A 72089-nucleotide genomic window follows, 5' to 3' on the forward strand; every position below is an offset into this window, starting at 1 on the left:
AAAAAAGGAGTTTTAGCTCTATTATAATTGTTCTGTTCTTCGATTTAACTTCTTCCAGAAATGCACTTTTAATTGTCTAAACCAGGAATGAGAAACTCGCGGTCCTCGAGACATGTCTGTGCGGCCCGCGAAGCTAAACTCAAATTAAATTAATTGCACGTTTTTTTTTCTAGATTGTTAATTATTATAAAAAAGCAGTCCTTACTAAACAAAAATAAAGATTTATCAATAACTTGACATGAACGTCACTTGTTTGCCGTTGCATTTGTCCCATAATCATCCAGATTGTTGACATTTTTGTCGGATTTAAGTTTTTGATTGAGTTCTTTTAGAGGAATAGATGGAATAAAAAAAAATTAAATGAAAAAATTAATGACGGAGATAACGATAATAAAGACTGGGTAAACGATTATAGATTTCTTGTCGACATAACTCAGCGAAAAATTTTTATTTCTCGACAAAAACAATATCTGTAATCCTGTGATTCAAACCAGAAGGTTTGTATTGAATACGGTAACAGCATTTTTAGTGCTTATGTTTCAATAACTGTAATTTCAATTTTGTAAGATTTTGGCGTCCTGAATTCAAAACATTTCACAGATTTCGTCTATCACTTCTAGTTTCTTCGATATGGCATGTGGAAATTTACAAATTGATCAGTTTTGGGTGAAATCGATCTTTCATAACTGATAAACCAATAAACCTACATAAAAACCAAGAGCTGATTTTCAATCAATTGTCAAGATATTCTCGTATCAAAGTTACAACGCTTCCAAAATATTGAATTCTACAATTTATAAAAATTCAAAAAAAAAATAAGATTACAACTTCATTTATGAAAATTATTGAAAATTGGATATTCAATATTTTTATTTATTCAAAAACTTTCATGAAGGCTGCAAAATGATGCAACTCACGATTTAGTTGAATCAAAGATGATTCAACTATGTTTAACTTTTCTATAAAATTTTGCCAAAATTTCCGTTTTTTCTGGTTTGCAAAAAAACAGAAAGAAAACTTCCATAATTTTTTTCTAAGAATTCAAAATTACTCGTAGTCTTAGAGAAAGTTGATCATCGAATCAATGAATATTTGTATGTTACAGTTTTGCCAAAAATGTAACCAAATTGAGTAGTTAATTTTTTACCTATTGTAGTATCCTTTCAGATAAGCTTGCAAAACCGTTTTTTTTTACTTTGAAATTTCACGCGTCCGTCATCTCCAAATTTACTTAACTGAATGGGGATGCTTGTCATTCAAATCGGCTTTCAGAGAATTCTTTCTCTCTCATTTTCTTAAGTTCTCTTTTTTTTTATATCCGTACGCCCACTTCAATGATGAAGTGATGCCATTATTTTTGTCAAATTCAATACTAATCCTTTATTTCCTGCACCTATTTTTAAAGGTTATCTCAAAAACTAGAACGAAAAAAATAAAAATAACTGAATATTTATATTCAGCGCCCCTGAATAAGTCAAAATAAGTTCTGAGATTCTTTGCACTTCGGAAAAATGTGAATTGTTTTGTCTTGGGTTTTGTATGATGCTATTAGTACAAATTTCGTAAGCAAATCATGCCAAACATTGATTAAATTGAGTGATTTTACTTTAAAATTCGTAATCTACATTACACAAATTAAAAGACTGTCATGATTCAGACTAATGATGCGTATCCCAGAGGTATTAAATTTAATTAAATTAAATTTATGAAATCTGAAAAAATTCTAGAATCAGAAATGTGAGCTGTAACATTGAAAAATCGTGTTAAAAATCTGTCAAATTATGAAATTTTCATGATTTTGAAACCTTGCTCAACAACTCAAAGAAAAAATTTCATACGGAACTATGAAAAAAAAAATTCTCTGAACATTTCAAATCAATTAATCCATTTAATTTATTTAAAAATGAACAAGATTGAGTGATAAACCCATTCAATTTTTGCTGGTTTAATAACCTTAATTTTAATTACCTTTAAAAATGAATGCAAGTTGGTACATGATTTCGTTGTCATAAATTTGTAGTTAATATAAATAACGGAAAGCTCTGCATACAATAATTTTTACCAAAATTTTATTTGATTGCGGCCTGCCGAAAGAAATTCAAATTCAAAGTGGCCCGTTGCTTCAAAAGGTTGTTCACTCCTATTCAAATTTCTATTAGTCTATCAAAGCGTTGAAATTGCAGCCTTCAACTTTTAACTCTGAATTTGAAAAAAGTTGGTTTCTTGAAGCTGGTGCATAAGTTTTCAGCACTCAATATAAAATTATTGTTTATTGTTTATTGTTTATTGTTTATTGTTTATTGTTTATTGTTTATTGTTTATTGTTTATTGTTTATTGTTTATTGTTTATTGTTTATTGTTTATTGTTTATTGTTTATTGTTTATTGTTTATTGTTTATTGTTTATTGTTTATTGTTTATTGTTTATTGTTTATTGTTTATTGTTTATTGTTTATTGTTTATTGTTTATTGTTTATTGTTTATTGTTTATTGTTTATTGTTTATTGTTTATTGTTTATTGTTTATTGTTTATTGTTTATTGTTTATTGTTTATTGTTTATTGTTTATTGTTTATTGTTTATTGTTTATTGTTTATTGTTTATTGTTTATTGTTTATTGTTTATTGTTTATTGTTTATTGTTTATTGTTTATTGTTTATTGTTTATTGTTTATTGTTTATTGTTTATTGTTTATTGTTTATTGTTTATTGTTTATTGTTTATTGTTTATTGTTTATTGTTTATTGTTTATTGTTTATTGTTTATTGTTTATTGTTTATTGTTTATTGTTTATTGTTTATTGTTTATTGTTTATTGTTTATTGTTTATTGTTTATTGTTTATTGTTTATTGTTTATTGTTTATTGTTTATTGTTTATTGTTTATTGTTTATTGTTTATTGTTTATTGTTTATTGTTTATTGTTTATTGTTTATTGTTTATTGTTTATTGTTTATTGTTTATTGTTTATTGTTTATTGTTTATTGTTTATTGTTTATTGTTTATTGTTTATTGTTTATTGTTTATTGTTTATTGTTTATTGTTTATTGTTTATTGTTTATTGTTTATTGTTTATTGTTTATTGTTTATTGTTTATTGTTTATTGTTTATTGTTTATTGTTTATTGTTTATTGTTTATTGTTTATTGTTTATTGTTTATTGTTTATTGTTTATTGTTTATTGTTTATTGTTTATTGTTTATTGTTTATTGTTTATTGTTTATTGTTTATTGTTTATTGTTTATTGTTTATTGTTTATTGTTTATTGTTTATTGTTTATTGTTTATTGTTTATTGTTTATTGTTTATTGTTTATTGTTTATTGTTTATTGTTTATTGTTTATTGTTTATTGTTTATTGTTTATTGTTTATTGTTTATTGTTTATTGTTTATTGTTTATTGTTTATTGTTTATTGTTTATTGTTTATTGTTTATTGTTTATTGTTTATTGTTTATTGTTTATTGTTTATTGTTTATTGTTTATTGTTTATTGTTTATTGTTTATTGTTTATTGTTTATTGTTTATTGTTTATTGTTTATTGTTTATTGTTTATTGTTTATTGTTTATTGTTTATTGTTTATTGTTTATTGTTTATTGTTTATTGTTTATTGTTTATTGTTTATTGTTTATTGTTTATTGTTTATTGTTTATTGTTTATTGTTTATTGTTTATTGTTTATTGTTTGAGATCTGTGTAAATGGCGTCAGTTTGTGTTTTCTTGGCAAAGCTGTCCTTCTCGAACGATGTAAAACTCAGAAGGTAGCTTACAAAATGAGAAAAATGAATCCAAAACAAGCAGTTCAAAAAGTTTGGCGATCGCGCATTGAGCGGAGATTTCGCGGTAGTTGCTCACATCTCTCGTTTTTGTGGACAGGAAACATGTGAGCTTCTTCTTCTACTCGTTTAGCCCTTTCAGTCAATACCAATATTGTTGCGGTTTCCTGCGACTTTAAGTCATTTACAACATTTTAAAGCTTAGCGAAAGCCGCCATCTTGGATTTTAAGATGGCGTCAGACAACGCAATTCGCTTTCAATTCATTCCACGGGTCATTCACAACCAATCCATTTTCATTCAAAAGTCTGTCCACATTTACTGTACTAACGATTAACAACTCAGAAATTAGGAACTCATCCTTTGCGTGTAATTGGTTGGCTTGCGAGAGAAACGTCCAATTTTAGCTTTTTATATGGCTCTCATTAAACCATTATAAAACTAATAAGCAAATTATCTGACCATGAACATTTTTTTTAACATTGAATTGACTAACGCCATGTTAGTTTTCAAAATCGAAGGGTTTAGCTTTATTAGAGTTCTGGTAATGTTATCGAATGAGCTTTAGCATTTTATGACGATTAATGCTTAAGGTTGCCAGATGTTTTTCAGCACGTATCCGGGCTGGACAAACCAGGCAATTTCATATAAAAACCTGTAAAATCCGGGTGTTTGATTTTAAAACTGGCTACCATAAATCCGGGAAATATCTGGGCAAATTTTCCAAAAACCCAGAAATTACTTAACAAAAATCAAGAAAAAAAAATTGAAAAATCGTATTTTTGGCTTCCAACAAATTTTCATGGTTATTCTTATAAAACTTGCTCAAAAAATTTCGTTTTGGAGGCGTTTGTTGTTGTTTTGTTTGATTTGCCAAATAAAGTTAATAATTCCCGGCAAAATCCGGGCAGTTTTCAATGAAATCCGGGCAACCGGGCCGGGCCGGACTGTTCCAAATTTTGTATTAAATATCCGGTAGAACCCGGATAAACCGGGAAATCTGGCAATCTTATTAATGCTATAGTCCTAATAAAGCCAAAATTGCTACTTGGGTATCCATTCCCTGGTACCTTTTCTATAATCTCACTTTAGTTAACCAATGTAAAGTTTCTTCGGATTCGACTATTTGTGGGGGATTTAAGCCCTCTGCGAATAAACGGACAGCACCTCAACTGACCCCCAGATCTTAACCTAATTCTGTTTTTTTTTTCACTAGATTGGACACGCTCTAGTGTACTGTATCCAAGTAAACTCCGAAGTGATGCTCCGACATTGTTCAGCGCATAAAAGTGACCAAAGAGGAACTGGAAAAAATAGCACATATTACGCTCCAGCCGGGCCTCTTGAGGTCTCTGCATCGATCTACGAGTAGAACGGCGGGCAAACACGACTTGAATTGGACCCTAGCCTAGCGCATCGTCTCAGCCGGCTTCTATCTACTTATGCAAGGTACTTATTGGATGTGGAAGCATGTTATTCGATTCCGACGACCTTGGCAACATTGGCGCCGTATATCATTTCGATTTGACGGAAGGTTTTCTGCTGTTGCCGTTCGATGATGTTGTTTTTCCTCTCGTAGTAATTCGATATGTAAGGCGCTAGAAGTTGCGAAATCGATGTAATAATGACCGGGTGATGGATGAGCTGAGACTTCCCATTCATCGAAGTTCAAGAGGACGCGCACATCTGTTTGGAAGCTGTAGCCTAGCAGCAGCATTTGCATCCGCGAGGGGAGTTTGATTGGCTTGATCGATCTCGATCGTGTTTGTGCTAGATCATTTTATTTAAATAGCAAACCGAAGAAGGATGGACAGCATTCAAATTTTGTTCTTCTTTGAAGATCAGCTGTTTCACAATGTGTAAGAAGTAATCGGGATACCTTGATCAATTTATTAACGAATTCAGAGACGTTCGCAAACGAAACTAAACATAATGGTAGATTTAGAATAGGAAAATTATGATGAAGAACCTATGTTTGAATTTAATCCGAGACTCAAAATAGTTATGTACGAAACTAGTTGCAAAAAGTGGGTATTTTCAGCATGAGCCGTAAATAAATATCGTCGACTGTTGAAAAAAATCTAGTTTTTCAACGAACTCCATACACAATTTTATGCAAATCCAAAAAACTCCCTTGAACATTCTTTGATTAACCAGCAAGAAGTGCGTCCCAACATGCTGGCGACCATGACAACGCCTGAAAATTTATGATCAAGTAGGTCGGGGAATTTACTTTTGGCCACTGAATTCTGTGCTGAATATTAGCACTTTTCAATAGTGTTTTCAGTGTCACAATGTTCATTTTGCAACACAAATCTGTTTTACTTTCAGGGTCTTAATTTTTTTTAAAGTTAAACATATAACGACATTGATCTTAGAGCTGTAACGCAAATTTTGGCTGGCCAAATTGGTTAATAACTTGTTAATTTTGTAAATGTTTGATAAAACTTTTAAATTTTTATTAGATTACTCAAAGAAAAATCAGCAATAATTTTGCAATTCTCATATAATAAAAACTGCAAATAATGCACACGATCAGTTTAACCAAAATGAAAAAAAAAATCAGACTACAAGCGTTTCGAAATTTGAAACAAGTAACAATTTGACACATACCTTTTTAGTTATTTGTGACTCCTCGGATCAGTGAGTGCCTTTAGGACGAAAAGAAGGAAGGTGAGTAAGGAAGAGAGGAATTTGGAAAAATATTTAAAGAATGTGCGAAAGATTCAAATAGAGATAAAGAAATCTAAGAAGCTTTTTTTAAGAAGCAGGACTTCGAGACGGCGAAGATCCTGGATGATTTGTTGGAAAGAAAATAATTAATATTTAACTAAGAATGAGGCTTCGATGGGAAGGCGAAGTTCTCAAAAGTTGTTTTGGTTGCAATTGAAAGCAAATAAAAAAAAGAAGAAAATTAATTAATTGAAATTAAATGGACTTCGATGGAAAGATGAAGTTCTTAAAGGGTGTCCACGATGAAATTACCACACTATGAAATTGCTCTAACTTTTTAATCGTTGGGTAGAATTTAATGAAAATTTGGGTGGATTTAGTTCATAGTGCATTGTTTATATTCTGCAAGTTAAAAAGTCCTGTGATCGAAACTCGCGGAAATGGAGTCGTAAGAACAGCTCGTGCGTGATAAAATCATGCGCATTCATCATGAGAACATTCCATCGCTAAAAAGTTGGGAAACGCGAATTCCACGGTGTCGCGACGTATTGCGATTTAGACGTATTGCTTCCTTTTGGCTAGATAACTAGCCAAGAGGGATTCCCCATTTTCCCTGATTCCAAGTGCATTTAATTTCCGGAGTGAAATAGCGTGATCGTTTGTGTCAAACTCTAAAAATAACACTACCATGAATTTACGATTATCCTGAGCACTATGAATGGTATCTACTAGCTCAGTTGCTCATGTTAGAGTGTTTGACCCTTCGCGAAATCCGTACTAGTAGCTATATAGTAACTTATGCTGTTTAAGGAGTTGCGAGACGCGATTTGCTAACAGCTGTTCTAGGAGCTTACAAAACAACGATAATATCGAGATGGGTCAATAGTTGCTACAGTCTGCCCATTTTCTTGCTTTGTAAATCGGTAGAGCTCGTGCTGCTTTGAGGAATTTTGGGAACTCACCTTTCTTGATACAGTCGTTGAAGATGTTTCTAATTAAAGGAGTCTAAAATGTTTTGATCGGCTTGGAAAATTGCGCTGGAATTCCATCTGGTCCAAGACTCTTTGACGAATCAAGCTTACAAATTTTAAGAACAACTGTAACTGGTCGAAAGTATATTCTATTACTATTTACTGCGATCACAACGATGTTCATTGCTATTAATACTTTTGGGAATGGTGGCTGCGAGCTGAGATTCAATGTTGCAAAAGTACTGATTGAACGCATTGGAGACTGCTTTGCCTTCCTCCGTAACAACTCCATCCAAATCATTATCGTTTCTTTTTCCTAATTATTTGATCTTATCAGGTTGTTCAAGTTCTTCCAGATTTGCTTCTGATTAGATTTTAGAAGAGTTTTTTGTAAAGCATCACCCAAAATCTGGACGCATTAAAAAGGGTCTATCTCGGAGCTATGTAAACGAAATAAAAATGATTTTTAACATAAAATGTAGAGTTTTAATTGCACTTCAAAAGAAAAAAAAAACAAAAAAAATTATTCCGATGTTGTTTTAATGAAATTTTGAACTTTTCGTCGAGTACCACTCATCATAGTTTGAACACCCTATTCGCTGATCTCAGCTGCTATTTTGTTCCACAATCTCTTCATCTCTGTTGCATCTCGAGTCGTCCTACTATTCTTCTTCACCTTCTGCTTGACAATTGCCCAAAATTAAGGGTGGAATTGAGGACAGTTGGGTGGGTTGATGTCCTTTTCGACAAAATCCACCCGTTGTCCCGATACCACTGTAGTACCTCTTTGCTGTAGTGGCAGCTTGCCAAATCTGGCGATAACTTTACTGGTCCTTTGTGAGATCTAATGTACGGAAAAAACATTTTTCAGGAACTCCTCCTAGTACATTTCGGAGTCCATGGTCTTGTTTTTCACAAAAAACGGGGTTTTTCGTCCGCAGCTGCAAATACCTTGCCAGATCGAACACTTTCTTGCAAACTTATCAGCAAAAACGAATTAGAACTTGCCGGGGACATCACCGGGGACATCATCTTTATTAAATTTTTGGCCAGGAAGCTGCCCAAAATCCATCTTTACGTACGTTTCGTCATCCATAACTTCCGGGAACGTCCTTTGGGTTCTACATTCTGCTTCGTTGTCCGGTTTGGTTGCTTACTGGCCCGATAAGATCGTATTCCTTCGTCTAGACCATAGGTCGGCAACCTGCGGCTCGCGAGCCGCATGCGGCTCTTTTGATGTAAAGCTGCGGCTCTTTAGTAAATTGCGCTAATATTTTTTTTTAATAAAATATTTATAAAATCGTGCTAAACAGATAATTGAGTATTGTGACCTCGCAAACGTTTCAGAAGATTATATTTATATTTGTGATCTTCAGCTGAAAATTTGAAATTACGTTACCTATCAACATTACACGTTTGCGATCTCTTGAGATTTTAATTCTTCAATGGATTAGTAATCTTGATATTTCTATGTTGATTGTAAAACTAATTAACCATCTGAATCGGAACTTGAATTTTGGATATAAATCCTTTTCAAAACGTTTTCTTAATCTTAATTTCAAATCAGAAAATAATGAACCGAGACGTGAAATATGTTTCAGAGCCCTCAACCATGAATTATTCAATTAAAATTTTGATGTTTTAGGTTTCATTTTTTTATTTTCATCTGACCTGTGCATATGAATTTAAATGAGTTTCGAATGAAGATCTGGTTCCAAAATTTCAGTTTTGAATCGCCTTTTTGAAGCATGGCTTGAATTTCGCTTAAGAATTTGACATCTTCAAACGATACAAAATAGACGGTTTCAATTTTTTGAGGCCCTTGTAGCCAAAGGGGTATAAGTGCATGGAAGCTTATTTCGAGAAAACAGGCCTTTAAGTTGTTGTGTTTGGCAATTTTCCATATATTTTTTCGAAAATTTTTATTTTGCTTTGGAACGTAAAAGTATGTAAATAAAATTCTAAAAATCTGAAAAAAAAAGTTTGAAATATGAAAAATCGTTTGGCATCATTAACTCAAAATCGACCATTTTGTAACTTATACCCCTTAGGCTCTTAGGTCCTCATTTAAAATTTGAAAATGCATATGCATTTTCAAATTCATGGATCAAATTTTGTATGCAATGCAAAACAATACTTGAACCAGGATTTCAAAATATTATATATCTTTTAAAAATTTCCAATGATACTACACAGTATTAAATAATTACATGTTATAACCTGCAAATAAATGGAACACGTTATTTCTTCTAAATTTACATGACTTATGACGTAATGTAAATTCCCGAAACGAAAAAATGACATTGTGAATTTACATGACCACACAGTATTAAATAATTACATGTTATAACCTGCAAATAAATGGAACACGTTATTTCTTCTAAATTTACATGACTTATGACGTAATGTAAATTCCCGAAACGAAAAAATGACATTGTGAATTTACATGACCATAACAATGAAGCCGTTCCAGCTCATTATTCCCTTTTAGTTTTTGAATCATTGTTTTATCAACTTTTAGCCATCAGCCTTGTAACAAAGCATGACAATGATTAGAAAGATTTTCATAAGGGTTCACATAACTGAAATCTCCGAATTCCAGATTTAAAACGGCATTTTCTTGGCGCATCAAATCGAACTTGCTCCTTACCGGTCGGTCGTTCGGTGTTTGTTTGTGAAACGATCCTGCTACAGGGTGTATCTGAATTTTCTTTTAGTTTCTTTAATACTTTTTGGATGGATGATTTTGAAAACAATTTTTCATTACTTTTCAAAATAGGCAGCACTAAGTTAATCTTGAACGTTTTTTGATTATTAATACTTGTTATTTGTTCGTTGTACATTGAAATGTCCTTTGCAAAATGATGGAATGTGAGGAAGGGTTAATAAAGGTTGTAGTTTGTTTGTATAAATATTAAACAATTCAAAACGATTCACATGTATATAAATCCAAGAACCTGTTTTTTTTTAGAATTCACAAGTTTATACTTAAATCGAATAATAAAGAGGTAAAAAGCTTCATTGTGCTGAAACTTTTGTAACAGTAAATTGAGAATATTGTTGACCATTTTGTGCAATATTTATTCAAACTATAGCTTAGTTCTTTTAGAAATGGGACAGTTACGAATGCCTGTATCTAAAAAACCATTCGTTTGAACGAGATACTTTCTATGAAGAAAAAGAAGGTAATGTTATGATCTTTTATGAAAAAATTTGAAAAAAAATATTTACCGATTTTTGTTTAAGAAATTTCTACTTTATTCGTGGTATCTCCCATTGGCCGGCGCACACTTTTTTCAGTCATGGTATTGATCAGTTTCTCCAACTTATACTTCGTAAAATCTATATTTTAGGTGGCTTCACCCTCCTTCTTCAATTTCTGATACTTTTTGGTCCAATACTTCTCTGGAAACTGGAAACTGGAAGCATTTTAGTGGATACAGTTGTTTCGAAATGAACAAATTTGATTATTTTTTACCACATTTTTGAACGTTTTTTTTTCGGTACCGGTTTTACAGCTTAAGAGCTTTGGAACTATCAAAAAATGGATGTTTGAAGTTGGATTTCAATGAGTCATCACTAGGCAACACTATCAGCTTATCGGAGAAAATTGTTTTGGACATTTCAGCGATCTACCCTTAGTTTTTCGTTTATTAAAAATTAAAAATGCTGGTATGAGACTTGACTTCCTTGATGATCCTTAACCGTTGTTGCCGATCATGTGCTTCACTCCAATGCTTGATTTGAACTTTGTGAACATTATTGACAGTGTTTGCATACTTATCCACCACAAAAAGTCAGTAATTCTTTGAATAATCAACGGTTTTGTCAGCTATCAATTTGATAATGACATATTTTAAAGGAAACTGTGCAAAATTATTTTTTTCTTTTTCTCTTGCATCGTACATATCTCAAAAACGCGTAAATTTTAAATTTTGAAAAAAAATAGGTCGAATAGTACTTTTTACAGGCAACAAAATGCTGTCAAAATTTTTAATATCCAATAACTAGTTAACGAGCTATTAGCAAATGAAAGTGTCCCATTTCTAAAAGAACTAAGCTTTAAAAGTCTGACTACGTTATGTGCTATTCATTTTTAATTATTAGATTTCGTATCAATGTTATCGGTTAGAGCTATTCCTACATTTTTTTAAATATTAAAAATCAAAGACTAGAAGTGAACTGTTGCTTAGAACAAAATATCACTTTTCCAATAAAGTCTACGAAATTCAATCTAGTAATATACTATTTAGAGGAGGTTTTTTTTACAATAAGCAATAAAATATAGTTTGTTTTTGGTGGAAATTGTTAAAAGGATTTCACTTTTTTATATTTATTAAAATAGGCAAACAATAAGACACACCCTGTGCGCGATAGCAACGTTTCAGATTCCAAACATCGTTTCAAGCAAAAGTCATGTAAAATTACAAAAAATTAACTCGAATGAGGAAACGAATGGTTTTTTCAGGGCTGCGTTATAATATACAACACATCTGACCGAATTTTACATGAAATCATATTTTACATCAAATGTAAAATTCAGATTTTTTTTGTGTGTAGATACTAGATACAGAATCCAAAATATGAAAACAGAATTACAATTATGATTTTGACATTATGGAACCAGAATTTCCTGAATGAATTTAATCTTATTTAAAATTTAATATAAAGAATTGAGTTTCAATCAACAAGTGAGAAAATTTTGAAAAACTGTTGCAGAATTCTGAACCTGGTATAAGTTTTTGAAGTTGTGGTATCAGTTCTAAGTCAATTTGTTACTCTTGAATAACCTCACTCAATCATTGAAATTTGATCGAGAATTAAAAATTAAGTTTAGAGTAAAAAAACTCGCTTGCTTTTCCTGGACCCTCATATGGGAGGGTTTAAACCCCCAAAACGTCCCCCATTTCTATGGCCATGCCAGTTTTACCCGGGGGTTGCTCAGATTAAAAAAAAAATTGGGAGATGCTAGGTCCAGTCCGGTTGCCCGGCTATCGAGGAAAACGGCCTGGTGCCAGGATTATTCACAATTTTTACCAAATTTTCAAATTTTTCACTTGTTTTAGCGAAATAAATTCATATGCAATTTTTGAACTTGTAAAATAATATTGGGACTTCGCTGATGTGCCTTCGTAAAAATCATTTTTTGAGTGTTCATTTTTCAGCTTCTCTCTTGCTTTTTTAAGGAAAATACGTAGATTTTGGCAAATTCTGGGCAAACAGATTTTATCTGGTTTTGAGTTTTAAATTTAGAAACCCAATGCCCGGATTTGCTTGTCCCGGATACGTACAGAAAAAATCTGTGAAGCCAACTCAATAAATAACGAGTTAAAAAAGTGAACAGATACATGAAATTGAAATACATAATTCCAAAACTAAGATTTAAGAATTACAAATTAAAGCTTTTCAAACTCGAATCAGCATTGAGAATGAACGAAAATTTCAATTCGGAAAATCTATTTAAAAATTTAATCACAGGCTAACTAGTTGTTATCAATAACTAAATTGACATTTTCATCCCGAAGAAGTTGTTGTAAACCTTTGAGTACTTGAACATATATAAAATTTCATGAAACGTAGAGCCAATATTTACCAAAACCACACAAAATTTGAGCAAAGTTTCAGTAACGGAAATAATTTTATTTCTGTTTTCGATTAAAAGTTAATCATCGTTGATTTATTATTATTGTTTTTTGGTTTTGAAACTTTAAAAAAATCCTTGTACTGATTATGCCAGTTCAAATGTACTGTTTTTATATTATTTTTCATGAATTTTCTATGAAGGCTACAAAATTTCATTATTAGAGATTTATACTGGTCAATCCATATTTTTTCCAAAAATCTAAGCGTTAGCGAGCATTGATGAATAATATACAATGTATCCAATTAAATTTTATTCAATTCGGCGCCCAATACTGAAGAATCACATGTGACATAACATGAGATTTTTAAATTATCCAGATGCATTAAATTCTGTAGACACGTTCACTTGACGTCATGAATTTTTAAAATTCTACCAGTTGTCAGTAGCATAATTTTTGAAGATTAAAATTTTCGACATCTTAAATTTCAGTAGAATTTTTCCTCAAACTTCTAAAACTTGTAAGGGATTAGCTAAATCTGGGGAATGTCTTAATAAGCTTGATAATAAAAATACTTTATTCTTTTAAAAGCTTTTCTTTGTCGAAGAAATTATATTCTGCTTTTGTAAATATGTTCAAATCTTTCACATTAACATTATGCAAAGTATTCATTTAAGTCAGTTTATGTCGTTAACGTTTCACGTTTTAAATTTGTTATACAATCAAACCATATCAGAAGAGTTGGCGATCCAGAAGAAAAAACCTCTAATGGGTTTAAAACTATTTTCGAAAAACTAATGTTCATTCATCATTCATATACTTTGATGTTTTTTATTAAAAACAAAAAAATGATGAATCTTTAATGTGGCTCTTTCAAACACTGAAATTTTGAAAATTTGAGGTTTTTGGCTCTTCCGACTCAAAAGGTTGCCGACCACTGGTCTAGACGAATCTTTCTGACGGTGTACCGGTCGGCGTTGAATTTCTTGGCGATGTCATAGTCCGACTGCCCTGGGTTTGCCTTGATCGTTCTCAACACCTACAAATGCAGTTTCCGATCCTTAGTTCCACTATGACGCTTGAACCTGCCGATCGATAGTATGCATCTTACGGAACCATTTGACAACGCTGCACACGTGCGATTTGACCATTTTTACAGATTTCGCGATTTTTGAACCCGACCACGTGACGTGGGTGTCCAAAATTAAGTTTCGTCTCCCGGCTTCTATCACTTGTAACTTTTTTTTGGAACAAAACGAACCGTATAGAGATTTTCAGCACTGATAGAGGAAACATTTCCAAACAAAGTACTGTCAAAACATTCCAGATCCGACAACTAAGGAGCGCTATGGTGTAATAAACAGTGCGTACAGATTTTGGGTGATCCATGCTTTAGTAGTTTTTCTTTACTTCGGCCTTAGCACAATTAAGTTTTTTTTTGTCAATTCTTTGAAAGCAAACTTAAATTCTTCCTTGGTAAGGTATTTCTTACAACGTGCAAGGGCTTTCTCTTTGATTCGCATAATCTTTCACACGTCTAACGACATCCATGGGTAAGAACTAAGAATCCTTGATTTTGGTTTCAGCTGATACTGTTATTGAGTATTTTTCCTTAAATCTCCAAAGCCGTGCGAGTCAATATGACCCGAAGCGCAGATTCAAAGTATCTTAATCATCATTCTAATATACTGAAGAACTTAGATTTTTTAGAGATCAAGTTTATTCTATGAAAATGATAATCAAATTGACGAAAAAAAACTTAAATTTGAGTTTAGAAAATCGGTATATTGAGAAATGAGGTACAGAGGGGTCGATTAATTGACATCAATTGGTAAGCCACCCAATTCAAGACGCAAGTAAATGTAATGGAAGCCATCAACGTGTAAGTTCTCAATTTCCGTGACAATAAGCGATTCTTTTACGAGTACAGCGAGCCCCCTACTACTTGAATCAGGATGGCAGGAAAGGAAGCTGCGATATCTGTAAGTGGCAAAATGTTTACTTTCCTCCTTTAACCAGGTCTCTCCTAGCACCAGAACATCATCAGATGCTGGAAATTGTTGTAAAAACATTTTGAAAGAATCCAACTTGTTTGGATCATGCAGGCCACTGACAGTAAGTTGGAACAATCTTAGAAAATGACGATAATTTTTATTTCGTTTTTTTTTTTCATGTAAATAATATAACGAATCATGTGGTACATTTTTATTATTATTATCCATTTCTATTGAAAAGTATAGGGTTTTACATAAAATACAATATTGATAATTTCTAAATGTCTCTTACTCCAATGTTGACATGTTTCGGCGAAGACATTTCCGGCATTGTGATTGATGTTTCCATGTCGAATGAGTGAGTCAGTTAACGTTTTTGGGTGGATTAGGCAAGCGCAAGTATATCATTTCTGTTCCCAATTTGCTACATTTTTGCCCTATCGTGGCGTTGAAACAGAATTTTGCCATTACGCCCGGGAAAAACAAATTTTATGTCGAGCTCGTTTTGCAAATTTGTTTGCTTCATCCAGTAACTCCATCCTGAAAGAAGTGAGTTTATCGCAAATTGTCACTTTGTTTGACAACCCAGCAAAGCTTCATCGATCTCTGAACTGCCTTTAAAACTCCGTGCACACACTTTTTTTTTGAAAAACAAGCTCCTTGGTGGTTAATGTACGCTCGAAAGTAACTATGAACGGAGTCGTTCTACTCGTTGAATTCTTGCTCACCAATCTTCTCGCCTCGGTAACGTCACCATCCTCCAGAGAACAGCCTATTTCAGCAGCAAATTTTCTTAACGCATCCATAGCGTTTCTTGGGGGATCATTGGCATTCCAAGCACGATTACATTCTTTTCAAGAGCAGACCTGTTTGCCTTATCTAGCTCCATTTCTAGTCTGTCAACATTACTAGACAAGTCGTACTGTTTTTGTCGCCAGAAGTTGAAAACTAACGGTAGTTTTCAACTTCTCATTGTCGGCTTGAATTTCCCTGATAGCCTTTCCAATCGATTTAAAATTCCCCTTCAGTTCTTCGAATTTGTTAGACAGGAGTTCCTGGGATTCTTCTATGTTCCTATTGGTCTCTACTAAGCTGTCGACAACTGCGCGAGTTTTCTAAAGTTTGTCTCAAACACTTCGAACCGTAGACTTATCCTCCTTGATCCCTCGAACATACTCCGTTAGCTTCCGAATATCCTCGCTAGCTGATAGCACGGTTTACTGCCTGTGTAACACGTGCAAACAGAAAAAAGATTCTTCACCTGAAGAGTACCGATCTATGACAGCACATTTTAGAAATATGTAGGGGAGAGTTGGGTAAAGTGGGCCCTGGGAAACGCGGAGTCATCGCAGTTTTGGCTGTATTTGCACCATATCAAATTTTCCCACATCAATTTCGAGCACCCGCTTTACATCAAGTCTCAAATACTTTTGGTCATTTTTTCGTTTGGAGATCGAACATCTGCACAAAGCGAAGAAGTCAAAAACTCCACTTGCTAGCCTACATTCAACGCGCGTAGTTATCCTTTTATCAATGTTGCTTCTCAGTCGGTTGAAATATAGCGATTGAGTGGTTAAAAATGCAATTTGTAGTAAATCCGAAACACTTGGATCCTCCATGTAATTCAAAGAAGAAAATGAATTCACCCGAACCTTCGTTTCATCGTACAGTTAAACAGTTAGTACTATTGTAACAGTAAAAAAGTAAGTAATGAGTCGCTGGCCACTTTAAACAAAACATATGTTTTTTGAGGTTCTGTGTACTGTTCAGAAAAATTTAATTGAATATCAAAAACAGGTGGTCATCAAAATAAAGAGTGTTGTTTCATATTTAGTTTTTCAATTTTTATTGCAATATTTTTTTTAAACTAATTTGAATGATTAGATTTTTTACCAGTTGTCTCGTTTCAATTTTTCTCCTGCAGATTTGGTAATTCGAAAGGAAACCGGGCTGGACACTAGTCTAGGAAGCAAAGATTGAACGTTATAGATACGAAAATGTTGTCGAGCTTATTTTTCAAAAGAAAACGTCTTAGAAACAAACAAGTTTGTAGATTTCGTGTTTAGATAGAATTTTCTGAATTTTTAGATGGGGAAGGGTTGAATCATCCAATAAAATAATAATCCCAGAAAAAAACTATTTTTACATGATTCAGTGCGTATCTAAAGGTGCCCTCTTAATGAATATTCTGAGTATACAAGCGAAGGAAATCAATTATTTGATATCAGCTGAGAAGCCAGGATCATGTTTACTTGTGACTACTTTTTTATGTATATACAATTAGTTATCACGAAACGTTATGGATACCTACTATAATACAAGAGTTTTAGGGTTTACCACCCATGTTTGTGTTTATTGATCGTAATCGTTTTCGTAAGGCCTATGCCATGGCCCCCTGATCCTCCATACCCACCGCCATAACTACCACCGCCTCCAGATCCGTATCCTCCACCTGTTCCATATCCTGATCCCTGCCCATGGCCACCCTGACCTCCATGGCCCTGTCCTTCATAACCTCCATATCCTCCTTGTTGTCCTCCCCAACCACCCTGTTGACCACCACCGTATCCAGACTGATGACCCCCTGAAGATCCACTCGAGGCAAAACTGCTCGCTCCAGCGTAGGCAAAGCTACCACCGGAAGCCCCAGCACCACCAGATCCACCTCCATGATGACCGGATGAAGGAACCGTAACGATAACTGGCTTCTCTACCGGAACTTCCTTAATAACAGTTACCGGTTTTTCGATGTAAACCGGATATGGACGATCTACATGCACTGCTACCGGTTTCTCTATGTACACCGGGCCCGGAGCGGGTTTGTAACCTCCCCCATGTCCACCTCCGCCATGTCCTCCATGTCCATCTCCGCCATAACCTCCATAGCCGCCACCTCCGTTGTAGCCTGAACCGCCGCCGCCGCCGGAATAGCCACCTCCAGTCTGTGAACCGGCATGAGCTGTTGCAACAGCTGTAGCAGTAGCCGTGGCAGAGCTACCTCCATGACCTCCACCACCGCCTCCGCCTCCATAATGTCCACCACCTCCGTAATGGCCACCACCAGGAGAAGGTCCAACTTGGGCAGTACCATAGCCTGGTCCATAGCCTCCTCCTCCTCCATATTTTCCACCACCTCCGCCTCCGCCACCTCCACCGTGACCGGCACCGAACCCGATGCTTAGCCCAAAGCCACCGCCGCCACTGTTGTGTCCAGAGTCACCATCAAGTAGGTACTGCAACTTTTTCTTTAACAGAAGAGTTGGTGTGGCGGAAACCGCAGTTGCGATTATCAAAATCTGTGAAATTAAAGGAAGGAAAACAGTTTGAAACCGATCAGTAGAATATTAACAGTTTTAGTTGGCCGTCTAAAATCGGAAATGGCTTCTCGTGGATGGTACGTTCAAAGCCTCTAGCTTTTGCAACGCTTCTGAAAAATGTGTTCGATTTTATAACCGATACTGACCGATATCCAGTTTTTTTAAACAGCTTAAGTGATTCCTATATGAAGATACTATAGACCTGAACGATTACAGACCAACAGTGTTCGGCATCGCTAACTGAAAAATTAGCGCAGCTAGTTAAATCGCTAAATCATTCAAAGTTAGCGATCGCTAATTAAATACGCTAAATGTGGCAAAAAAATTATCGCTTTAATCTTAAAACGCTAATCGCTTATTCTTCTTTTGTAACGCCTTTCCCCCCTTCGATTTTTTCAACTCCTCAAGCGGGAAAAAATAAAGTTTAAAGTATTTCATTTCGAGAAAATCGATAAATTGATCAATTTTTTTTACAAGCAGCAAAACATGGCTGTCAAAGATTGGAATTTTAACTTCTCTCTGTGATCTACAAATAAAAAATATCCGAATTTTTAACAATTACCAGAATAAAAAACAAGAAAACAATTTTTTTTTATTTTGGATCAAAATTTACTCGATTTATCGGTTTTGTGCTAAGTAGATAGTATGTTATTTTGTTGCAAACAATCTTTTGAGCAATCATTAACTTTTTTGCGTTTTTATTACATGATCCTTATTAAAAATCTTTAACCTGTTTTAACCTTTTTTTAAACTTGCAGGAGTATTGTCAAACGTTAACATTTTTACAATTTCTATTTACACCTTTTATTGTCATCTTCTTCTGTAAATGTTGTGTGGTAAAAGAGGGGAAAATGACACTTAATACATCTTTCCTCTAATTTCAGTACGCATTTCTCCAATGAATCTAATTATGTCACCTCAAATTGATAAATGACAAAAAGTTTATTCTATCACTGAAAATTTGAGAGATTGATACATATATATGGGAGTTAGCGGTCTTCAATTAGCGGAACAAAAAAATAACGGAACTTTCTAATTCGCTAGATCAATCAAAACTTAGCGGCAAAATTAAACCGCTAACAAAAAGTTAGCGGATTAACTAGCGATTAGCGGTTCAGCGCTTTTGTGCCGAACACTGCAGACCAGGCTTCCGAAAAGTACAGCTTTGCTATGACAGCTTTTTTCTTGCCAAGCCAACTGTCTTGGTTTTCCTTACCACTCGGTTCGCTGCTGTACTGTCGGTAACGAATCGTAATGCTTCGGCTACATCGCACACGTGCGAGAACCCAGGCTGTATCTGAACAATCGGCTCAAAGCATGCGTTACCGAAAATGTTGTGCTTTAAGCTGTAGCGAACCCAACCGACAGTTCGGTTTCCATCCCTTCATGCCTCCAATTTCAAAAATAATTCCATCCTAACTGTCGGCTGCAGGGCGTGACAGTTTTTGCAGGACTGTCACGGGTGACTGTCATGCCCATACCGTATCCATTCCCGATCGTATGCGCTGCTGCTCGATTTCGAATAGATCGAACGAGCCATCTATTCGCACCGAGCAGCAGCATACGATCGGCGCGTAACGCGATGTGTGGTGCCGGTGCAGATTAGGCGAAAAGGGAAGGGGAGGGTGATTGGGGTGATCACCACCCGCAGTAGCTTCAAGCAAAAGGAAAATTCATACGTTCGTTCGAAATTTACTCGGCCCGAGCGAATCTCGGCTACAGTCGGACGGAGTAAGCAGTACTGTCATGCGAAATTCAACGCATTGAAAACTGTCACGAAGATCTTTCCAAAACTGTCACGAAGCTTGAAAAATTTTCAAGCCCACGAACAAACTTTCGCATGAGGTAAAACGAGGCCTCGCTGTACATCACACGACCGCTCTTTTTAGAACTGTCGGGGAAGAAATATTCGGGAAGCTTTCATCGAGGTGCATGTGCGAAGTTCGCAAGAATACTGTCGTTCGCTAGTACTTTTCGGAAGCCTGCTGCAGACCAATATCATTATTGTAAATTTTGAACAAAATCTTGAAACAATTATTAGCCACAAGGATAATAGATTTTCTAATCCTGTTCAATTTGTTGTGTGTACACCAACATGGGTTCAGAAGAGGATACAGTACGGGGGAATAGCAATAGAGAGGAAATTCTTTGTATTTTGAATGGTAATAATTAAAATTCCATAATTACTGTACAACTTGCGTGATCATTGGCGTAAATCTCTCTTCATCTCAGTCCCCCGTACAGTACTCTTTCTGCCACTTGCGAGCTGTTATCTACAATCCAATCAATGCAAAAACTCAATCTGATCGGCGAAATTCGTTTCTTCGTCGATGACTCAAGTTTCTCATAAAGTAATTCTAATGGTCAAAAAATAATAGAACATACGAAGCAACCTCTGACTAACCTTAAGTAGTACTTCGACTCGAATTTGCTATCCTTGACTATGTGAACATCTCAATAGGAGACTCACAAATCAAACAAGTTAGATCTTGTAAATATCTCGGCTTTATCGACACCACTTTGAACTGGGAATCCCATATCTGGCTTCTTAACAAAAATCGCCCCTATAAGTATAATATTTCGAAAAATATCTCCGTACTTTCCTGTATGCTGGCTTAAAAAACTGTACTTCTCCCTAAAACACTTAAGATTACAATATCTTGTATCAGCCTGGGCAACTGCGAGTAAACCTATGTTTACGAACTGAAAACTCTCCAAAATCGTTCCTTGAATGCAGTACCTATACAACCTTATTTTTTCACTTTATCGCTCTATCACAACGACACGGATTCATTTCTTTCAATCAGAGGTCCCTATGGAGCGATTTTTCTCATATGCAATCCCATCTACACAAAATATCAAAAATACAAAGAAACTGGGAATGAGTTCAGTATTATACCTTCCAACAACCATCAGGTATGTCTGCTTAGAAGGTAGTTTCTGATATCTTCAAACAGTACCTAATTGCTAATACACGAGCAGACATTGGAGAAGGGTTATTAAACCATCTAATCGAAAATGAAAACTTTGATTACAGCTGTCAAATGCATAATTCCCTTCGCAATTTGTTCACCAAACTCAATCACCAACATTAAATCTCCTTTGTAACATTAAAATAAGGCTTTAAATCCAAAATTAAATGAATAATAGAATAGAATTTAATTCAAATTCCATGGAGATTAGGGTGTCCCAAAATTGCATAACTTCTGGGAATCTGGAGGCTCACCCTCCAAACAGTAGATTAGGATGTGCAGAACAAACTTTTGTATGGGGCCTACTTAAAAAAAATCATGTTTAGAGGTTCCGCAAGCGCGATCTTTGAAAAAAGTTCACTTTCAAAAGATTTGATTTTAAATAAATTCTGGATCCAAAAATTTTCATAAAATTTATATACAGTCCTCCCACAGTCATGGGTCACACGCAATTATTAGTCAGCGGCCATTTGAACTGCTTATATCTACTAAACTAAAAGAAAAATTTTCATACTACTTTTTTTAGTTTATCGATAATATCATCAAAATGCATTAAAAATATTATGTGTGCGCTTAATACCAGTAAAATTTCTGTTTGAATAGTTTTTGTCATACGTTAATAATTATCTGTTGAACTATCGCAAAATTTCTAATGTTATAAGGTTGAGATCTCAAACCGTTGAGCCCCTTATGCGTGTATTTGGAAAATTCCAACAAAATAAATAGGTCTCATACAAGCAAAAAGGACGAGTTTACGTTTTCCAAAAGAAACTGAGCGAATAAAACACGAAATTTCAAAATTATTTACAAAATAAAATTGACCAATAATTGTTACAACTTCTACCAAATTTCACACAATCATAGGTCACTTTTTTGCCAGCAAAGCAAAACATTTCTTGGTTGCTATAGCTCTACCCAAATGCCCTTTAAATTTATACTATCAAAGAATGCCCCTGAATGTTTGCCAGAATCGCGATGATTTCCATGTTTATATTCGGGTGTTGCCATGGACTTCTATGTGACTAATAATTGTGAGCAATTTGAGTAATAATTGTTACGTGCTACAATTTTGACCCATAATTGTGGTTTTGAAAAACGCTTATTGTTTTAGTAAATTATGATATTTAAAAAAAAAACTGACAACAAAAACACATTTGAACTCAAAGAGGAAGCATTTTATGACTGAAATTCATGCAAAGCTTGGTATTTGGTCAACTAACACCCGAATAAACAAGCATTACGAAGATACGTTAAGTGACTAATGATTGTGGGGGGACTTTAATATTTTTTTTATTTTTTTTTTAGTAAAATACTACACGTTAAAAATGAAAAATAAACCAAATTTGTATCAAAATGTAAAACAAGCAAGCTTTTTCCAAGAAAAAAAAATATTTTGGTCCAAACATTTTGTATTCAACTGACCAAAATGTGTTCCAAGCGTAAAATATTTTTAATACCAATGCCATCAAAAGATGCGAATTTTTGTGCACTTAAACTTTGCTCAACAAAACATGTTGTTTGTATCATCGTGTGAAGAGCTATTCACGGTTTAATCCTTAATAAAAATCACAACTTAGGATATTTTTTATTTAATTCATCAAATTTGTCTTAATAAACACTTTATTTAAAATCAAAATACTTGCAAATAAAGACTCGGATGGTTTAAGGGAGTCATCAGAAGGTCATATCCCAAATTTGAGCGGAATCGGACAACAGGAAGAGGTTGCACTGAATCTCCAGTGTGAAAGGGATTCTGAGACATAGTGTTCTAAAGAAGCATAAAAAACTGGTTTTTCATCATATTTTTTTTTGTTTACCAATCGATTGCTTGATTATTTAGATTTTATTAAAATTTCAATTAAGACTAACATTTCACCTGAAGACTTTATATATATATATATATATATATATATATATATATATATATATATATATATATATATATATATATATATATATATATATATATATATATATATATATATATATATATATATATATATATCTATATATATATATATATCTATATATATATATATATATATATATATATATATATATATATATATATATATATATATATATATATATATATATATATATATATATATATATATATATATATATATATATATATATATATATATATATATATATATATATATATATATATATATATATATATATATATATATATATATATATATATTTTTTTTTTTTTTTTTTTTTTTTTTTAATAAATAAAATAATTCACCTGAAGACTGCAACTCGATAGGACTTAAAACAAAAAAAATATGGCTATTCAAAGATTGTATTTTGGTTACAAATCGTCCTGTAAAACGCAATGAGTAAAATGTACTCATTGTGTGTTAAACGACAATTTGCTACAAAAATCCAATCTTTGAACAGCCATAACTTTTTTGTTTTAAGTCCAATCGAGTTGCAGATTTCAGGTGAAATGTTAGTCTTAATTGAAATTTGAATAAAATCTACATAATCAAGCAATCGATTGGTAAAGACAAAAATGTATGATGAGAAACCAGTTTTTTATGCTTCTTTAGAACACTATGTCTCAGAATCCCTTCCACACTTGAGATTCAGTGAAACCTCTTCATGTTGTCCGATTCCGCTCAAATTTGGGATATGGCCTTTTGATGACTCCCTCAAACCATCCAAGTCTTTATTTGCAAGTATTTTGATTTTAAAGTACGTATTTGTTAAGACAAATTGATTGATAAATTAAATACAAATATCCTATATGGTGATTTTTATTAAGGATTATACCGTGAATAGCTCTTCACACGATGATACAAACAACATATTTTGTTCAGCAAAGTTTAAGTGCACAATAATCCGCATTTTTTGATGGCATTGGTATTGAAAATATTTTACGCTTGGTACACATTTTGGTCAGTTGAATACATAATTTTTGAACCAAAAATATTTTTTTTCTTGGAAATAGCTTGCTTGTTTTACATTTCGATAACGTATAGTATTTAACTAAAAAAAATGAAAAAAATATTAAATACTTACATTTTATGAAAATTTTTGGACCCAGAATTTATTTAAAATCAAATCTTTTGAAAGTGGACTTTTTTCAAAGATCGCGCTTGCGGAACCTCTAAACATGATTTTTTTTAAGTCGGCCTACTACAAAAAGTTTCGGCACATCCTTATCTTTACCATTTGGAGGGTGAGCCCCCAGATTCCCAGAAGTTATGCAATTTTGAGACACCCTAATGGAGATACATACCGTCAACTGGGGCAACATGCAACAATTTTCAACTTAAATTGCTTCTAAAAAACTTATGTTCACAGTTAATCGTATCCTTTATGCATCAAAAGTTTTAAGGATGCTGGGACATCAAATTGGCGTAGTTAAAAAAATTATTGGTTTCTTCAGTTATTTTTAATTTTCTAAAAACATGCGATTTTCACCCTTCTTAGAAAATGGGGTAACTTGCAACAAACTTTGTTTTTAATGAAAAATCTTATGAACACGTACGAAAATTCATAATTTTTAATATATTTGCGATGTCTTAAAGACCATTACGCATGACAACACCAATTGCAGTAGTTTTTGGGTCTGTAAAAACAAATTTTCACATTTTTTCTGAAATTAAGGATGCTGCATACATTTAGGGGTTAAATAATACTACGAAAAATTCTAAAAGCTGAAATCATAAAAATAAATGTTTGGAAGAATGAAATTTAAATGTTTACAAACGCGTGATGCAAAACATTCATATTCCAGCACATGGAAACGATATTTACAAAGTGTTTTTTTGATTAGCATTTTGTTGCATTTTACCCCAGACACCTAACTGAATATTAAAAATATTCATATAAAAAAATTGGGTGATTGTTCGAAAAATATTTTTACACCAACAATGTTGGTATAATATGAGGAAACCTGTAAAAAGTTTGTAGGTAATTTTATCAAACCGATCCGTCATACTGGGTAAAGTTTTTTTCGACATCAAAAAATGTAAAAATTTGTTTATTTATTGCTGGATTTTTCAAATTTTACATAAAAATACAAAACTTAAGACAACTAGCTTAAGATGCGAGAAATTATGTCATCATCATTTTGTTATCATTAAAAGATAACTTTATTACAATACATTAAATTAAAAATTGATTCAACGTAGTGTTATATATATGTTGCATCGAACCCCGCTGTTGCATGATGCCCCGTTTGACGGTACATTGTAAGAGCTCGAGCGTAAAATTTAAAATTTGAAATTTAATTTTATTTATTTATTGATCATATTTGAGTTTCTTTTATCAATTTCAAATCAAGATTTGAGAAACAAAATACAAATGAAATCCAAATATAAATTTGAGAATCAAAGGTACAATCAGATCCTGAGCAGAAATTGTAAAATTTATTATTTTTGCTTCGAATCTTTATTTCATTTTCATATCCTTTAAAACAGTTCAGTACCTTTAACAAAGATCTCAAGTTTCAGAGAAACCGTGAAACTCATTATACAACGCAAGAATTGAAAGTCACAAAAAATTGAATTTCTTTTGTAAAACTTGTAAAAAGATAGAAATTAAAAGCATAGAAATGATAAGCAGTTGGAAAATCTTGCATATAGATGCCTGAATTTTAAATCCATAACGGAAACTGGATCAAGATTTTTGGTGAAAAAAATTACCGTTCTGTTCAATTACATTCAATTTCAACCGATAGTGATAAATTTATAAAGCAGAAACTCATAGGGTGACCAATTCTAGTGGTAAATCAAAAAATTTCTACATATTGAGGACCAAATCTGAGGTGTATCGACTATTACTCAACGCTTTTTGTTACCCTAGGCCAGGGGTTTTCAGATCACTTGCTCGGCGGAGCACTTTTTAAAACCAAAAATTTTGGCGGAGCACCTACATTTTTGAAAGAATGAAAAACCCAGTTTTGAAAACGTGATAGTATTTATCGTTTAAATAAGATGTGTCTTGTCATCGTAGTCAATAAAATCAGTAATGAATGGCTACGCTTTGAATAGTCTTGATTTTAATAACAAAATATGTGGCATCAAAAATTAATGATTTCAATAGAACAAATACGCTTTCTTCGATTTTTCAAGCTGTAACAAGTTTGGTTAAATTTGTGTCAGTTGTAGCCTGACGTCTTGTTCCGCGGTTAGTCGGGATCGGTATTTTGTCTTCGTTACGATATATGTGGAAAATCCAGACTCACATAGATAAGTTGTGGAAAACGGCAGAAGATTAAGTTTTGCTTTATCGGATAAAATTTAAAATTTATTTTTCAGTTGACACCAATACTCCTCCAACGACTTTTTAGATACTAATCTTTCTTGAAGCCTACAATCCGATATCATATCTATCAAGCATTCATAGTCATGCGATGTTAATGATTCTGGTTCCTTGGACATAAAAATAGGCTGTTCCACGCTTTTAAAGTCTTCGATCTTTTTATTATTTTATGATATTCTTCTTCCGATATGTTGGAAGCTGTTCAACAAATCATGCGACAAAACATTGTAATTGTAATTGTAAATGACTTCATTAGACATGTGGGCCTGTTAGTTTAAGTTTACACCAAGGAATACAAAAATAAATTTATCAACGAAAAGTGTTGTGATTGTCATAATTCTTGGAAAATTTCGGATGATTACATCAAGGTTATTTATGATTAAATGCTTCCTAAATTTGGAAAGCTGTCCAGGTTGCGCTTTTTGATCGAATCTGCCCAAAATTTGAATTTTCTATTGATAGTCATGATTTTGCCGTTTTAACCGAAGATTGTTATTCCTTTACCTTGCATTGAAAGACTGAAGTCATTCTTAATTCAAACAGGCGAGATAACGTTTTTCTACGAGATAACCAGCGATCTTCGGTATGAAGTAGTTGCGTGGAATGTTGGCTAACCATCTCTTCGCACAATGCCTTGAATAACCCTGGATTTTACGGTCGAGCCTTAATAAAGTTGATTATGTTTATGTTTTCGTCAAAGACTTCCTTCAAAGATGATGAAAGTTTCTTCATAGCGAGTGCATGTCGATAAAGGATGTAACGACTACTACCGCAACTTTTGGTCTTTTCTTTGATCTTGGCAACGACTCCAGCAGTATTTCCAACTATAGCTTTCGCACCGTCCATACATACATCAATGCAATTTCCCCATGGAATATTGTTGTCCGTAACATAATGATCAATTATTTAGCTTGAAATTTTCAGCCCCCGACGTGGAAGTTGGCAACGGTTTGCAAAGGAACAAATCTTCTTCGAAACATTCAGAACCTTGAAAGCGAAAAAATATCATCAGAATTGCTAGTCCTGCTACATCTGTGGATTCGTCAAGCTGCATGTTGAATTTTGAAGTTCTCGGTCGCTTTCAACATCTTCATCCATGTCACAAATTCGCCAAAAACCGTGTTGTCAGACATGGGAATCGAATTTACCAATTCCACTGTATTATTATCAACCATGATACGGACGACTTTACGGTTTGATTAAGTTTTCAGCAATAGTATGCGCTTCTCCATGTTTTTCCAATCGGTAGAACAGCCTTTTCATTTCATTGATTGTTTTGCACACTCAGTCCTGCAACACACCGTTGTTCGATCAAAGCAGTGCATTTTAACAATCCACCATTCTATGCCAACATCTTGTGTACGTCGCGGAGCACTTTCAAAAGCTTCGCGGAGCACCAAGTGCTCCGCGGAGCACGATCTGAAAACCCCTGCCCTAGGCATATCTGCTCTAAAATATGTGACTAAAGAATGTGATATCTGCACATTTAAGCCATTTTCAGTTTAAATGTAACTCAGCGAATTTCTGGAATATCTCGTTATATGTTTTTCGCGGTTCTTAATGCGATAAAATGTTACAAAAAATATTTATTAGTCAATTGATTTTCATGCTTTTACAGATCTAATTGTTGATTGGTCAAGTTTTAAAATATAAGCTGATTATTCAGTAAAAAAAAATTCAATGGTTTCAAGAAGAACATCAATGTTTTTTAATTTTTTCTTACATTTCCATTCATGACATATGTCATAAGAAACCAAAATTTTTTATTACTTTCAATGAATCTTCGAATCAGCCTCTATTTAGCTGACATAAAGAAATTTCATTATTCGAACAGGGATGGTCACGATCTTTGTTCAAAAACGCCATTTCATTTTGGCCTTTTTGTCTTTTGGCTTAATTTTACAGACGCCATAAAAATTATAATGATTTCTTATCTTCGTGAATATATAGTGATCATGTAGACGGTTCCAAAATGGTGTAATGTATGGAAATCGGTTCTGTTGTTTTGAAGATACAGCCAAAATAGTATTCCGGGACTATATGACCCTAACCTGCTAAATGTCCTTTTTTTAACCGCAAAGGAAGGTTAAAATTGTTTTTCTTTTTTTCAAAGTTGATTTTCGAAAAAATAGTGAAAAATTTTCAAACTAAGGCAAATTTCTTTAAAAGTCGAACAATTTATTCTAGATAGCCCGTTTTTTTTTTAATTTCAATAATACCCGAATAAGGCTATGATGATTTAGTATCCGGGCAGTTTCAAACCTCTGTATTTTAAAAACTATTGATTTGATCGAAAAACTTTCTATAGAGGAAATGAAGGTGTTATTATGATATTTAATGTAAAAATATTTAAAAAAATAATTTATCGTGAATGACAAGAAATACTCTTACTTTATGATAAAATATAATTTTTATCTTTGCACACTTTTTTCAGCCATGTATTGATCTATTATTTTTACCACAGAAGCTAAACCTTTTCAAAATCATGATATTTTACACAAATTCATCTGTCAAAATCAATTGGAATCTGGTTGGAACCTTTTCATGAGTAGGCATCTCGAAGAATATGACCTCTTAAATTCGGGTTTGACATAAATTTCTTGGTCCATCAGAACACATCTGTCACATTGCGTAAAACCCGATTGCACAGATTGCGATCAATGGAACTGCAAATTTTTAGTTAATTTCCGGGTGTCCACTTGACAGGCAACACTTTTTGCCTGTTGGAAACGGATTAACTGCATAGTTAAGAGGTCTGCATTCAGTTGTCCCCAATAACCATAAACTTGTTACTTTAGTTGAGATCAAGGGTTCCACTCCGATGCTTGGTTTGAATTTCGTAAGCATCCTAGAGTGGCTCCTTATACTTCTCACCCATCTGGACCAAAAAAATTCAGAAAAAATAAACAGTTCATGAGTTTTCAAGTAAAAAATAATGAATTTCTGAGGCACAAAGTGCGTAAAAGGAGCAAATTTGTGCAAAATTATTTTTACTATGGCTTTTTGCACCGTAAATATCTCAAACACACGTTAACGTAAAAATGTGAAAAAAATAGGCAAGATAATGCTTTTCATAACCAACACAACGCTGCTAAAGTTTTGCAAATCCGAGCTCTAGTAACCTAGCTATCACCGAAATGAAGTGCCCGGATACTAAATGATCATAGCCTTATATCCCGGGAAAAAGTATGGAAGCATGAATAAAAATACGCAAATTTTTTTTTGATCATAACATAGTTCTCCCATAAGTTATTACAAGTCGGATTGGCTTATTTGCAAGCTTATAAATTGCACTTAATTTGGAAGTCTTATCTAATAATTATATCAAAAATGATTATCATCAGATCGTTAACCAAAATAAGAACATTAGTTTCTAAATGAGTACGAAGTTGTGGTAACATAAATCATTTGATTAAGATTTTTAAAAACTTCAGAAGTGCAGGTTATAAGCTTTCAAATAAACCAATCCGATCTGCAATAACTTGTAAGACAACTAAGTTATGGTCAAAACAAATTTACATATTTTTTTAATGATCGGACTATTTGGTGAAAATGATTAGAAAAAGATGAAACTTAAGCTAAGCTTCTGAAAAAGTTAGTCTTCAAAAATATTTCAACTAAATATCCATTAAGCAAGTGAAACTCATTAGCTTCCGAATCAGCTTACCAGATAAAAAATACGTTTGATAACAGAGATACTCGTGAAATAAAAATGCATGAAAGACTAATCCCAAACTTATGGCCGTTACACTATACTACATGGTGATCCCAAACTTTTGGACGATGACTTAAGTAGCTATTTTATATATTTTAAGTACATTGCAAATTTTTCGCACATAATTTTACAGATGTATTTTAATAAGTATGAAAAATTGATTCGAATGCAACTCGAATTTTGAAATTTGGTCCACCCCTGCCTGAGATGATCGGGTTTGAATTCTAGCCCGGTTTTTGAACTTAAAGGTAAATTTAAGATGGCTGAGATATGGCCGTTCAAAATTTTCATGTTTTTGAGGGGGTGATCCCAAACTTTTAGCCGGCAGTGTACCTTTGTAGTTAATTCGAGAAATTTGCGCTAAATGAAAATGGGAGATGTTTTTCAACATTCCACCCATTCTGTATTGCAAGTGTGCTTTCAAGAAATGGTAATTATTGATATTAATTCACATTTAGACTAAGCTGAGAAAAATTATTCTAGCCGCCAGTTTAAAGTCATTGTGATTTTAAAATTAATCATATTCAAAACATAAGGTTTTTACACTGGAAATTCCTTACACATGTTATTTATTGAATTGTAAAGAGAAAGAAATTATAATATTATAGGGTAAGCATTCCAGATTCCCCGGATTTATTCAGACATGTCCGGGTTTTGTGGATAAGTAAAGCAAAGAGAACGAATTTGAATTTGGAAATGAAAAGATTAAGTCTGATAGGAGCAAATCTTTACAACAGTGTTCTAGGTTCTATCGAATCTTGCGCTACACCAAGCTTTAAGCAACATCTAAAGCTCCACCTAACTTAAAACGGTGTAAGTTTATTGGCCTAAACCTTCGGAATTATCTTCATTTCAATTCTTTCATTTCAATTTCAAAACTGCAATTTCTTTAAAACTCTTGCTTACAACCACCGCAAAAAAATGTTTATCTAATTTCATACACTTCTGTTTAAACGAATAAAAATTATTAATAAACAATTTGTTCTTTTGCCAGTTAGATAGAGGTCGATAAAACTGTTTGTTTTTTCTCAACGGATTCAAAGTGCATGCAGTGCAAGGTTGAAAGAGTGTTTTCTTGAAATAAACTTCTTTGTGCTTACACCATCAAACATCCCAGATTAACTGAAATTAATCAAAATAAAGCTTTTTGAGGGGAAATTAACATTTTTTTTAACTTTGTTTTATAAAAAAACTAGCAGACCCGGTAAACTTCGTTAAGCCTTTGAATTTCGCAAAAATAATGAACATGTAAATAAGCAGAAAATAGGTAAATAATGATTTACGCTCATGAAACTGGATTGTTACCTTCAAACGAAGTGAATTGACACGGTTTTTGACTACCGTCAAACGGGGCATCATGCAACAGCGGGGTTCGATGCAACATTTATATAACACTACATTAAATCAATTTTTAATTTAATGTATTGTAATAAAGTTATCTTTTAATGATCACAAAATGATGATGACATAATTTCTCACATCTTAAGCTAGTTTTCTTAGATTTTTTTGTTTTGTGTAAAATTTGAAAAATCAAGCAATAAATGTAAAAATTTTAACATTTGTTTATGCCAAAAAAACTTTATCCAGTATGACGGATCGGCTTGATAATATTACCTACAAACTTTTTGCTGGTTTCCTCATGTTATACCAACATTGTTGGTGTAAAAATATTTTTCGACCAATTACCCAATTTTTTTAAATAAATATTTTTAAAATTCCGTTAGGTGTCTGGGGTTAAATGCAACAAAATGCAAATCAAAGAAATACCTGGTAAATCTCGTTTCCATGTGTTGGAATATGAATGTTTTGCATCACGCGTTTGTAAACATTGGAATTTCATTCATCGAAACATTTATTTTAATGATTTCAGCTTTTAGAATTTTTCGTAGTATTATTTAACCCCTAAATGTATGCAGCATTTTCAGAAAAAAATGTGAAAATTAGTTATTACAGACCCAAAAACTACTGCAATTGGTGTTGTCATGCGTAATGATCTTTAAGGCATCGCTAATATATTAAAAACTATAAATTTTCGAACGTGTTCATAAGATTTTTCATTAAAAACAAAGTTTGTTGCAAGTTACCCCATTTTCTAAGGAGGGTGAAAATCGCATGTTTTTAGAAAATTAAAAATAACTGAAGAAACCTTTAATTTTTCTAACTACGCCAATTTGATACCCCAGCATCCTTAAAACTTTTGATGCATAAGGGGTAGGATTAATTGTGAACATAAGTTTTTTAGAAGCAATTTAAGTTGAAAATTGTTGCATGTTCCCCCAGTTGACGGTATTTTCGTAATACTTCTGTCATATTATAGTAGTGCCTACCTCCAGGGGTAAAAATTTTCGAAGAAGATTGACTTCCAACAAAACTGGAAAGCGAATATCTTCTGGGATAAAGTTAAAAATCTATGTTCTTCCGTTTAACATTTTTTTTTCATTTACAGAGGATCCTTGACACCGATATGTTCAATTTCTATTAACCCCAAGATAAGTGCCAAAAAGTGTTTTGTTGAAATGTGTCGTCATTTTAAGCAGTTTTCATCAACTGTCTTTCCTTTTTCGCTAAAACCATGTTTGAAATTTTCTTTATCGTATAGGTACCAAATTTGTAGAAATGGTACAACACTTTTCATGGTATGAAATTTTGCGATTTTTTTTATGCTGCAAATATATAAATATCAAAAAGTTTTCATATACCTACCATTCTGTTTTTCGTTATCTATCATGCATTTGATATGTTCTCTGTACTAGAAAATCTCCACTTAATTTTTAAAATCATCTTTTTTATATCGACTTTAAACTTATCATACTTATCGAGAAATGGATGCTTAAGCACTGAACAAAGAAAATTAGAACAATCAATACATGTGTAAGTACATGGAATTTTTATTCACAGCAATTTCAAATCAAACGGTTATGAAATCTTTTTTTACTTTGAGATCTTGAATTCAAAATCAGAAATGAAATTCAAAAAAGTCTTTGCAAATCTAATTCAGTTTTCATTATCTCTGTTTTGGATCTTGAATCATATTTTCGTCGAGACTAAAATTTTTATTTTCCAAGCTTCTTGTATTTGAAGATGTTATTGAACCAATTATCTGTTCTTGATTTCTGATACTGAGTGTTGGATCAAATTATGAATTTTATTTTTATAAAGTCAGCCCTATTTATATCCTTAATTTTGTTTAGTTTTTTTAGCACCTTAGTATGAAAGGAAGAAGTGGATAGTATCTAACATTTCCTTGGTTTTCTGATGAAATTCACATAGAATTACAAAGTTAATATAATTCTATTCTCGAACTAACTCATTACATTCTTGACGTTTACAAAAACCAAGTAAATCAAATTATGGTCGTCTTATTCTATTAATCAAAAATTAGACGTTCTCTTGATGTTATACCATAAATATAAACAGAAGATTCTGTAATGGAATATTTCATTGTTATCTGTTCAGTTGTTTTGGATATGTGAAAACTTCCACAGTCATACGTAGAATATTATTTTTCTTGAATAATATGACAGTCTTTCATTTAACCGAAAAATAAACTAAAAAAAATAACGGAGTAAATAAAAGAGATCAGAATTTTCCCGCGCGTATCCTGGTCAGGCAAATTTATTCTATTTAAAAACCTAACAATATCCGGGCATTTGATTTCAAAATTGTCAATCCAAAATCCGGGCAATACCAAGCAAATTTGGGCTAAATTCAGAAACTACTAAAAAAAAATAATTAAAACGAAAAGCACTTCAATTTTTTTTTCTTCGAAACACATCAGAAATTTTGAATCGTATTTTAAGCATCCAGAAACCGTGCATGATTATTAAGTTAAAAGTTGCTCAAAAAGTTTCGTTTTAGTACGCTAAATTAAAAAAAAATTAACTTAATAAGAGATTTTTTTCTGGTAAATGAAATGACTACATCCGGAAAATTCGGGGTTTTTTTTTATCAAAATTCGGACAACCGAGCTGGACGACTTGACCGGGCCCTTCAAATTTTGTTTTATCAATTACCCGATCAAGTCCGGGTATAACCGGGCAATCCGGCTGGCTTTGGGTAAATAAGCTTAAAAAATGTTAATGTTGCCTTGATGCTGAAGCAAAAATGACAATTTTCGAAAATAGGTATACTCCATGCCGGCTTATTGCGTTCTTTTTTTTTTCACCCCATACGGAAGGTGAATTACATCCAAGTATCCATTTTACTGGTGCAACGTGAAAAGTACACTTAAAACGAAAATGGGCGCCAAAACTTCCTATAGAGAGATGGATGAACATCAGTAAGCCTTGATTGCTTTTGGCGCCTTCCTACTCTGGGTGATTCGAATGAAAAAACAAATGGAAATTGGGTGCCATGACTTTTATTTGATACGTATAAAAACTAAAAATTAATTTTCAAATTCCACAAAAACATTTTCGAAATTATCTCCGTTGTGTTATTCTTCGCGTGAAGACGAACACAACAAAAAAAAAATCGCATGCAAATCGGATGATCCAGTGCAGAGTTTTACGTGTTCGCACATTTCTGTATGGTCTGTCTCTCTTCCTGTTTTATATATATAGATTAAAAATTTGATAAATTTTCTAATTCTATCCACAATCCAGTTGAAAGTAGTTGCAATCAGTAGTGATTCCATTCAGTTGACAACACACTTGGTTAAACTTTTATTGTGTGTAGATTCTGTCCGTCATTCGGAGGCTATTATCGAGTTAGGTAAACAATCATTAGAGAATTTGAGAATGCTCTCATAGACCTAATTAAAGACTACAACATCCTTATATCCGTTTACAATCAAATCCTACTTAGTTGTACAAAGCTGTCCAAAATTATAATTACCTACTACTGGGTGACGTGATTGATCCCTTCTACAACATCTCATTAATAAATGGTAGGTAAAATATATTTCCAATTCCAATTTCAAACTCCGATAGCCATAACGTGAACCAACATCAGGGTGGAATCGGCATGTAACATCACGACAACGACGACTACGACGCAACAACTCATTAGGTCAATCGAAGATCAAAGAACACACGAGAGAGCGCTTGTCATCATCAAATTCAAGCGCTTCCTTAAGTTTTGTCCGAGGGCAGCCAAGTGAAGTTGGGGCGCGGCCACTCTGCTCATGAAACGTGAGTCGCCCTTCATGAGTTTGGGATGCTGCAGCGTCATTTTATCGCCATTCAACAGGTACACAATTTAAATACCGATGTTTTCACCCCCGTTTTCCTAGAGTTTCCGGTGCCCCGTTTCCGTTCTCCCGCTTCACTTTTGGGCCATTGAGGTAAGGGTGAAAGACACCTGAACAAGTTTTAAATTAACCATCCCAGGTGGGTGTTGCCGATGTTCATTAAATTCGGATAACCTGTAAAACGGGTGGTGGTGGTGATGGTCAGAAGTAGGTACTAGTTAACGATTCCTGGGAAAATGCTTCTGGCTTTATATTCCGATGACCTCCGGTAGAACTTAACACGCAAACACAAACACACAGCCACGTGTGAGTGCGGGGGAGGTTGTAAATCCTACCACAATTAATTGCTCACTGATTAACGAAAAGCGGACAACACGGCACATCAATCGATTCGCACTAACATCGGTGGACGATGGAAGATCCTGGCTTTGATTGATAGGCCCGCAGTCGTCGGTCTGTCCTACCCTGCCCGAGGAAAGGGGTTGGGAGTTTCAATTAAATTCAACATCGGCATGTGCGTGTGTGTAATCTGAGAGTGTTTTTCATCGATGTGGCTTTTCTGAATGGAAAGCTCATTACCAGGTCAAATGATCATTTGAGTGGGTGTCAATTAGTGAGGACCGCTACCTGTTACTAGCTGTTGAAATATGATTGGGCCAATGGTTACTCGGATCTCTCTATCCGATGCAGGCGTAACAAAGTATAACGCATCGAAATAAAATCGCCTTAATATAGGCTGTTCTATGAATACAGTTCTTGGAACGCATGAAAAATGAAACGGTTTTGTACCGTAACTTATAAATTATTTTTATTCGGGATGAACGTATCATTTGGGGCAATAACCTAATAAATAAAAATGCTTAATGATTTCAATAACAATAACAAACAAAGAAAGTTTAATATTATTCAATTAGATTCTTCAAATCTTAAAATTATATAAACTAAATGAACATAATAATTATATTTCCCTGTTGAACTCAATGTTAACCCCTTTTTGCTTACTGATTCACAGTTAAAACTGTTTTCATTTCTGATTTGTTTATTAATTAAAGTCTTCGGTTATGTGGTCACACAGACTGTGAAAGGGTTTCAAAATTTAAATTACGCTATTTAGAAATAATAACAATAAAAAAAAAAGTACAATAAGTGCGGTAAGTCATCAAAAAATATGCAAAATTATATTCCTTCTTCTGAACTTTTAATTTGTTTGAATTCAAAGCTTCAGACATAAGGATCAGTGCACAGAAATATAATAAAAAAAACACCCGATTTAAAAAAAAATGAAATCCGAATCCTTAAATGAATTTTTGATCGGATCTGAAATCAATAATGATTGAAATTTGTTTAACAAAATGATAATACTTGTTGATTTTTATTCATCTTACTCAATATTTCCATTTTTTTGATTGAAGGGTTGATTGATAAATTTCATTGAATTAACTTGATTTTAAAGAAAAAAGAAGGTAAATCGTGTTTTGAAATGTAAACTCTCGAGGGAAAACGTCAATTTTGTACTTCAGTGATGAAAGTCAGAGATAAAATCATCTTTCAGTTATGATTCTTCCTATAAAAATTAATTTTTTTCACAATTATAACTCTATACATGATGAAACGAAATGTTTAATTCATCATTGAAAGCTTAAAGTGGCAATGTTCAGGTTTGGAAATGGGCGATTTCGAATGTTTCATAGATTGAAAATAAAATCAGCATCGATTTATAAAAGATGATTGAAAATACTAAAAAATAATTGAAACGTTTACAAACATTCAAGTTCATATTATATAGTTAAAATCTTCAAGCTCTGAATATTTTTTCACCATCATTTGAAATAGTGGGCTCTGACAAGAACAAAAGGAAGAGACTGGGTTTTTCTTATCTAAATTTAGAGGAGTTTATGTTTTCAGAAAACAAAAATTCAAAATTAAAAAGAAACTAACTTATTAATATAATTTCAAAAAAAAATTAAAATAGTTTAACTATAATATGCGGTCAATTTGATTGAAAATTTCAAATAACTATACCTATACTTGATAAAACTGTGAAATTTATAACAGCCCTTTCGTGCCTAGGAATCAATTATTAATATCTCATGAAGTAACTAAAAAAGATATTTGAAAAAAAAAGTTTTTCTGATTTTTTTAATATACTCAATTAAATAAAAAAAAATGCTTTGATCGTGATGACGGTAAATGGTCAAAATAGGTAAAATTTCACATTTTTTTTAAATTGGAACAATATTACAAGTATTTCTGACATTACTAAAAAAGGTTTTAAAAGGTTCTATTTAATTTAGCCTCTTAATCGAAGCCTGCAAAATTATTTGATTTTGGTTTTTAAAAATATCGAAAATTCAATTTGGGTTGAATTTAAATTTAAAAAATTTAAAAAATTAATTTATTTAAATTTAAAAATTTAAAAAAAATCGTGGTGTCTTTCAGCAGAAGTCATAATTACATGTGGTCCTTGGAAAAGCTAATAATTAATTGAAAATCTTCTAATTCTGAACTTGCTACAACCATATACAACTTTGTATGTCTCTTTTCCCTCAGTATTGAACTCACAACGTTCCGATCCCTGTCCTTCGATACTTCCTCGGCGCCATTTCATATTGATACAAACAAGCAAATTTGATCATGTAGGGGAGAATGAGGATACTTGATCCCTGGGGATACTTGATTCCTTAGCTATATCTCGATACTGGAATGTCTTACAAAGATCAAATATTCTAGAAAAATGTGCCAAAATGAGCGTTATTTTGCTCATGCTTGTAGTTTAAAAAATTTTAACAAAATAATTGTTTGAGTAATTGAACTTTGTTTGAAAAATTTCACAAAATGTAACTTGAAGTTTTTTTTTTTTCATCACTTTAAAATGTTTCTTACATGGGAAAATTATGAAAAAATATTTGTTCCAATGTATCAATCGTTCGAGCGTAAAATGAACTTCATAATGCCATATTTTCAAAGCAATGGAAAACTCTCAACTTTTTTCAGAAAAAGTTTTCTAAAATGTTGATTATGGGTACAATTGATCCCCCTTCCAAATGGCATATTCTTCTTCTGAATTGATCGTTATGATTGCTGATTACAAAATTACTAATATTTATCCAAAAACTAATATTTATCAAACAAGTGTCTGAAGAAAAGAGGCAAAATAATTAATTTTCTCTTAATTATAAAAAATAGCGCCTTTAAGTATGCAATGTTATTAGCGTTGAGACAAAGTTATACAATTTTCTTCTTATGTCTGCTATAAATTGTGAAATGCGAACAAACATGACCAAAATAGTCAATTAACATTCTATCTTGGGGTTTTGTTTGATTTTTATACAAGGATTAGGGCTTCCTGAATAAAAGATCAAGTCTCCTTCAATAGGGGATCAAGTCTCCCCTAACTTCAGAATAATCGCAATTTATTTACTCCCACGAAAATGCTTCTTGTTCATCAACGGGTTCAAGTATCGTTCTAATTTTGGGAGCATAAAAACTTGAAGTTACAAGCTGTCAGAAAATGTCAAAGACGGCGAGTTGCTAATTTTTTCCAAAAAGATATGGTGAATATAAGAAAAGGGGATCAAGTATCCCCACTCTCCCCTACAGTTGAGAGTTCCGTTTAAACATCAGTTGATCGTATAAAATACCACTGACTGCATCATTTCGGACTTGAAATCTATTTATTGATGCCGTTTTTTTGATATACAACTTTAACCTATCTCATAGACGATTCTATTACAATCAATAATAGTATTCAGCGCTGTGCGATCTTAACTAGCTATTTACTGTACTGTTAAACGATTCGGAGATGTCTTAGAAGCAGCATCTGATTTTATGGAATCGATTATCACAGAACCGGATTTTTGAAGCGTCGCCTGTGTTTTTGCAAACGCCGTCTGTATGTGCCACTTTTTTCCATTTTTATAATTTTTTTCTTAATCAAAACTGCCTTCATTTTTGCAACAAAATTCGTCAAGGATTTCCAATTTTTGCAATTGTTGACATAAGATGATAACGATATTACTTAGCATAGGAATTGCATTATTAACAATTATTGACCGATTAAGTTTATCTCGATAAGAGACGTTGAAGGACAAGTGCAAATAGATTGTTTAAATTCCATTATACGATGTTCTCACAATTACTGTACGACCTTTCATGGAAATAATATGTCATCATAGATCGCAAGCATGAAAGATTGCTCAATTTTACAGTGGGATTAAATATTGAGCATTACACAATTCTACTGCGATTCAAAACAACTTTATTGATCTTTCTATACGATTAACAAAATGTTATCGTGTGAACTACACAAAACAAAAAAGATAAAATATAACTTGGTTTAGATACAACACGATGTTTATACAATTCCAATCTAAACTGGATGCTTATACAATCTACAATGAACACTACTTAATGATTTCTGGTTATCTGGGTTGGATTATCAGAGGTTATTGAGATTTTCGTTCTAGACGACTTAAAATTGTAATACTTTTAGCTTTTTCGTATGTTTTACATGCTGGCAGCTTATGACTGATCCAAACTTCTGATTTTCACTTCGGACACATCTGGCAAAGATATTCCTAAGATTTTAAATAGGATTAGGGTCTAGATTATAATTTAGCACTCGAGAAAATGATTCTATTTCTTGGAGATCACTTCCAATTTTTCTTGGGGATATAAATCATTAGACTGAGTTGATTTGGGGTCATTTTTAAATTTCTCAAACCCTGGGGTCTTAAAAGCTTTGTTTTGGTCCAAAACTAATCCATGATTATTTGCAGAATTTTAAGTAACGTTTACATGAGTTTGATTTGAACTTTAAGGTTTGTATGGGAAAATTGAATATATATTGAACTGAAAAATCAACACCATTTCTGTTTCTTGTGTGGAACCGAGCCTGCTTATGGTTCTTGTGTCAATTTATAAATTCTTTAAAAGAAATTTTCCGCTGAACAACTTTGTCGAAAATCACAACTTCGTATCTTTTTAGACTAAAAAGTTATTAGCTGTTTAACAGGTGTATGTCTTTTTGCATTGATGAACAATAAATTCAATTGACATTACTGCTGGGTGTCTGACGAGGTGTTGTATGATCGCTTTTCATGTAATACTTCGTGGGGCACAAGCAGTGGTATCTATTGAGTTTATTGTTTATCGATGCAAAAAGACATACACCTGTTAAACAGCTAATAACTTTTTGTCCAAGAAGATACGAAGTTATGATATTCGACAAAGTTGTTCAGCGGAAAATTTCCATTAAAGAATTTATAAATTAGCACAAAAACTATCGGCAGGCTCGGTTCGACAGAAGAAACAAAAATGTTGTTGATTTTTCAGTACAAAATATTCAATTTTCCCATACAAACCTAAAAGTTCAAATTTGCTCATGTAAACGTTACTTAAAAATTCTGCAAAAAAAATCATGGTTGAGTTTTGGGCCAAAACGAATCTTGTAAGACCCCAGGGTTTGAGAAATTTAAATATGACCCTGAATCGACTCAGTTTAATGAATCATAGCATTATTTGGCAGAAACATAAGTTGTTGTCCATAACATCCTCTGTAGACGGCATAAGTAGGGGAGAATAGGGATACTTGAACAATTTTTCTTATTTACATTGTTTCATTTTATGAATTTGGAGATCGCCGTCTTTTGCATTTTCTGACCATTTGACCGCGTGTAATTTCAAATGTATGTGCTGCAAAAGTCTACATGAACCCGTAGATGAATTAAGAGTGTTTTCGTTTGAGATGTTCTGAAAGTTAAAGTATACTTGATCTTTTATTAAAGGAAACTTCTTTAATCAGGGTGCCCTAAGCTTTGGCAAAAATCATGCAAAATTTAAAAATAACAATTTCCTTTGGATTTTTTTGGCCCATTATGTTTAATTTCACTGTTTATGAGTGTCTGACAAAAAGAATTCTGTAAGTGTGTCTACTACCCTGCAAGTTTTGCATACATCAAGGCGCAAAACATTTGAGATAGATTTTTTTTCAGGGATTTTCATCCTATTGGATGATTCATCCCATCTCCTACCGTGGCTAGCGTACTTTTTTCTTTTGTGTTTTTTTGTATTTTTTTTTGTATTTTTTTGGTATTTTTTTTTGTACTTTTTTTTGGATTGTTTTTTTGGGAAAGGGAAAGGAAATGGGTTTTTGGTTGGAACAGATAGGTAGAATGATGTTCATATTTCTTCGTAGATGCTGCTGATTTGAGATAGAAGCACTAGGTTTCGAGTCCTTTTTATCAGGAAATTATTGGATAAATCTCGCGTGAGTTTTCATTACTTAGTATGAAACAAAATGTAAACAAACAGTTTTATTACGAAAAAAAATGCAAAAACTGACATTAACTAGTCCTTCCATTTAGAATATTTGTAGCCTGGACAACATATTCTATATGTGGAACACAAAATTTGAAGTGGTTTTGGTAACTTTTTCAGCAATTTTTTGTAAATTCTTAAGATGTTTCATACCACGTAATGAAAGCTCACGCGAAAAATATTAGTTATTTGAGAAATAATCATTATTTGGTGCTTAGCAATGATCAGCATCCTTCAGAAGAAAAATATATCTTTTTGGACTCGAAAGATAAAGTGAAATGGTTTCAGGATCATTTTGAAAAAATATTTCTTAGGAAAATTGAGAGTTTAATATTGCTTTGAAAATATGGTATTGAGAAGTTCATATTATACTCTAACGTCAATCCATGTCAAGTTTGCACAGCGAAAAATAAATCTTATAGGAGAGGTCTACAATAGGGGGAAGTTGTCTACTACCGGACACTTAAGGTTTTTAAGCAATAACTTCAAAAATAGATTTTTGTAAATATTGGTTCCTATACAGATTTGAAGAGTATCAATAATGTGATCACTTAACTATATTAGAAAAAAAATTTACAACATATTCATGTGGTAAGAGAAATAATTTCATGTTAGTTTTCACTCATTTCCAAAAGTGTTGTCTATGGCCGGACACTACGAATTACTTCACCAAAGTTGTCACCAATGGCACAAAAACGTAACAAAATGACTGAAATCACTTGCACAGGTCTTATGAGTATGTGTTTTCCAATACTGAACGTTCTATGAAGCCAGTCATAAAAGTATTTTTGACAAACCAGAATGAAACATTTGTTTCAAAAAAACTAGAGAAACATTGTCTAGAACCGGACAGCAAAATTTAAAGTTTCTCAGAGGACCAAAATAGTTTCGTTATTGAATCCTTATCTTCTGCTAACCATTTGAGGGTACTATAGAGATGAAAAAATGAAAGTTTCAAGTTGAAATCATCTATAATTTTAAACATTTTCTTGTCCGGTCATAGACAACAATTTGGTGTCCGGTCATAGACAAATCGCATTTTTTTGAATTTTCCTAATATTTCGTTTAAACTTCCGTTTTGTTATCTTATATCTACTGCAATCGAAAGATAACCAGTCAACGATGGCGTTCATGAGCAGTTCAAATTTTACAAGCCGAAAAAACTGACAACAATACAAATGCAAAGTTTAGGCGATCCTTTCCGTACTACTAGGCAAAAGCTTTAGATGTCTATAATAGGTTTACCTTTTCAGATTGGATTACCATTTTTCAAACACCATATCAGGCTACTATTTACTTTATTTTCATGGTGTTAAAACATTATTAGGATATTGTGATTTCGAAAAATCTATGTTGTCCGGCCATAGACGACTTCCCCCTACAAATCCTGAATTTTTGAGAATTACCCGCCCACCTCTCGTTCAATTTCTTTTTTGCTAAACAATATCGATTTGATTTTTTGTTCCGCTTTGGGCGAAGATAAAGATTACAAAAAAAAACTAATATAAAATTCAATTGATGAAAACTATTTGAAATTTATTGTGATTGAGCAAAGATGAGAGCATTTCTAAAGGATACTAACTATAGATATTAGTCAAGTGGTTTTGAGATAGCGTTCAGTTTTTTTTTTCATTTATCCAAATTTTTGGGCGAGATCGAGAAAATTTAAGGAAAGTGCTTTTGAAGACCCCAAAAAAGCTAGAAATAAACCTTTCAAAAAGTTTATGATATTTATTGTTCTATGAGCCCTAGACAATTCAACGGTGAGCTTAAATTTGAATACAAGTAAGGATGATTGATTCTATGAAAGTGAAGAATGTGAATTCACCTTTAAAGGTTGAATCCATCCATTTCGATTGTAGAAATTGTAAAAAGGCCGATGCTTCTGTGTGGCTTGTACAACGGACTGAAAATTGACCAAACTTCATTTTGCTAATTTTCAAAAGTTGATCACCGGTGGAATGAACAAAAAATGCGATCAAACCGTGCGCTAAACAGTTGGACGGATCCGGATGACGGGGTGAAATTTTGAAAAAAATCTGAATGGACTGCAAAACAAAATTTATAGCGGCCACCTGGCAGTTCTAAAGCCAACAATTTTTCGTAGACATGTATCGCCTGGATGTTCCGAAGAAAAATAATGATTTAAAGTTGAAAATATGCTATCTTATTTTTAATAATGCTGACAATTCGTGGAGGCTGCAAATCAGTAAGTGGTACATAACGATTGTAACTATTAACCATCAAATATACAAGGAAGAATGCCTTCAAAATCGACCGATTTTCTTCTAAAGCACATAAATAGGTCTCACAAAGTTGATACTCTTGTTTGATTGGAATTGAAACCGTGCCATTATGAGAAAAACTCAGGAGGAGTGGTCATAAGTCAGCATTCTTGTTTTTTTTTTGCAGGATTAAGACAATGTGCTAAACTTGTCATAACCTTCATCAAATGAAAAAAAAAATTGAGTTATTTAGAACGAAAGCTCCAGGAAATAGAGTACATATCCAAAAAATCTTTAATTTGGAAAAAAGACGGTTCATAGTATGAGATGGCACACGTGCCGCCCAAAAATCTAAGTCGATGCATTTTTTTTATTGGACGCTATCTCAAAATCCACATGACAGTTCGTCACAATTTTTGATCCATTCTTATTAGAATTTGACCCATTGAGATCATTTTTTCTCAAATCAAAAAATTTTGTTCATGTAATTATTACATTACTAGGTAGCTTAACTGAAAATTTCCTACTTTTTCATCCATGCACTCAACAGTTATTCGCAAAACAAAGTGTAGCATTTTTTTCGAATACACGCCTTAACACATTAAGCACCGCATAGAAATTTAAGCAGGGAAACACCTAAATTCATCAATCTTCATCTTCGAAACCATTGAACCAGTTGCTAAAAAATTTATTTATTTGGGTTACCAGAAGTGTGTGTTTAATTTTGTAGAATTAAAATTGTTTCTTTAATTTATAACATAAGAGATATGCTTCAAAGCTTAGCACAGTCCCTGCGAACGAATAAAACGAAATATCACTTGTTTTGTGCGCAAAATAGGTTCATATTTGTGACTAGGGGAACGTCAACAAACTAGAGGTCAAATTTTCCCGAAACGGATATTGTGCGAATAGCTTTGGAGGGTTAAATATCTTTTAATATTTTGTATTCCCTTCCTTCTCGTCCAGGAATGGAATTATCCACATTAAGAACAAATGATAGGAAATATTTTTTTTTTAATTTGAATAAATTTGCACAATTCTGACCCTCCTGCTATCACTGAATTTTTAAAATGAAATGCTCAATGGGTTTTTTTCTTTTGAATTTAAAACGTCCATTTCTGGATGTGGCTTTTGAAATGCAGAATTTTGAATAATGGATGAATCTCCAACCTCAAATAAGAACAGTGTCTCGAAAAACGTATGGCGTTTTTGGTGTCTTTCATTGAAAGATGTGACAACAGGGTTAAGCAATGATATTTTAAACGACACAGGCGTTACTTTAAATACATTCAAATCATTGTTATGATATTATTACTTTGCACCAAATTATTCAAATTGAATATCTGAAAATTTCAAATGCACTTAGATATGAAAATATTCTTACGAAGATAGAAAAATTATTTATTTGGAGTTGAAAAGATGGATCAATCCGAAGTGACTCACTGGCGGAACTACAAAGCCATCAAATCAACAAATCAACCTTAATCTCATTAAAATGAAGATTTCAATTACAGATACCTATGAGAAAAGATTTCAATCGTTGAACAGAGCACAAATATAAAGTTTCACTGCATTCAAGAAAATACTATGCTAAAGGGAGCTTTAGTTAAGCTATTCACTTAAATTTTAATATCATTTTCGAAATTTTGAATATATAGACACCAAAATTCATTAGGTGACCTAATTTGAAGCTCTTTTCTTCCATAAATCACAACCAGTATATTGTCTATCTTTCATCACTATCGACATTACTACCGAAATCCTTCAAAAACACTTACAAGGATAAGCTTCATCGTGAACAGCTTTCTTCAACAATCACTGCTTGCAATCCAATTATTCACACTTCAGATCTAGAAGATGTATCCCTCGTTAGCATCCACAACACCGGGGTTCGAATCCCTAGATTTAAGGTCACAGTCAATTAGTTCACCGAACACTTTTGATAGAAGCTCGTTGATGATGATAATGATCAATGCCAGCCACCCGACCGACTGACTGTTGAAGTAGAACTGCCGGCCAAGATTAATATTGCACTTTTATACATACACAAGGTCTCGTCTCGAAGTCCCTCGGGAAGATCGACCTGGTGCTGCTCATTGACAGTGCGTCTATCAATGGCTGACTGTCTGACTGATGCAGTTGAATTACTGCTGCTGCCCTTCTATCCAGAAAGTCATATTGTTGCAGTTAGCCTACAGTTACCTACGGGTGGAGAGCATTTGGGGAGTCAACTTAACAAACAAACTAAATCATACCTCTGTGCTGGACTGCACAACGTCGTCGTAGTCGTACAATTTTGATGGTTATTCAGGATCAGTCTTTATTGGCGAGGATTGCAGTTGTTCTCAAGCAGAGGGTCTTTCAGATATCGAATCGAAGTAAGTGATGAAAATGGGAATTTTTAGATTTTGAAATTATCAATTAAGAAAAATTCGGAAGTTTAAATTAAAGGCATCAGACCGCCAATGCAGTTACATTAATAAATCAGTATGAAATTTGCTTACTTTTGCATATAGTTTTATTGCCTAAACCGTACGTTAACATACTCAAAATCTAGTGCAAAACTGAATTTAGGTGTAGGAATTGTCTCAGAAAATCCAGATTGATAAAAAGTTTGAAAAACAGCTACCTTTGGAAAATCGTCAAAAATTTTGTGTTTCGTATTTCAAAAATCTAAAGATGACAATATGTTATAAATTCCGTCAACTTTTCAATTCACTTTTTAAAATTTTTCTACTGTGACTGTAACAGGTTTGGCAGTTGGTTGATTGGAAAGTACGGGTTTTAAAATACTTTTTACATATATTGTGGCCATAATCTTGAAAAAAAAAGAAAAAGTTACATATGTGCAACATATAGTTTCTAACTTCAGCTTTTTAGGCACTAAGAGAAAATGCTTTCGAGCACTAAATAACTGATTCACAGCCTAATTTCTGAAGCATGATTTAAAAAAAAAATCTTGAAATTTTAATAACTTTAAATAACTGTTGCTGAAAATTGCCTAAAAATTATATTTCAGAAACATTATAAGCTTTCCAAAACTATGAATTTGTAGAAAACGGTTGAGAAACAAGAAAGTTTTAGCGAAAAATGTGTTTGCCGTCAGTTGACCCCTCGCGGTATGAATAGGTATATACAAAGTGTCGGTATGTTAAGTGTTAACTAACTTTAAATAGATCGAAGGCTTTTGAAATTATCATTTATTTTTCCTTGCCTTTGCAATTAAATATTTAGAATATTCAGAAACACATTTCAACACTTTTACAAATAAGTTTTTCCTAGTAGGTGTTAGCTTTATTTTTAACTAGCTGACTTGGTGTGCTTTGCAACACCCTTTAAAATAAGTGAAAATTTTATCAGTAGGTACCACAAATTAAATTTTTGAAATTGTTCTTTAAAATCGAAGCTGCAATTTCAGCTTCAAACTGCAAAACTAAGAAAATTAATTTTCATTTTCGTGAATGATTTTTTCTATTGTAAAAACCTTTTCTAAAGCATGTTTTTTCAATCATCGTTAAAATTCTCAAATTAGTACTCTGCCTTTATTTGCTTCAACAGCACTTAAGTTATGCAAAAATTTATGATTCACGGAATTCCTCTCCCCTTCCCTGTCAAATATAGACAAGGTTTCAAATTAACATAGAAACATTTTTTGTAAATACGTAGCAAAATTTTGGATTTTTTGCTTCATTAGTTTTCAAATTCTGCGAAGAAATATATTAAAAAGCGTCTCTATTTCTCTCGTCTCCCCTCTAAAGGTAGGGATATATTTCTGGTATGAATATAGAAGAAAGTGTATGAGAGCCTTTTTCTCCTTTCTAAATATCTCCCCTCTGTATGGATGGGGGGTCTCAAATCATCATAGAAATATTTCATGTACCCTATCCTCGTATCCCATGAAAACTTACTTTCTATTGTTGATAAGGTATAGTTATCTTAATAAAAAGGATTGGAGCCTCTCTCCTCCTTTCTCATCTTCCCACAATAAGGAATGAGGGCTCTGAAACAATAACCCTCCCATGCCAAATTTATTTCAAAAAAATATTCCTAATCATCATAAAAATATTTATTCTACTCAAATACCCTCCCATGTCAATTTTGGTTCCATTTGCTAGATCAGCTCTCGAATTATGTTAAAAAAAAAATGTATGAGAGCCCCCCTTCTTCCATAGGGGAAATGGAAAGGGTAAGGTCACTCACATGGTCACATGGTAGTCACTCTCACAAAAATGGCAGGAATCTGCCGCAGCCCGTGGCGTAGAGGAGAGCCTTCAAGTCTTTTAAGCCAACAGTCATGAGATTGAACCCCGGTCACGGCATATATTGTACACTTTCTGTGAGTTGGTGGTTTAAGCATTTCTATGATGCTAGAGCCATTATATCCCCGAAAGTTGTACACTTCGAGGAAATATCAAGTTAAATTGAGATCCTGTATGTGTTTGTGTTCGTTAAAAAAAAACAATTTTAAAATGAAATCTTTATAACAATAATAAAATAAATTATCTGGTCAAATGAAAAAAAACTTAACCATGTTTGGAAGTCGAAGGAATCTTTCAAGAGTGGTTGTTTCACAAAGAAAAAAAATGTAACAAACTTCAAAAAACACAAACAGATTTGTTTTTGATGATTACATGTATGTAACATTTATATAATACTAGCTGACCCGGTATGCTCTGCTACCCCTTTCCATAGAAAAAAAATAATTTCGTTGAAATTATTGTAATTAAAACAAACTTTCTTTTAATTTAAAATGCAACATTAATCAAAATAATACAGGAAAATTTGTACATAATCGAAAAATGTGCAAAACTTGATAAAAACACTAAGACATTGATTTTGTTCATAAAATGTATGTTACATTTTTTGAATACCAGCTGATTTTACCCGGCCTTGCTCGGGTCCCTAGCCGAAGAGGGAGAAAGAGCCGCCGCCATTGGAGATATCCGATTATTATATGATATTTCTCGCCGCCTTAGTGGTGCAAGGACTAATGCAAGAATGCCGCTGAAAGACCGAGCAGGTCAGCTGCTGACAGATCGAACAGATCAGCTCAAGCGTTGGACTGAGCATTTTGAACAACTTTTCCGAGTTACAAATAGCAATGGCCAACAGAACCCGCAGCTCGAGGCGCCCACAGTAAGTCGCATAAATGGCGTCAACTCGGAAGCGCCCTCGCTGGCTGAAATAGAAGCGGCAATCAAAAACATGAAATCCAACAAAGCGCCTGGAATCGATTGCATTCCTGCTGAAATGCTCAATGCCGACCCTGCCTTGTCAGCACAAATGTTGCACCGTCTTTTCGCTGACATCTGGGATACTGCAACATTCCCGGCCGACTGGATGCAGGGTATCCTCGTAAAGGTCCCAAAGAAAGGAGACCTAACAGAGTGCGGTAACTGGCGTGGCATAACTTTGATCTGTACAACCCTCAAAGTACTCTGCAGAGTGATCCTGAACAGGATCCAGGAGAAAATCGACGCTACACTTCGACGGCAACAAGCTGGATTCCGATCCGGACGATCATGTGTGGACCACATCACAACGCTACGAATAATACTGGAACAAATCAACGAATTCCAGGACTCTCTTCTGCTGGTGTTCGTTGATTTCGAAAAAGCATTTGACCGACTGAACCACGAAAACATCTGGGCTGCTCTTAGACGACGAGGGGTCCCAGAGAAACTAGTCCATCTCATCGAAGCACAGTACGAGGCATTTTCGTGCAAGGTCTTGCACGACGGTGTCTTGTCCGAACCAATCCCGGTAACTGCTGGAGTGAGACAAGGATGTATTTTGTCACCGCTGCTTTTTCTTATCGTAATGGATGAGATCTTGACTGGATCGATTGACTGTAGACCAAACCGAGGATTACCGTGGAATCCTTCAACCATGGAGCAACTGAACGACCTTGACCTGGCAGACGATATTGTTTTGCTCGCCCAAACACAACAAGACATGCAGAGCAAACTCGACGACCTCACCGAAAGCTCCAAGGCAGCAGGTCTCAAAATCAATGTCGGAAAGACCAAGTCGATGGAAATCAACACAGAAAATCGTTCCAATTTCGTGGTAGCTGGACAACAGGTTGAGACAGTGGAGTGCTTCCAGTACCTTGGTAGCCAGATTACGCCTGATGGTGGTACCAAGAAGGACATCGAAACCCGGATCAGAAAAGCCCGATTTGCGTTTTCGAGTCTCCGAAACATCTGGCGGTCACGCCAGATCTCTCTACGAACTAAGATCCGAATCTTCAACTCAAACGTCAAATCCGTATTGCTGTACGGGTGTGAAACTTGGTGCACATATGCGGTGACGACGCGAAAACTGCAAGTTTTTGTGAATCGCTGCCTGCGGAACATCATCCGCGCTTGGTGGCCTGGCAACTGGATCTCAAACGTTGAACTTCATCGCCGGTGTCATCAAAAGGCGCTAGAAACCGAGATTCGGGAACGTAAGTGGAGATGGATTGGGCACACGCTGCGAAGAGATGAAAACGAGATTTGCAGAGAGGCGCTTGACTGGAATCCAGATGGGCATCGAAGAAGAGGCAGGCCCAAAAGCTCATGGCGGCGAAGTCTAGCCGCTGAAATCCGCACAGTTGACGAGAACCTTGGCTGGCAGCAAGTGAAGACGCTGGCTCCGGATCGCCAGCAGTGGAGATCTTTTATCTCAGCCCTATGCGCCGGTCAATCGGCGCTGGACCCTTAGGTAGGTAGGTAGGTTGCTCGGGTTCCCATAAAATATAAAGCAAAATGAATTGTTTGACTTTTCGAAATTTTTGAAGCTCAAGTGCAAGTTTATGTTTAAATCATTTTAAGAAATTGGCCCAAAACTGGCCATGTTAGTTTTGTTAGTCTTATTAAAGTTTTTATTAAGATTATTCACTCTGTTTATCGTTTTCAAATGATTGAAAAAAATATTGTTATGAGGTTATGATTAAAACTTGAATAGATTTAGCTCTAAATGTTTTTCTTCAAAAGATGATACTGTTTTTTATCTCTCCTATCTCCTATCTAATGAAAATCTCTGTTGGAGATTATCTCACTTTTAAAGATGAATAATCTTCTTGTACATTGGTTTGTTTTTTTTATGTATTCAGGAATTTCTAAAAAGACTTCCGAACTTTGTTCAACCATGATAAAAACTTACTTTGCATGTTTTAAATTGTATTTGTGTATTTTTTGGCTTTTTTTAATTTACACTGTTTCATTATAAGTTTACCAAAAATGTTGAAAGCTCACTAATAGTTTTTTGAAGTTATCGAAAACAGATCATCTCTGAATCGAAGTCACCAATTAAATTTTTCTATTCTTGGGCACAAACATCCCATTAATTATTATGAAGAGTAATCAATGTTAAATTCTAAGTTATCATTTGTTTGAATTTGCAGTACTAAACAGTTTGACAATAAATTCTCTCAAAATTGGATGGTTGAATCGACTACATTGGTCATCAATGATAACTCAAAAGTTAGAAATTGGCCAATGAAATAGAATTGTAAAAAAAAATCCAAAACCTTAGGTTTAATAATCTAATCAATTTTCTAATACCCCGTTTAAATTCCTCGAAGGCAATTGAAGCTCTGAAATCGCAGCTTTGGCCTCATAACTCAGAATCTAATTAATTTTTCTTTCTCTATGAAAATTTCCAAAAAATATTAAAATAGATGGCTTTTAAAAGCTGGAATTTATGAAAATCGGTTCATCAGTGTTTCTGCACCCAGTCCAAATAGTTATTCAGCAAAGAAGTCAATTCATTGTTCACTTTTTAGTTCACTGTTTGTAGACCCTCAAAGCCCCGAAGCAGCGGTAAAGAGCACTTTGAAAGCCACTACAATTTTAGTCAATATATTCCTAACAGGTTTGTAGTATTTTTCAATCCAACATGTAGGCTCATTGTTGCATCCAAATATCTCGTACCGGTACCACGTGCTTTAAACAGTAGAAGGAAAAAAAACATGCGCTAAAAATTTCCCCTTTCAATTTTTTTATGCTTAGCAAGCTTTGATTTGCTATCCAGTACACGTGAACTCTAGGTGGTTGTTTCTTATACCCGGCCCATGGTGATAATGAAAATAACCCCGCCAAAGAAACGAAAATTGCTTGACAAAATGGGTGCCTTGACTTTTGGTTCGTGGGAATAAAAACAAAAGTTGTATGGGAGCCCCCTCTCCCTTAAGTCGGAGCGGTTTGTAACTATTATAGAAACCTTCTCCGGCCCCAAAAACCCTGAGATGCCAAGTTTTGCGATGATCGGTTCATTTCCGAGTCTATAGGGAACAGACAGACAGACAGACACACATTCATTTTTATATATACCGTGAACGGCCCTAATTGTGCAATTGTGCGCAGTTAAGGATTTTTCAAATGTTTTAAGTTATAAAAAATTTACCTTTCAATGAATTTTCTCAAAATTTCGTGTACAGTTGGGCTAACTAACAAGCTTAACGGCAAAAATAATGAGAGCTCGATTTTGGAACAAAAATGTGGATTATTCACAACATTCGGAAAAAAAATGCAAGTGTCCCTTATTCTGCGTACTATTTTCTATTTGTTCCTAACTCTGCGCATATGTCCCATATTCTGCGCACCCAAATAAAACCAATATACCTTTCCGTACTGGTTAGACCAACATTTAATTTAATTAAATTGAATTAAAAAGCATGTTTTATGCTTAGTAAAGTACTGCATATTATGAAAAAGGGTCAATTCAAGCCTAGGATCTTTAAAGCTTATGTGATACTTTTTTTCACTATTTCTTAAACTTGCTATATGTTACTAGCAGATGCTTTTTTCCAGCAGCTCGCTTGCCAAATATTTGTTGACCGATTATGTTCTTCGCCGGATCTGGTCAAATTAACTTGTTTCGTTGGTGTGCAGTGCAGACTATTCCGACACACAGAAGCAGTTCCGGCGGGCCACAAAATCGCCCCAGCTGGGGAAACTACGCAGTAGACTGAGTCGATTTGGGGTCATTTTTGAATTTCTCAAACCCTGGGGTCTAAAAAGCTTCATTTTGGTCCAAAACTCATCCATGATTTTTTGCAGAATTTTTAAGTAACGTTTACATGAGTAAATTTGAACATTTATGTTTGTATGGGAAAATGGAATATTTTGTACTGAAAAATCAACATCATTTTTGTTTATTCTGTGGAACCGAACCAGCTGATGGTTTTTGTGCCAATTTATAGATTTCCTTTAGAAAATTTTCCGCTAAACAACTTTGTCGAAGACCGTAACTTCGTATCTTATTAGGTAAAAAAGTTATTAGCTGTTTAACAGAGGTATGTTTTTTGCATTGATTAACAATAAATTCAATTAACATCACTGTTGGAGCCTCGCGAAGTATTGCAAGAAAAGTAGTCATGATAGGCCTCGCTAGGCACCCTGCAGTGATGTCAATTGAATTTACTTCCTTGCAGCTTTAACATCAGTTCTCTCCGGTGCTTTTCGTTCTGCGCATTAGGAACATAAGTAAACAAATGGTGTCATATTCTGTGCATTGTTTAAATCATTGTTTTGATTTGAAAAACCATTTTTTCTCAATTTTTTTTTGGCAGTCATGTTCAGAATGATTTTATCTTTCACGTCAAGGCATTTCCAATGAGAAAATTCTGTTTAACACTGTTTAATTTGATCTTTTTGTTTTCCTAACACTTAAGCTGTACTGCTAACGGCGGCCATTTTTCAACGTTTTCTTCCGACATTTATTTTGATTTATTCTATTTCTCGCGAACAATTCATCAGATTTCAAAATAATTGGACGCATTTTTTATTATTATTATTATTATTGTTGTTTATTCATCTGACAACGAGGTCTACATGAAAACTTAAAAACTATTTAACTAATATTATACAAATCAAAAACAAGTAAACCGGCATTTAGATTTCATGTAGAAGTAGGGAACGAATAACGGAAGATGATAGATTATAATCAAAGCATTCATAATATTCGTTAAAAGTTGAGCACATTGCTCGGATTGGTTCGTATTGTCCGTAGCCCGTTCGGTGGAAGTTTAACCGCAGTGGTTCTCTGGATCGAAGGGTTCTCGGGATAACATTCAGGTTGATTTTTTCCAATATAGCAGGAGCGTCGATTTCACCCAGTAAGATCTTTGCGACGAACATAGTTTTTAGCAGATTCCTTCTCTGGTCCAGAGTTTGCATTCCTAGTAAGTCGCATCGGGATCGGTATGGTGGTAGCTGCAATGGGTTTTGCCAGGGCAGAAAACGAAGAGCAAAACGAGTAAATTTCCTCTGAATGGCTTCCAAACGGTTTATCCAATTTGCAGCAAATGGGCACCAAACTATGACGCAGTTCTCGAGATGTGACCGCACAAGTGAGCAGAACAGCACTTTCAAACAATAAGGATCTTTAAACTCCTTACCAATCCTCATGATGAAGCCTAAGTTCCTGTTTGCTTTAGCAATAGTGCTTTCATAGTGGTTTACAAATGTCATTTTAGCGTCTAGCAGGACACCAAGATCTTTGATTGATGTCACACGTTCCAAGCAGCAATTTTCAATTGTATAGCACCAGTTCAACGGCGTCTTGCAACGAGTAAACGATATAACGGAACATTTTGTGGTGCTTACTGTTAACAAGTTTCTTCGGCACCACATGACAAACATGTTGATCAAGAGTTGTAATTTTTTGCAGTCTTCAACAGAATTGATTTCCAAAAAAATTTTCAAGTCATCTGCATATAATAATCTGCATTTTGGGGGCAGCACGAAGCACACATCATTGAAGTACACTGCAAATAAAAGTGGACCCATGTTGCTACCTTGTGGAACACCAGAGACGTTACTGAACGATTGAGATTCAGTATTCCCAATTCTGACTTTGAGCTTTCGATTCATCAAATATGATTTCATCCATTGTACGAAGGAAGGCGTAGCCCCTAATCGACTCAGCTTGGCTAACAGGATGCGATGATTTACTCGATCAAAGGCAGCCTTAAGGTCGGTGTAAACCGTGTCGATTTGGATTCCTTTTTCCATGTTTCGAATACAGTATGAAGTAAATTCAACCAGATTCGTGTTCGTTGAACGGCCAGGATAAAAACCATGTTGATCAGTAGATAAATATTGTTTTACACTCTGGAACATAAAATCGCTGATCAAAATCTCGAGAAGTTTCGAGCCAGCACTAAGAGATGTGATTCCTCGGTAATTGGATATTTCCCGTTTATCACCTTTCTTGTAGACGGGAAACATAACAGAATGTTTCCATTTCGTGGGAAAAATTGACATGGATGTAGATTTGTTGAAAATCATCGAAAGCGGAAGACTTAAAGAGTGAGCACATCTTTTCAAGATAATTGTTGGAATTCCATCCGGTCCAGGTGAGGTCGAGCACTTCAATTTTGAAGCTGCATTTTTTACATCTTCTGGCGAAAAGGTGGGACAATGCAAACGCATAATATCTGGAGGGCAGTTCAATATTGCTAGGTTCAATTCTTCGGATGTTGCTGTGGCATTAGTAAAGGCACTCAAAAAATGATCGACGAACATGTTGCTTATGGCTGTCATAGAACTGGTGGCTTGGCATCCTTCTAAATACATGGATTGAGGCAATCCTGACTCGTTTCGTTTGCTTCTGACAAAACTCCAGAAGCTTTTGGGTTTACTTTTGAGTTTCTCTTCAGTGCGTTTCAAGTAAGCGTTGTATCGGAAGCGGTTGTATCCACGATATTCCCGACAGGCTGCAATGTAAACCGTTTTTGTGAAGCTATTTCGGTGCAGTGAGTATTTTCTGAGCGCTTTCGAACGACGGGTTTTCAAAATTTGCAAACATCTGTTAGACCAAGGAGGACTTCGTTTACGGTGCGGGGCTGGAACATACTGACGAAAAAGTTGTAGTACTGTCTCAGTAAAAAACTCAAGCATTAGGTCGACATCGGAAATCTCAGACATGACCGACCAATCGACTTCATATAAGGCATCGTTTAGTGCTGCAAAATTTGTTTTTGAAAAGTCAAACTCTTGGATATTCAGTTCATCAACAAATTGGATCACCGGTGAACATTTCAAAAGGACTTGAAAAGGTGGGTGAAACTCGTCAACACAAATCAATGGTTCGAGAACTTCCTCTATGTTGATATCGGCGAGAGTGCTTTCATTTACAAAAAGCAAATCAAGCGTATGCCCGTGAGAATTCTTTGCGGTAATCATTTGTTGCAAATTAAGTTGTGCAATTCCATCGATGAGAAGACTACTGGAGAGGGAGAACGACAAACTGTTCGGACTGGGGCACGCACCATGCAACACGGTTGATTGTGTCCACGTTATTTCTCGCTGGTTATAATCACCAAAGAGCATGTTGTAATCGGCCGAAGAGATCGAGTTGCAGACAGCAAGGGCTGAATCAATATGCTTTTTTATCAGGATACAAGAAGCAGCTAATTCGGGACTAATATATACAACTCCAATGCAAATATTTCTCGGCGAACATTGAATTGAGACCCACAAGTGTTCAACTTCGTCGTCAATAGGCGCAGACACCTTCCAGGAAGTAAATTTCTTCAGAACGGCGATCAAAACTCCACCACCTCTTTTTTTACCGGTCCTTATGGGGTCACGATCCCGTCTGTAAACCTCGTAACGGTTTCCAAATAGCTGTGCGTTTGGAATCCCATCATTTAACCAAGTCTCAGTTAGTACAATAACGTCGTATTCGATGTCAGCGGTGGCAATAAAAAAATCATCAAGCTTGGTGCGCAGCCCTCGAACGTTCTGGTAGTAGATTTTCACTGGCGGAACAGGAACGGGTACAGCATCACAAAAAACGGAACTCGATGGACCATCTTCGAGCGAGGAAGGTAGCGTAGGTTCCTGGAAGATCGATTCTTCAGAAGGCGGAGCAGTATCTTTGGAGGCTTCGGCGGGACATATACCCGTTTGTAATTTACCTGGACAAAAAACTATGCGGCTTGTAGGTTCATCATCATCAGGTGTTAGATTTTCCAAGTCAGTGTTCATATGTGTCTGAAAATTATCAGAACTGCTTTCAGGATGTGTAGGATCTAAAAATACTTCGACTGGACATATACCATTCTTTAGCTTACCTGGAAAAACAGGAAGAGGTACCGAAGAATGGCAAGTTGGCATTGGCTGATGCGGTAGAGCCACATTGAAGTGTGGTGAAGAGAAACAGGACCATCTATTTGTCGTTTGGCTATCTTCAATCGCTCCTTATAAATAGGACAATCGAAACTCCATGCCGAGTGGTTCCAGGTATTACGAATATCATCAGACTGAGTTTGAGATTTATTCAAACAGTTTATGCAGTTTAAAATATCACTTTCGCATTCTTTAGCTAAATGAGCACCAGCACATTTTGGACAACACGCTTTGTTCTGGCACGTGATAGACTTGTGACCATAGCTGGAGCAGTTGTAGCAACGCTGGACATTGACTTCTTCGACAACACGACATCGATCCCACCCAACATTAACGAATTTCAGTTTCATGAGATATTCAAATGTGGCTGCGTCGACTTCAATAACAGCTGACATAAGATGATCCGTTTTTCGGTAGCTTTTCTGTAGGCGAATTATTTCAAGCTCAGCATTATGGGGAACCGTGTTTTGTTTTTTAATCATTTCTGGCAATGTACTCTCATCAACTTCTTTGGAGAACCCTAGGATCTTCAATCGGGGTTTAAGCGGCTTAAGCGTATCTATTTCGAATTTATCGGCGAGAGTTTGTTTCGCAAAGGTAGACAGTTTTTCGGCAAATTCACTGGTTTCACATCGAATGGCTATGTTTCCATTATCTCGCAGGTGAAATTCTTTAACAGCATATTCGATAGGATCTAGATGTTTTTTAATGCAGTTTTGAATCTTGTTGGGATCTTCAGCATGTTTTGGTTTGAACAGTATCGTCTGACTGATTCTATCAAACCTTTTGGAATTTGTTCTTTTTGTGGTCACACTTTGCGATGGAACCTGGAGAACAGACCTATTCGATACGTTTGGTGTTTTAACAGCGGAAGGATTCGATGTGTTTGGCGTTTTAACAGCATTCGTACTGCGTTTTCCTGACCTATGCTGGCGCCCTTCGTTGATTTTTATAGACGGGGTGGTAAAAATTGATTCAGCATTAGCAGTACCGTTTTCGACAACCTCAGCGAAAGTTTTTTTGTGTCGTACATCTGTTTGTTTTGAATCTGTGTGCTGAGATAGACTGCGTAACTCAGAGCGTTTTCTCAACATATTTTCCATGATCAGTTCAATGCGATCAGAGAGAGTTCTTTCAAACTCAGATAGCAGAAGCTTGAGTTGATCAGAGAGTTCGCGTTTATAATCATCAAATCGGGTACTCAATGACTCCACTTTCTCGGCAAGGTACTCACACTTTTTGTTGACTTCGTTTATACAGCTAAGCTTTTTTCTGCAGTCGAAGCACATATACTTTAGTCCTGGGTTCTCGCGTATCGCCTTGCAGGCAGCAGAATTGAGCTCCGAACATTTTTTATGCAGGATTTGGTGGCAGCCACCAAAGCAGTATACACGATCGTTTTCTGGTGAGATCGCCTGGACACACACACTGCATGTAACCGACGTCATCTCGCACAACGAGCAGCCCTAAACGGGCTTTGTAATGGTGTAAACTCGGACCTGTTTACCTCGCGTTTCCCGCTACAGATCGAGATTTTAAGGAATTCCGGTAGCGATTGAACGAATTTCCTGAACCGAATAATACCGCACTCCAGCGTTGATATGTATAAACTCCAGTTCGCAGGAACCGTAAGTAATACAATGCAGAACTAAGGAACTGATTTGAAACCGTTTGTTCAGATTTCGACTATCTTTTTAACGACAAAGAGCAGCTCAGTTCACATCACTTTCAAACATTCAGATAGTTCTGTTGTTTTTTTTTTTTTTTTATTTTTTTTTGAAGATAAACAGTAACTGAAGAGATTTAGCTTGTTTTATGGATATTTGGTTCATCATATCTTGTAATATTTCATTTATAGTTCAGATTGAGGATCAGCATTTTGAATAATTTATTAACGGCTACCCGCAAATCGCTTTAATTTGAACCATTGATTCTGATTGATTCGAATCGAATTAGTAAAACTTATTATTATGAGTATGGAAATGGTTTTAGAAATCAATTTGCTACTTTGTTGTGTATTTTTGGTTTGTTATTATGTCTAGTCAAATTTAAATATCGAAACCATGCCCCCCCCCCTCCCCTCTAGAAGGGTCCTTCGCACGGGCCTGTCACGGAAGACAAAAGTTTTTACTATCGCGGAAAAGAGAAGATATTATTAAATTTACTGCTAAGCTTGAATCAAACATTTACAAAAGGATACATGCATAATTTTAAAATAATACAGCAGTTAAATGTTTAGAAAATGATGTTTTCCTCTTATACATACATCAAAACACGGAAGTTATGAAATTCACAAAATGTATTTAATTTTTCTTTTTTTGCAACATGTTAAGCACCCCTGAAGATCCACAGACGATGACGCCCGGGAAGCTGCATTTCGTGCTGCAATTATCATATTTATAGCATCATCATTGCCACCCCATCATGATGATCATGTACCAGGTATCGGCAGCTAGTTCAGTATTACTTCATCGAAGGCATAGAACAAAATGTAGTAAAGAAAACGAAACAATAACGAGCATCGGGGAAAAAGCTCGTCTGTTTCGTAGTTGGCAAAACTTCTCCTCTATGCCGTCATCAGAACGATTTGTTGTTTACGACGAGTGAATCGAAAGCTTGGCTGGCTGCTGCAATAAATAGACATCCAGCCAGGTGGCGGTGTGTGGAACAAATCTGACAAGGTGGAGAATCCACTGCTCCGGTGATTTATTCCCTTGGCGTTTTCCAGAGACTGGATTATTGGAAAATCATCGCTTTCATTCCACACTCACCTGGCACTGTGAGATGCCAAAGCGGAACTTTGAACGTAGGTACCTACCTGTGTATTACTTACTGTATTGTTCTAGCCTGTCTGCCGGATTTTACTCCATCGATGATGCACTGCTGTGGAAGATGTTCAATTGCTCGGGCAATGCATTTTTTTTTCTACAAAGTGACAGTGCGTACTTGTAGAATATGTAAGACAATGGATTCTCAATAAAATTGTTTTTAAAAAATAATGCAATTTCTTTCAAATTAACCAATCGTTTGATGATGCGTTTTATTGAACCAACTTTAATGCCTTTCAAATCTTAAGTCTTAAACTTAAGTTTTAAAGTGACAAGAAAATTTTGAGGAGTTATATTGATTTTCAAAAAACAGCGAAGTGCGCTCAATCTAAATATGCAATAAGTGAAAAAGTTCAATTGAATTTATGGTTTTTTGTTTCTAAAAAATTTTTTGCACACGATTATTTATGAATTTGTTTAACGATATTCTATCCTTCCAAATTTCTCACAAATTGTAAATTTATTTTAACATGTTTAATTTACTCATCATGGATAGGAATGGGTTTCTAATGTTTCGGCTAACTGAGTTTCAAATGTTGAAAATACAGTCTGGAAGCCTTCATGCACGATTGGCTCAAATTTTTTTCAACATACTAACGCTTTTAATTCTTTTTACGTTATTATAAAACTTTGAAATAAAAAAGAGATGGCATAGGGAACAGATGGCATGTTCATTAGGCTGAGTTGATTTAAAGGGTGATACGGTCAAAACGCGTGTAAATCGGTGAAATCGTTTATTTAAAAAATCAAATTAAATTTCTTTTTCAAGTTTAATTGATATAAAATTCAGGAAAAATATTCAGTTAGGCTTCCGCTTTTCCAAATCTGAATTGCCGGGCCTTACGCTTAACCCCAGCCATCAGATTTTGTACAGCCACCTTGTCCACCTTCTTCGCCGCAGAAAGCCAGTTTACCTTGAACTGCTGCTCGTCCTTAACAGATTTTGGTCTTCTCTAGGTTCCGCTTGACAATAGCCCAGTATTTCTTAATTGGGCGGAGCTCTGGCGTGTTAGGAGGGTTCTTGTCCTTGGGAACCACCTGCATGTTATTGGCGGTGTACTACTCCATTGTCTTTTTACCGCAATAGCAAGATACCAAATCCGGCCAAAACACTAAGGAACAACCGTGTTTCTTCAGGAAAGGCAGCAGACATTTATTCAAACACTCTTTCACCTAAATTTCTTGGTTGGTTGGCTTCCGGGACTGTAGCTATGAAAATGCTGCTTTCCTAGCCACAGTACAGATGGCTTGCCAAACCAGATATTTCTTCGCGATCTTAGACAGTTTCATGTGCTTGAAAATATCTGCTACCTTTACCTTTCCTTTTGCCGTAGAAAACTCCTGTCCCGGAAGCTGCTTGTAGTCGGCTTTGACGTAGGTTTCGTCGTCCATTACCATGCAGTCAAACTTCGTCAGCATCGTCGTGTACAGCCTCCGGGATCGCGCTTTGGCCGTCGTATTTTGTTTATCATCGCGATTTGGAGTCACGGTTGTAGACGATACACCCAGCTTATTTGCGGCATCTCGGAGAGAGAGGTTAGGGTTTCGCTTGAAACTACCGGCATTCGGCAACTCTCTTTGTCGTCTCAGCGGCTTCCGGTTTTTGATTTCCCCCCGATCCAGACTTCCTGGCTGTCGACAAACGTTGCACAAATACTTTAATTACACTTGTAAAGGTTGATTTGGCAACTTTTAGCGATTTTGCCAGCTTTGCGTGCGAGTAGCTCGGATTTTCGCTATGCGCAAGCAAAAGCAAGCTGCTCTTCTTCCGTGGACGGCATTTTGACAACTGAAGAGTGAATTCCAAAATCAAAATAGGAACAACCTTCAAAATGAGGGGTGTTCAGGTTTTTTAAATGCAAAATTGAAAGAAATACGTCAAGTTTATATTGACCAAATTTTGATCATATCACCCTTTAGGCTCATTTTTTAATTTTTCATGCACAGGGGTCTAACTAAGAAGTTTAGTTTTGGTTTATATCTAATTCCTGATTTTTAATAAGACCTTATTTCAGGTTTTGACTCAAACATTCAATCTCCATAATTTTCTATTTTTATGCAATATTATTATTTAAGTTCATGAGTAAATCTTAACTTTTATTTGGGGGGAGTAGGCGATGACCGGATGATATAGCACGTAATTTTTTACGCGTACTGGAAAAATTATTAAAAATTAATGGTTCATTTGTGAAATTGTGAATTTGAGTTGATAAGTGATATTGACCCGGGGAAGAATGTTTGTGATCTGTGCAATATTTTGATTCAGTGCTACGAAATATTCCGCAAGCGTGGGTAAGCTGTTGTTTTTGGTCAATATTAGCAATCCTTTCTTCCTAAAAGTTCGCCAATATTTGGCCAAAAAGAAAATTGGTTGAAAAAAGTATGGGAAAGTTCAAGAGTTCATACAGGAAGAACATCAAACTAAGAATATAAAGTGAAGTCGAAAATTGATTTTAAGTACGGTGAAATTGAAAGAGTTTTTTTTTTCGTTTTGTCCACACGCAAAGTGATTTCCCCCGATGTATTCGCTTGCCAACGACATCTGTTTTCTGGATTGCTATGATGATTCCACGTATAGGATTAGATTTTAACTTTACTTGGAGTATAGAACTTATGAAAGGGAATGGTAAAGTTAACTGTATTTGTTACTTTTAATTAGGCACCGCTAAGGCCGATAGCGGTGAAAAGTGATGTCCTTTTTAGTAGGGATATCTAAAGATTATGAAATTTGTACATAGATGGGATAGAAGGTTAGATGAAATGAAAGATGGTGAAAATGAGCGGGTAGAATTTTATTAGAAGCATTATCATCAATGCGAAAATCCAATGCAAAAAATAGTTTCCGATGAGCCTGAAGAATCAATCTTTAATCTGAAGCCCTTTTAAAAAGAATCGAATGGCTATCGACGGAGAAATTAATAATTTTGATTGCTAGTCCATATAAAACTGGCAAATTTTCATAACTATTTTTGTTGGTATACAAGCTTGCTGTGTACTTACACGGAGCTTTCGAGTGAGGTTAAGCGCAATGGCCTACCTATTATTTTCCATGTACTATGTTCCATACCAAGCAAAGACTGCCAAGATCTAGTACAAGGTTATTAGAGCACAAGGTTCTCTAACTTTTTCATTAAGTAGGCGAGGAGAGCGCGGTGAGGTTGAGTGAGTTTGTTTGTAAACATCGGTAGATTTGTTCGAACTGAGTGAAGGATTTGTTGGTAAACAAATTCCACGAAGTTTGGAGCTAGCGAACCAAAATGGCTAAATCGAAAATTTGGCAAATCGATTCACCTACACCTACTGGTCAATATCAACTTGACGTATTTCTTAAAATATGCATTTGAAAAACCTGGACACCCCTCATTTTGAAGGTGTTTGTGTGTGTGGAATGTTGCTCCTATTTTGATTTTGGAATTCACTCTTCATTTGTCAAAATGCCGTCCAAAGAAGAAGAGCAGCGTCAAAATTTTGGTCGCGCATCACGAAAATCCGGGCAACTCGCACGCAAAGCTGCCAAAATCGCTAAAAGTTGCCAAATCAACCGTTACAAATGCAATTAAAGTGTTTGGGGAACGTTTGTCGACAGCTAGGAAGTCTGGATCGGGGGGAAATCGAAAACCGGAAGCCGCTGAGACGACAAAGAGAGTTGCCGGTAGTTTCAAGCGAAACCCTAACCTCTCTCTCCGAGATGCCGCAAATAAGCTTGGTGTATCATCTACAACCGTGCATCGAGCCAAAACACGAGCCGGACTATCGAATAACAAGAAGGTAGTGACTCCAAATCGCGATGATAAACAAAATACGATGGCCAATGCACGATCCCGGAGGCTGAACACGACGATGCTGACGAAATTTAACTGCGTGGTAATGGACGACGAAACCAACGTCAAAGCCGACTACAAGCAGCTTCCGGGACAGGAGTTTTATACGACAAAAGGAAGGGGAAATGTAGCAGATATTTTCAAGCACATGAAACTGTCAAAGTTCGTGGAGAAATATCTGTTTTGGCAAGCCATCTGTACCTGTGGCTGTCAACCAAGAAATTTACTTGAAAGAGTGTTTGAATGAATGTTTGCTGCCTTTCCTGAAGAAAAACGGTTGTTCCGTACTGTTTTGGCCGGATTTGGCATCTTGCCATTACGGTAAAATGGCCATGGAGTGGTACGCCGCCAACAAGGTAAGGCCCGGCAATTTGGATTTGGAAAAGGGGAAGCCTAATTGAATATTTTTCCTGATTTTTATACTAATTAAACTTAAAAAAAATTAATTTGATTTTTTAAATTAATTCTTAATTAATTAAACGATTTCACCGATTTACACGCGTTTTCCCTTGACCAAATTTTGACCGTATCACCCTTTATAAGGAGGTATAGAAATCTATTGAACAATTCTCAGCTAATTTATGATGAGAAAATCATCAATTTATGATTGTTGAAAGAATATCTTAAACTTTTAAACCTCTTCTAATTTGCAAGAGCTTATAATTATCTCCCCATTTTCGATCGTCAAAACCACAAGTAAAGCTTGCAGTTTTTAATCCTAATTTCAGACTAACAAACGGAAAATCCACACAGTTCAATGACATTTCAAAATTCTACCGAATCGTTTTACTCGTACCTTGACTGTATTTTCCCTGCCGTTTGTTATTCCGGCGAATGGGATCAGTCCCACAAATTCTTCGAAACGGAATATCGAAGCTGTTGAAATGGAAAGTCGATTGTCTTGCCTCGTTGTTGTTGTTGCTGTTATTTCTGATGCTGTGCGCTTACACAAAGTCTTCCAATGATTTGCACATTAGTTTGATACTCTGCTTCGCTCTCAGACACACCTGTCGTAGTTTTGCGCTGGGATGCTGCTGCTGGGGGATTTCAATGATTAATTGTCGACAATGAGCTGCACTTGTTTTGCGATCCGCGCATTCAGTTCAGTTCCAAACAAATAATGCAGTCCTACCCATACAATATTGTGCTTGTGTGTTTTTGTTATTGCAATAATTGGTCCTCTGCCAACATCAGCATGGGAGTGCAATATTGTGGTTTTCCTAATTGCCCTAATGATGGTTTAGAGTGAAAATTTGGACTTTTTTCTTTGTGTGGATTGTGTTTTCCAATGTCTCATTGTTGATACAGAACTTTCCACCTGAAGCACACACATACTCGATGTTGAATCATATCGAGAGCATTTTTTCCAATTGCGACTATGGAGTAATTTGATATTCATGAAGTTCCACGAGCCTAAGCACTTTCATTGAACAAAAAAAAAAAAAAACAAATACTAGGTAACTGGTCTCGGGTTTTCAATGAACGGGAATGTTAAAAGAAGAGTAATCTTCCAATGCAAATAGGCACGGTGTGGTGGCCAATCAAAGTTTGTTCATCCGTATTCAAATGAAAACAAATAAACGTCCATTTGTGCTGATGCTGCTGCTAAGTATGGGAAGTCATCTGCATCAGAAATTAGCTGAAGCCGGTTAGCTGGCCTCGGTCCAGGGCCTGAGAACGAGAAGCCCATCGGTCCCTTTTGATTTACCCTCTTCCACCATCCGGAGGGCAAAGGTTCGCAGTGCTAATAATATATGTACCTATATGGGATAGATATTAGTTTGAACTCAAAGGGCTGTTTCGTTTATCGAAGTGGAAACTTGAAAGAAAACATCCATTTTGCAAACCGGAAGATTAATAAACCAGGGATGCCTATTTGAGATATTTTTATAGCTACAACTGTGTAAACAGCAGTAATAGAAAAGCGTATTGGTACTTATTTCACTTCATATCTATGTGAGTTTCTCACATGAAAATTTACTCTTTTTATCTTTTTCTTCTTTAACGACCCTTTTTTTGAATTTTGATTTCGGTTTTTGAAGCTCGTGGCAGTTTTCATAAAGTCTTAGTCAATTACAAGGATTTGGGACATTGAAATACTCACTAGAAAGATTTTCACAACTCCCTCAACAGCATGTGACCAAGGTTGCTGAAATCACAGAAAAATCTGTAATTTCACAGCATTTTGATCAAATTTCCATCACAGAATCTGTGTCACAGAACACAGAATTTTGAAATATTCACAGATATCACAGAATTTTTGAGTTTTGAATGGATTTCTGAAATTTATATTTTTTTGGAAAAGTAAAAAATTAAGATTTCTTGCTTTGCATTTGAAAAGAATGATAAGTTTGGTAATGTTCATTCATTTTCCTCAACTAAAATGTAAAAAAAGACTCAATTTATTATGAATTTTCAATGAAATTGAAGGAAATAGCATCACAGAAAACCATCACATAAATTTTTGGTAAAATCACAGAATGTCAGAATTTTTTTTTTCTAAAAAACACAGAATTTTCAGCAACCTTGCATGTGACCCCAATCGAAAATTTCCATAACTTCAAAGGTGATGGGAAGTATCAGAGAAACGTGAGATATCGAAGAAAGAAAGAAAGAACATAAACCGTGATGTTGCCAAAAACGAAACAAACTTTTTCGTAATTGGTTACACGCTCTAGAATTTTGTATTGCCAAAATCGAACCGTACAAAAATAGCACCTTTTTTTATCAATTATTTTCGTACCTATTAAAAACAATATACTATAAGTATTATTATTAACTCAATTTTCCATCATTTTAAGATAACTTTTAGTAATTTATTGTTATTTTTTTATCATGTTTAGACACATTTTGAACTTTTTTTTTATATCCCGCTTAAATCAGTATCACAAAACTACCGCTCCTGTTATTGTTGTTATATTTTATCAATATTCTAGATGGAGTCTGTCTACATCAGGGGTTTTCAGATCATTTGCTTGGCGGAGCACTTTTCAAAACCAGAAATTTTTGCGGAGCACCTGCAATTTTAAAAGAATGAAAAACCCGAGTCTTTAAAGTTTGATAGAATTTATCGTTTAAATAAGATGAGTCTTGTCATCGTGGTCAATAAAACGAGTAATGTGTGGCTACTCTTTGAATAGTATTGTTTTTAGTAACATCAAAAACAATTTATTTTAATAGAACAAATACGCTTTCTTCAATATCGCAAGCTGTAACATGTTTAGTTCAATTTATGTCAGTTGTAGCCTGACGTCTGGTTCCTCGTTTAGTCGGGATTGGTATTTCGTCTTCGTTGCGAGAAATGTGGAAAATCTAGACTCACATAGTTGTGAAAACGAAAAAGGTTGTTTTGGGGGAAATATTGCTGAAAGCTGTTTAACAAATTCTGCGGAAAAACATTGTAATTGTTATTGTAAATGACTTTATCAGATACGTGGAACTGTTAGCTCTATTTTACATCAAGGAATACAAAAAAAATGTTTTCAACGAAAAGTGCTGTGATTTTCATAATACAAACCTATCAAGGCTCGTTAGATTTTTGGAAATTTTCGTTGCGCTTTTTGAGCGATTCTGTCCAAAATTTGATTTTTCGGCCATGATTTTGCCGTTTGAATCGAAGATTGTTATTTCTTTATCTTGCATTGAAAGACTCAAGTCATTCATTTTATGAAAAAATGTCAGCCAATTAAGCCAACCTGACGAGCCACTGATCATCATTCAATTTGACCCCAATGCAAAATTATTGTCGCTCAAAAACGTTCTATCTTCCGATCTTAATTCAAACAGGCGAGGCAGCTTTTTACACGAGATGACCAGCGAACTTCGGTAGGTAGTACCTAGTAGCGTGGATTGTTGGCTACCCATCACTTCACAGAACGCCTTGAATAACCTTGAATTTTTCGGTCGAGCTTTAATAAAGCCGATTATTTTTACGCGTTCGTCCAAGGGCTTTTTTGATCTTGGCCCGCGACTCCAGCAGTATTTTTAACCATAGCTTTCGCACCGTCCGTACATACATCAATATAATTTATGAGTGGAATGTTGTTGTCCGTAACATATTCATCAATTAGCTTGAAAATGTCAGCCCTCATTGTGGAAATTGGTAAAGGTTTGCAAAGGAACAAATCTTCTTCGAAACATTCAGAACCTTGATAGCGACAACAAATACCATCAGAATTGCTAGTCCTGCTGTATCTGTGGATTCGTCAAGCTGCTTGGCGAATTTTGAAGTTCTCAATCGAGAAACCTTCTTTTTTCGACGTTGGATACATCTTCAGGCTGAGGTTCTTCGATTTCCTCCAGGTCCAGCTCAAGGTCCATTGGTAGAGGTTTTGCATTTGTTGCATCATAAGTTGCAGTTGTGTTTTCATCCTGCTCGCTAAAGGTTGTAAGAAAAATAATAAAAAAAATGCCAATTTTGGCACATTTATTCATACCTATTGGCTGTGTTTCTAAATGATCCTGGTTTTGCAAATATTCCGTATTTCAACCACCGATCCAAGGTGAATCCAATCCCCAAAAAGTTTTTTTTACTGGAATTTTAAAACAACAAATCCAAACTCGACACTGTGCTTATTGACATTGTTTGTCAACCGCTCTTTGCTTGTTTTAGTTTCTGTCGCATATGCGTTTGAGTCCTACAACACAAATATAGGTGTGTTCAATGAAACCTAATCGAAATCAATTGGAATGGATTGTCAGATGATCAGCTGTTTTTTTTTTCAATTGAATTCAATCGATTTCTACCAGGCCGTTGATCAAGGTTGGTTTATGATTTTCGTTTCGTTCGTCGCGGAGCACTTTCAAAAGCTTCGCGGAGCACCAAGTGTTCCGCGGAGCATGATCTGAAAACCCCTGGTCTACATTATATTGGTACCAGTATACCGGAAACTATATGGTAATGACGTTCTAAAAACCCGATTTAATACACTTGACAGTGGATTGTAGCCTTTCTTACAGCCTGTGAATTATATTTGGATACATTTGACACAAAATAATAAACAAATTATTTTTTGTAATAAAAAACACTCTAAACATCTTTTAATTTTAATTTATCTTTTAATTGGCATCACAAATCGTCCAGTCATGTTCCTAAGCCCCTGTGGTTATGCAATTTATTTAAATTGTCAAGCATTTTTCCACCCTTACTTCTTTCCGAACTATCAAGTGAATATCAACCAAATTCATATATCAGAAAAACGTTAAAAAGTGCAATCGAGCGCAACAACAATGGTTAAAATCGGTCATTTTTTGACGAAACGGCATGCATTTCACATTGAGTGTTCTGGTCGGACTTTATTCGCCTCATTTAAAAAGTGATGAATATCACCCTTAAAAAAGTTAACCAATTTTTGAAGCTTAATAACTTTTTTATCTTAACTTTAATTGAAATGCAACCTTCAGATGAAATATTTGTCATAATTTAGGCTTTAAGAAAACCCGTTTTTGAAAGAAATCGGCCGTGGGAGACAAAAGTTATTGACGAAAAACTGGTTTTTCATGTTCCTCTCGAACAAAATGTCTCAAAATCCCATACAAACTTCAGGCTCGTTGAGCGACCCCTTCCCGTGGTCCGATCTGGCCCAAATTTGGCATGAGATCTTGTACTAGGCCCAGGACCAATTTTAGCCTGCAGCGTATAACTTTTTCAAAAGTCGGGTCATTTGGGGCAGTCTACTGACCATGTATTTCAAATAATTAATACTCTCAAGTGAAAGAAACAAATACATTAATGAAATTATTGGATAAAATTACAATTGCTAGAGTGAAATACGATGCTGCAACGAAGGGCATAATAATCGGTAGAATAAAAGTAAAAAGTATTGACAATTTTGAAATGTAAATATTTTTAATAAAGTCAATTGACCATTTTTGTCAGTTTTTACAACTCCGCCATTTTTTCAATCTTGTTAATTTTGTCAATTATGTCAATTTTGTAAATATTGTCAATATTGTAAATTTTATAAATTGTGTCAATTTTGTCAATTCTGTCAGTTTCGTCAATCTTGTCAATTTTGTCAATCTTGTCTATCTTGTCAGTTTTGTCAATTTCGTCAATTTTGTCAATTTTGTCAATTTTGTAAACTTTGTCAATTTGGTCAATTTCGTCAATATTGTCAATTTTGCTAATTTTGTCAATTAAGTCAATATTGTCAATTTTGTCAATTTTGTCAATCTTGTCAATTTTGCCAATTTCGCCAATTTTAGAAATTTTGTCAATTTTGTCAATTTTGTCGGTTTTATCAATTTTGTCAGTTTTGTCAATATTGTCAATATATGAAGTTTGTCAATTTGGTCAATTTTGTAAATATTGTCAATATTGTCAATATTGTCAATTTTGTCAATTTTACCAATCGGGTCAATTTTGTCAATCCTTTCAATTTGGTCAATTTTGTCCATTTTTTTTAAATTTTGTCAGATTTGTCAATTTTGTCATTTTTGTTAATTTTGTCCGATTTGTCAATTCTCAATCTTGCCAATTTTGTCTTATTTGCCAGTTTTGTCAATCTTATCAATCTTGTCAATTATGTGAATTCTGACAATTTTGTCAATTTTGCCACTCTTCAGTTTTGACTGTTTTGTCTATTTTGTCATTTTTGTCAACCTTGTCAAATTTGGGAATTTTGCGAATTTGGTCGATTTTATCAATTTTGTCAGTTTTGTCAATTGTTGTCAATTTTGTAATTTTTTTTAATTTTGTCAATTTTGTCTATTTTGTCAATTTTGTCAATTTGGTTAGTTTTGTCAATTTTGTCAATCTTGTAAATTTAGTCATTTTTGTCAATTGTGTCAGTTTTGTCATTTTTTTTTAATTTTGTCAATTTTGTCTATTTTGTCAATATTGTAAATTTAGTCAATTTTGATAATTTTTCCAATTTTGTCAATTTTGTCAATTTTATGAATTTTGTCAATTTGTCAATAAAGTCAATTTTCTCGATTTTGACAATTTTGTCAATTTCGTCAATTTTGTCAATTTTGTTTTTGGTCATCCTGGCCAAAATGGTTATTTCGGATTTATATCCATATTCCAAAAAAAAAAAAAAAATACCCAAATACTTTAAACTCTGCTATGGAGGACTTGGTGGCGCTACTGTTTGGTTATTATCTTCCATTGGCTTCAGCAAGTGAGAGTTCGGATTGACTCCCAAGCCGCTATCCTCAGACACCAACCCCAATAACAACAACGCCACAATTGCACAGGTTTTTTAAATGCGAACGAAAAGTTTTCATCGCGCAACGTTAGATCTAAAGCGGGCCACAGACTACACAACATTTGTACAAATGCGATGAAATTCGATGAAATTTTTTCGCTGTGAGCACGATTTGCATAGTGTATGGCACTGCTTGAATGAGCGCCCAAACGGTTGGAGTAAAATCGGTCGGGATCGAAATATTTTGTACAAAACATTCTCCCAGCCGGGTGGAGATGGTTTTTTTTGTTGCTGTTGCTGTTTTCGCCAGCAATCATTTGTGTTCGCGTAAAATATGTTTGTATAGTGTGTGGGCGAGCATAGATCAAACAATCGACGCGGAATCATCGAATTTGTACAGGCCAATTTGTGTAGTCTATGGCCCGCTTAAAGAAGAAAGGGAAAAGGGAGCAAAAAACTAGCCCGAGAGGATTGAGAAAATTCAATTGGCTTCCATGGGCGAAATTCTCTCCTGTCGTTCGTGCTTAGGAAAAAGCTTCCTGAGAAGTGAGAACGAACGGCTCGTGAGAAGATGAGATGGTGTGCATGCATCGTCCGCGCTCTCATGTCGTTTTCTCCTTTTCAGAGAAATTTGTGCTTGAGAATCTATCGTTGGGCGCAGGATGGGACTTGCAATCACTATCGAAATTTACGATGTGAGGGTCAAGTACCTATGCTTGAATCGCTGGAATCATTTTTTTTACCCATTTTTTTGGGTAAAAAAAAAACCTAATTTTTTTTACCTTTTTAGGGAAGAATGACAGCATGTTGTTAAACTCCCAGAAAAAAAAAGCTGGAATCATTTCAAAACACGGAATTTCAATCTTCCATTTATAACTATTTTGATAAAAATTACTCAAAACATTTAATTTCGGATGCAAAAATCCAAAAACTATAAACTTCATTTTAGTTTTTCGTTGGATTTAGCTTAATAAGTGAGCCTTATCAAGCCTTTATAAAAACAATATAACTATTTTCTATCAATCTCATGAAATTCCCATACCAACTTTAACATTTTTCTTAAAACACCGTTGCGTTGGAAAAATTTCAAAATTCAACATTTTGTCCATTTTCTTGCCATTTTAAGGCATTTTCAATTCACCAATCATAAAATTTAA

The 72089-nt window shown here is 34.5% G+C and overlaps 1 protein-coding gene across 2 annotated transcripts; it reads right to left on the reverse strand.

Annotated features, from left to right (window-relative positions):
- Positions 1–16806: 16806 nt before the first annotated feature.
- LOC129745653 (uncharacterized) lies at positions 16807–46127 on the reverse strand. Of its 2 annotated transcripts, none has more exons than XM_055738878.1 (2): positions 45787–46127; positions 16807–18283 (listed from the first exon to the last, which is right to left on the reverse strand). In XM_055738878.1, exons 1-2 carry the CDS (start codon positions 45799–45801, stop codon positions 17321–17323), a joined length of 978 nt encoding a protein of 325 aa, XP_055594853.1. In that variant the 5' UTR covers positions 45802–46127; the 3' UTR covers positions 16807–17320. The 2 variants fall into 2 exon arrangements, with proteins under 2 accessions (XP_055594853.1, XP_055594854.1); XM_055738879.1 differs by lacking the exon at positions 45787–46127 and adding an exon at positions 21771–21788.
- Between the last annotated feature and the right edge of the window lie 25962 nt (positions 46128–72089).

The sequence above is a fragment of the Uranotaenia lowii genome, chromosome 2 (genome assembly GCF_029784155.1).
Source record: "Uranotaenia lowii strain MFRU-FL chromosome 2, ASM2978415v1, whole genome shotgun sequence".
NCBI lineage: Eukaryota > Metazoa > Arthropoda > Insecta > Diptera > Culicidae > Uranotaenia > Uranotaenia lowii.